The sequence below is a fragment of the Fringilla coelebs genome (assembly GCF_963513975.1).
Source record: "Fringilla coelebs genome assembly, chromosome: 11".
Taxonomy (NCBI): Eukaryota; Metazoa; Chordata; class Aves; order Passeriformes; family Fringillidae; genus Fringilla; species Fringilla coelebs.
In genome coordinates, this window is record NC_140037.1 from 13,443,544 (window position 1) to 13,515,632 (window position 72,089).

Genomic DNA, 72,089 nt, shown 5'->3' on the forward strand with positions numbered 1-72,089 from the left:
TAAATATTCCACATTTCTGTGCCCATCCTGGTGCATCCCATGTGAAATTTCCCCCAGCACTGGCAGGGACAGGTAACCCTGCCCACTGCTGGTAGTGGAGGAGAAGGTGAGAGCTCTTGTCAAATCCTTCTTGTCAGTCAGAAAGATTGTTAATCTTGTTCAGATTCTCTGCAGGGGAGAAAAAGTCTTTAGAGCACAGGAAATTTCCCTGGTGTGTAAAAGGCATGCTGCATCATTCATTACTCAAATGAAGGCCAGTTTGTGCTTGAAGGAGTAGTGAAACGAAAGCAAAATATATATCAATTTATTTAATTCACATATCTATTTGAATTAAGACCAGAAATGTCTTGCTAAGGAACAGACTTTGTGTATTTCTTGTCTGGAAAACTTGATGTCTGTAGTATAGGGGGAGAAAACATAAAAGGACAAGTGGCTGTGGACAAATGTCTTGGCAGGTGGGTAAAGGAGAGTTTGGTTTTGCCCTGGCTGGTAGAATTGGTGACCTGGTCTAACAAATATTTGTGCTGCTCTGGTTTACTTCCAGTGGCCAGACCTCAAGTTTTTGTGAACTTCATGAGCTGCTCATAGCTGTCTGATGTAATAAATTTCCTTCAATATCACAAATATTGTGGAAATTATCTACCCAGAGATGCAAAGTGTGCTGGAACTGCAAGAGGTGCTCACTTGAATAAATATTTTGGCTAATGCAAAAGGGTTATGAATTAACAGGCTGGAAGAGTAAACAAGATTAGAGCTAAGTGCTTTCAGGGGCTGTGTAAAAAATAGTCAAAGGCTAATTGCAAAGTAGTGGGTGAGGCAAGCCCATAAATTACAAGGGATGAAAATGGAAAATGGAGAGGTCAGGAGTAAGATGGCCAGGTAAAACAAGCAATGAAGGAAATGAGAGAGGGGAAAAAAGACTGTGGGTGTTTCTTTAGGTACAAATATCACAAAAATACAGAGTAGTGTTTAAACTGTAGGTACAGTGAAAAGCATCCAAGAAAGAATATAGAAGTATATAAAATGATATGTAGAATAAAAGAGTTAAAAGATAAGATGGAATTGGCAAGAAAGAGGAAAGGTAAGAAATTGAAACATGATCTGAAGTAGAAAATTTATATCTATTGTATTATTTAAGGAATTATAGGGGAGAAAGTCAAAGTGGAAGATACTTGTGAATGAGTGACAAAGCAAGAGAAAATAGGGAGGGAAAGAAAATCTGTATTCTCCTGTAGAAATGAAAGAAAATGATCATGTGTTTTGCAGGGGTTGAAGAGTCCAGCAGCAGGAAGGATAGTAAATTTCCTTTCATAGTCCTTGAACAGTTTGAAAAGGTTTGTGAAAGTCATTGCTTCTAAGATGTTCTTCATAACCAACCAGAACATAATTTCTTCTGCATCTGTTTTCCAGTCTTGAGCATAAATCACAACTACTGTCATTTTTGTGGCCTCCATCATACTAGAGAAGTGTAAGTCTCAAGACAGCAGCTGCAAAACAATAGGGACTCTGCATTTCAACACATACATAGCATTGTACACTGCATTTTGTCCTGCAGCTAACTACCTTTCTGATAATAATTAATTCAGCAACACTGTGTTTTCTGGAGAAAGGAGATGGAAGCGAAGGAACAGGAAAACACAAGATACTCAAGCTGTTGGCTTCAGTGTAGAAACTTAGATGGAAAGTTTGGATTTATAAAGCTGTAAGGTTTATAGGATTCAGTCTTTGTGATTTCCAAACCAAATTGACTCGTCCAAATGGTCGCCTACAATTTCTCAATATATTTGAGATATCCCAGATTTGAAGAAGACAAAAATTCAAGTCAAGCATTTGTGTGTAATTAGAGGAACTTCAGCCACAATGTGTTCTGAAGAAACCCACTCACCCAGTGACTTGTTACTGAGATGAACAAGGAGTGGAGCATGAATGAAACATGTCCTGAAAACTGCAGTAGGAAAATCTAGCTCTTATGAACCTGCAGTAGCTAAAACAGAGATGTGTCCAAGGCTCTTGGGAAATTTGCTTTTCTCTCCTGATGCCTTTGGGTGGCACCTCCAAGTCTTACATGTGACCTTGTCCTTATGAGAGAAGTAGGATTATTTTCTGGATTGTTTCTTCTGACGTAGAGTGGAATAGCTCTTTGGAGCTAACTAAAAAAATGTTTCAGAAGTAGTAGAGCTGTGATTCTCATCTCCAAATGTCCAGCAATCCCCCCTCTTACTCACCCTGCCTTTTGTTTTTTGTGCTTGTCTTCTGCCATTCTCCCCTGGGCTCTGGAGCATTCAGCCTGAATCTGATCAAATGTGAAGAGTGATGTATGGGCTGTAAATACAGTTTTCTCTGCTGACTTTGGGCCTTTGGTAGTAAATGCATTATCTGGAGCAGCAAGTTTTATAGAGAACATTATGCAAGCACACAGGAGCTGTTGTTGACTGTGCAAGTATCAAAGCCTATTGATTAGCTGCTACATGGGCCATAATAAAACTATCATTATTAATTATGATAGAACAGTATATGTGTGTACAGGTAGCAAGCCACCTCTTTTATTTTTTTTCTCAATTTATTGCTGAGGTGCAGTAGATTGTAAGTCACCTTTGCATTTTGAGAGAGAGAGAAAAGAACCTAACATTCCTGTGTTATTTCAGACTAAAGGGGGTGATGCCTTTTTGTCTTCCCAGTTTCTACTGCAAGAAATTGGTATTTGTGTGCTGTTCCACACAGAAATAAATGGTTTTATAACCTCTGTAATATAGGAGAGCAGTAATCTGTTTTTCAATATTAGGTCAAGTTGTGCTCATCTAATCTTGTGTGTTCCTTTCCTGCAGTGTCTATGCTAGAAATTGTAAAAAGAAGGACTCTTATAAAAGATACATTTATTGAGTGAAGATTAGTTGTTTGTTGCTATTGACAGCACTGGGGATATGAAACATGTTCTTTAGAGCCACTGCTTAGAGCTACCTGTTTCTTTACGGCTGCAGGTATAAAATGCAAAACATATACCAAAATGCTCTATTTTATACTGTATAAAAGGGTAATGTGTCTTTAATCTTGACCTGGTAGCAGTTATTCTCTGTGTGGTGAACTATATATGGTTGCTGTTATAATAAACCTTTGAGCTTCAGCTGATTTTCCTCTATATTGCCTAATTTCACTAAACACTGCATTATGAATAAAACAACTATCAGTAAAATTAAAATATTGCGGGGGTGAAAGGATTATTTCAAAGTGGATGAACTCTAGTACACCTGTATAAGGTCTGTATAAGCCTTTTTTGTTCGTGTATCACATATACAAGAAAGCTTCCAAATTAATTCTCCTGTCCTGTATGTCCCCTAAAGAGCTATTATTTTAGAAGGAGATTAAGCTATCTTTTAGACTTGGAGCTCTAGATTTAAGATCTTCTTACTTTAATCTTCTGCTTGTTTTTCTCTTGCCCTCTCAAAAGTGGTAATGCTGGAAGTACTCATTATTTCAAATGAACAAAATGTATTAAGACGTGTCAGAGTCATCAAGCAAGGGAGAAGCTGCAAAGGCTTTCTCCTTAATAAGGACATGGTGCAAAAGCACTGATATTGAGACATATTCTTTAGGATTATTAATTTTCTTTTGCATTGGGAAGGGCCTTTAGCTAGAATAAACCTGCAAAATTGATTTGCAATGAGGGTATAGTTATTTTAGCTTGGACCAAAAAATCTTCTATCTGTTGGTGTGATCTGCAGATCTTGCTGTGCTTCTTCCCACCCACCACAGATCCTTTGTTGCATTTTTGATTTAGATCATTCCATCTACTTTGGTTTGGAAAGATACATATTTCTATTCTCCAATATAATTTTTATTAAATTCATTGATAAATAGCAACATCAGTTGATTAGAGAATGGGGGTGGCTGAATGGTAGACGCTTGAAGTTTAATTCTGTTTTATTCATTCACTGTATTTCGGTCAAAGCAACAATTTTACCAATAAATGATTGCATAATCTTCACTTTTGATTGAGCAGTACTGCTTCTATGTATTTATTGCAACCTTCTTGTTTCAACTGTGCATTAAATGGTTTTTAAAAGTGATCTCAGTTGATAAGCTTAGGTAACCAAAACCTTGCAAGCTAAGGCTTGATGGTGTCGGTCAGGGATGCAGCAGAGGGCAGAGGCTGGGGTTGGGGTCACCCTGCTGAGCCCTGGCACTTTGGGTGGGTTATTTCCAGGGCAGGGAGCCAGGCTGAGCCTTCCATCCTCTGCACATTTTCCTTCATCCTGTTTCTGGTTCAGATGTGGGTTTCCTCATATTGCATGTGCAGATGAGAGTGATGGAGACCTAGAGCTTGTGGAATAAGGGAGAGGAAGGTGGATACATGCTGTAATAGTCTGTTGTGTTTTGGGGAGGAAGCTGTTTATCTTATTATTCTTTCATATATCAGTGCTGGAATGGAAGATCCCAGCACTGATACAGCTCCCTGTGCACCTGACAGGGTAGCAAGGCATGTCCTGGAGAATGTGCTGCTTGTGATGCTGAGGGTGTCCCCAAGAATTACAATTTATTTTTAAGGGAGAAGAAGGCCTTTTCCCCCCTCATCTTTGGTAGATTGCAAGCCCCCAGTTCAATATTTTTTTACATTCCTTTCATCAGGTCCTACCTTAATAGTTTTTCCTTAATGTAAACAATCAATCTTTTCCATCTCCATATGATGAGAAGCTCTGCTCCTCTCTCCAGAGTCTTCTTTAGGGGGTGCACATGAGAACCATGAGGGGCAAGCTGCAGGGTGTGAAGCAAGGATGTTGTTCTGGGGAGTAACCGATTCTTTGTTAGGGACAGAGATTTTCTGTTCAAAGTGCAGGGCACAGTTGTGTCTTTGCAGAGGATCCTTCTGTTAGGATTACTTTTATGGGCAAAGGATTTTCAAAATTATTCCCTAATAGAAACATTTTCAACAGAGAAAATGGATTAGTCTGTATATTTGAGATATGTATATAATGCCATTAGTGTACACGCAGATGTATTCACCACAGTTATACACGAGAAATCTGGCTCTCTATTGCAAGGTCAAGAATTGGAGAACTGAGAAAATCTAAATTTGTAATTCTTTGTGCAGCCTTAATTCTATGCATGCTGGATTTCCTCCCACACTTATCTCCCAGCCCTGAGCTCTTATCTTGCTCAAAGCCCAAAGTGTTTGGAAGAGAAGGTCGGATCATGGAATTTGAAAAAAACATGTCATAATCCTGGAAGGGCAGAATAAAGACTGTGTGGCAGCATAAATCTGCCATTTCCTAAGCTGAAGTGTGTGATTTGCAGTCGAAATGTTTTAATTTGGTTTATTGGATGTCATTTCCTATTTACTTTGTTAAAGGCAAAGAGGAAACCAAGTCTGTTTGGAGTAATTGCAGAAGCTGTTCCATGGCACACGATCAGGGTCTGGGAGCCTTCCCTCCAGCTCTGCCATGTCATCCCTGGCTGCAGGAGCAGGCTGCAGCTGCCAGGCCCCAAAACTGGGCAAGAAAAGCTCCTTGTGCAAGCTGAGGTTTCTCATTTTTTGTAGGAAGGGGCATTTCCTCCCTGCAGGGTGCTGGGATCAGGAGGCAGAGGTGAGGACATGCAGGGTGTTGGCACTTGGCTGCTGTCACCAAGGCTGGCAAGGATGTTCAGCTGGAACCTGCCTCGTCCTAAGAAAAGCAAAAGCAAAATGGTGACCTCTGGAATTTTGACATCTCTTGAAGAAGGGAACAAATGGGCTGTCCTAACTTTTTTCATCACTGCATTTGCTTTTTATCCACATATGTAGAGAAAATATGAGAACTTGCGGAGAGGATATAGATTTTATTTTGGATTTTGAGTTTTTCTTCCTCCTATAAAAAAGGTACACTGTCTGTTTCTTACATATAGTAACATTTCTTTGGTGAAATTGAGAAAATACTTCCCCAGAATTCAAGGTATTTATATTTACACTCTGTCCACAAACAAAATACCACTTTTTGAATAACATATTATTCAGGTTCCTACCATGTCACTGATAATTGTTATTAATGGAATATGTGTTATTTTCCCTAGCAGACCTGCCAAGCCAAAGAATAAAAGTGTAAGGACGTAGAATTAATAATTCTGTTGCAATGCATCACGCAGATCTGGCAGTAATTGCAAGGTCAGATGGGCATCCATAGATAGATGTTAACTGCTTGTGCTGTAATGAAAGCACAGGCTTTTTACATATGTTTATGAATAATGTTTCTCATAAAGACACTAGACTGATTGTCTACAAAACCATCTTCTGAACCAGAAATGATCAACGCTCATGGTAATGAAATATTAAAGATAAATTTGTGAATCCATATTAGAAGTCAATTTCAAGCCCTTATGACTTGCTGCTCAGACATCCCTTATTCCAGAAATGAGATACATGAAAAATCCTGATAAAAGAATATTTAATCTCTTTTTCTGTTAACATATTTACCAATCTCTTTATAAGTGATGTGCCTTCTCTTAGGCCTAAATGAAAGAAAATAAAGCTTCACATCACTGACAAAAGGTGAAGTTGAAAAACACATAGCATGAATTTTTCTGAGAGAATCAGTATAGAGTTATATTTTGGTGTTATAAGAGACACAGGAATTAGATTTGTTGGTTTCCTAGCAACTAAGAGTCTCAGAATTTTAAAGCTGCAGATCAAACTTCTATCACCTGCTTAGAAGTACAGATGGACATGTATTAATAAAAACAATTTCTGAAATAATTTCAACATAAGCCACTGAAGTATTTTGTAGTCATCTAAAAATAAGTCCTGGCCTTCTAGATCAATATCAACCTTAATCACAGGCTGGCAATAACTAACATCTTTCTCGTGATATTTAAGATATGTATCAAATTCTATTAAATATGTGCTTTGGGCCTCATCAGGGGAAAAATTTATCTTATTTAAGATACACTCTGTTACTCACAGTTTCCCCGGACCCTTAACTGGCATTTAGCAGGAATCAAAGGGCCTGGACACTGTGTGTGAGCAATAGTCATACCTAGAGGTAAATAATGGTGCTAACATTGTTTTAAGATCACTGTTGAGGCATATTAGTAGTTGGCTTCAGCTTGCAATGTACTATGGTCTGGGGCAAATTGCTCCATAGTTATTGCAGATTTATTGTCTTATTTCTGGAACGAGGTGTAGTGTGTGGAACATGGGACATAAAATCTAATCTGTCTGAAATGGCTTTCTGTTCTTGGTGGTGCAGCTCATACTCCTTTTTATGGGTGTTGCTTTTATATTGTGTCTTTTCAGCTGAATCTGAAATTCTTTTCCAGCTTGATCAAAACCACTTTCCCTACCTTGAGAAGACATCTTTTTTTTTCTTTTTTCACAGCCGTGTATAACTCTTGGGCTGTGAGGATGGAGTTAGGAGCCTGAGATAAGGCAGGCAGGATGTTCCTTGCCTTCTGAGTTAAAATTACAATTTAATGCATTTGGACTGTCACAATACCTTTCCTACTATTTAAAGTCTCTTCTGGTGTCCCACAAGGTTTTATAGACATGGTGACTGAATTTCTTTTCTCAGATTTCCTGTGTGATTTGAATCTAAGCAATCTCCAAATGTGGTAGGATCCAAGGCAGCACAAACATCCATTGTGCACAGCTCAGTTGTTGGCATTAGTGGTGTTCTGTCCACTGCAGTGGAGTCCTGAAATGGGAAATTCTGCCGTGTTCCAGTGTGTTGTGCTCAGATACACACTCTGTCCCTCGGGCTGTCCTGGCCCTTCCTGCTGTCACAGCCAAGGCTCTCAGGGCTGTGCCATCAGCCTTGGCCCTTCCTGCTGTCACAGCCAAGGCTCTCAGGGCTGTGCCATCAGCCTTGGCCCTCCCTGCAGCTCCATCGAGGGGGAGCAGAAGGGCCAGGCTCATCTTTGCAGCCAGCTCCCTTTGGCTGGCATCACACTCCAGTTAGCTGATGGTTTCTCTCACTTGTCCCCACAACGCTGATCCACTTCAGGGTCACCTCCTGGGTTCAGTCGTTTTCCTCTGTTCCTTTTCTTTTCCTTTTCTTTTTAAAATTTTGGGTAACGAATATCATTGAATTGAATTGAATGTTGCAGAAAACAACAAAATAATAGCAAAGTCCATCTCTTAAATTTCTGCACTACTTGCAGAATGAACACAGTGTTATATAAAGGTTGTTTTCCTTGAGAAAACATGGACACTTTGTGGCAAGAGTATAACTTGTATTTATTAACTTGTTTCTGCCCATGCATAAATACAGCTGGCATTTTTCTTGACCTCTAGTCTGTCTGAGAAACTATAATTTTGCCCATTCAGTAAAGTTTTTCCATGCAGAAGCTATTGCTGTGTTGCCCTTGAAACTTTTAACAAACTGGGTGCCAGGAAGTTGGCCTAAGAGTGCAGCACTCCCTACACAGTAATGTGAACTATTAAGCAAATGGCACAGAGTAATGTTCTTTCACTGAGCAAAAATGCTCTCATTTAGGTAAAATTTCAGCCTGCTGTTGGCTGTTACAAGCCAGAATGGCAAAGAGAAATAAAATGTAAAAGCAATATGAGTTTGAATCAAATTATGATAAGAGTCAGATGGTGCCATTACACAGATATCCCCATAGGCAGGCATTAGGAAAATTTGCCATAATGGTATGCTGAAATATCATTCTCTGGTGGGAAGGCCACTGAGATTCTGAAATCAACATTTAACTGTTTCACAAACCTCAGACAAAAGCTGGACACTTGAGCAGAGAGGCCCCCCCTGAGAGCAGTGCTTGTCTCTGCTGGGTTGGAGCTGTGAACCAAACTGGACAATTTTCTGCAGTGAATATTTGCTTTGGCACTGATGGTTTTGTGCCTGGACATGGCACGTGCAGTGTGGCTGTGCAGGTGGCCAAGAGAAACCTGGGGGACAGAACAGAGTCCTTCCCAAAGGGAAGGGAGCCCTTTCTGCTGCTGAGCTCCTGCTGATGCCAGCAGCCCCACCCAAAACAGATTTCTTTTGTGAGCATCTTGAGAAGTGAGAAGTTTGCAGTAAAGATAAGTACTGCTTTGTACTGCAGGAAAATGTAGAGTTAAATGAGTGTGACTAATTAAAATGTTTTGAAGTAGGATATGTTTTCCCTGGGCTTTTTGCTCGAATTTGATGTCGGGTTTAAGTGAGAGAATTTAGGCACACAAGCTTTCTACATCTGTGTGTTCTACTTAGGCAAGGAATGTTTGGTTGAATTAGATGAATTTTTGGAACACATTAAATTCTACCTATTTACACAAGGGAAAGTATAGCCTGTGCTGCCCTACAGGCATTTGCATGCCCCTTTGCAGGCAGGACAAGGGCTTGAGGAAGCAATGAATTCTGAAGCACTGGTCATCAGGCAAATATTTGAGAGGTTTGACTTCTGAGCTGCTATAGCTGCCTTTGTGCCTGTGTCTGCATTTGCCATCTGCCTTCTCCAAATACAGCCTAACCTCCCTGGGGCAAATACCATTTTTTTTTGCCTCTGTTTGCAGTGTCTTGCACAATGAGACACCATTCCTGGCTACATTAGTAATGTGAACAATATTTGAAAAGAGGCATAGGTTTGTGAGTGACTGTGCAGAATTTATTAGAAACTATAGAGACTAGAGTGTTTTATGCTTCACACTACTTCTTGTCTTCAGGCTAGGGTTGTTCACAGACTGACTGAGAGTGGTGTATCCAGACTCACCTTGTGAGGATATTGTTTCCCTGGCTTTATTTGCTTGTTCCTTTTTAATTTTTTTTTAATTTTTAAAGGGGTTTAATGGTCTTTCCCAATTCTCTGTTGCTTGAAGAGCCACCTCACCTGGTACATGAGCCAAAGAGTCCATAATTTTTATTTAGTAACAAGATATGTCCAAGCATTTTAGAAGAATTGGGATGAGAAGTGTTACAGCTGGTCCTGACACTGTTAGCTCTTCTCAGCCTCTCTCACTCTCCTTGGGGTCACCCTCCTCCCTGCATGACATGAGTATCCCAGGTTTTGGACATGGCAAAATGTTCTTGACTGTAATTATGAAATGCCAGGAAGGGCTGAATTACTCACTACAAAAGGCTAGAAAGGATGTGAAAGAGTTGCACAGGAATAACTGCTTTCTCTCCACGAGGAGGACAATGTCTCCCTGCTCCACTGCACACCTTTCACCTGAGTGATCTCCTTGGGTTTGATGCCTGTATTTTGGTTTGAAGCATCCCATCAGGTGTGCCAGGCTCCCTGTGCTTCTGCCAGAGGAGAGAGAGGATTTCCACTAATCTCCAGTATCTGATGTGGTGAAAGGACTCGGAGGATTTGCCTGTTTCCCACGCTCCAAACAAGTCCTGGTGGAAATGTTTCTTTTCTGTTGACCTTCAGAAGTCAGGCTTTTAAGAGCCATGTGAGGGAATTTGAAAGTGCCTGGTGGGGTTAGATTCCCACAAACAGCGTGAAGTGCAGATGCCCTGATCTGTGTGGGTGACTTAGAAAATCCTGTATTAGGAGCCAAAGTCACCTTGAAAGCTGAGAATCAAATTCTGTCTTTAATCTCTGTGTGTTTTGACATTCTGTTTGAGCTGTGTAACCATTATGCCTGTGTCACTTCTGCATGTGTTCTCAAGAATTTGTGAGAAGTAGTTAAGGAAAAACATGTATTTCAGGGTGAAAGTTGTAGAAAAGCACCTGGCTGAGGGAGACTCTTCTGTGGCATAACAGGGGGTCTAGAGGAAAGTATCCAAGGAGAAGTTTTTTTGTGTCTCTGGACACCTTAATTCATATCTTGCTCATACCTTGAAGATCAAGATAGATATGTGAGCAACCTTCTACCTAATCAAGCCAGTGTTCCCTCATGGCTAGAATAATTCATGCTAACTGCACGAAAAATATGCTTGTTAGGTGGGCTAATAGCAACAGAATGATAGAGACCTACTTTGAAATACAGCCTCCATTAATAAAGGTGTGGGCATTCAGTGGTGTCATGCTAAATGCCTTTCTTTTTTATGGAATGTTTATTCTGAAACACAGGGGAAGTAATTTCTTATTGTATTTTTTTCCAGAGCATCTGTCAAATTATGTTGAGTATTTGCAGAGCAATAACTCAGGATTGACTGGTGGAAATCTTATAATCCAGGAACGTGACCCAGCACAATATCATCCTAATTTCCTCTGTGAGGATTAATTCTGCTGTTTTCTTCCTCCATGACAGTGAATTGAGCATGTAGCAGTCTGTGCACAGTGAACGCATCCTGATCCCCTCTAATCTTTGCAAACACTTCAAGTGACCTTTTTGTTGAATGTCCTTTAAAAGCTTCTAGGATATTATCAAAAATAGCCAAAGAATTACTGACAGAGCAAGCAGGACTCCATTTCTTCTCCAGCTTTGCTGTACAGCTCACATCTTTGCTGTGGAAAGGTTTGTCTTCTTCACTGACTGAGCTTGGTGTTACTTTCTCTGGATTAATCAAGTGTTTGTTTTAAACTGAACTCAAGTAGAATGAATGCTAAGCTAAAGGAGAAATTCCTGGATGTGTAGTGAAGCAGGGTTTCTTCTCTCTTGCACCAGTGCAGCTGAGTGGGAACCAGTGTGGGATGGTGATTTACCTGCACACCTTGTGCTGCAGACAGAGGATGGCCAGGTACACCCAGAGGGGTCTGTGTGTGACAGTGGCAGTGACAAACTGGATCACTGACTAATGTCATGCTACAAACATGGGCCACCCTACTGCTTCTCCTGCCTGTCTCACTGCTCCTCCAGGAGTCACTCTTTCCAATGTGGGCACTTCACTGGTCTTTCCACTTGTGTCAATAGACTTTATGGTTGCCTGAATAGACCCAGTTTTTGTTTTTGGCAAGGCAGGCCATTTACCAGAGTTCCCTGCCTGTCAAACACGTTGGGTCACTCTGGTGTACATGTGAAGCCCCCCAAGCACTTGTGTGTGCAACGTGAACACTTGTGTTGAGAAAATTCTTCATCAAGTTCTTAAACACCTGTGATTCTGCCTAATAAAGTCTGTGTAGCACACAGCTTTTGTGCTAAAGTTAATGATGCTTTAAGGCAGCGTGTTAGGTGCGTGCTTTGGCTGGAGCAGCTGCCATCAATTTCCTGTGTGCTGTTGGTTTGTGTGTTTGACAATCCATCCATTTGTTTTCCTGGTCTCATCCATCATTTGCTCACAGTGCTTTCCAACAGTTGTTGTCTTGCTACCAGCCTCTAATTTCACGTCCTTAAATTCATCAGTGGGTTGTATTTATCTTGATTGACAATTCATCACAATTACTGCTGCAATGGAGAACGAGTTTTAAAGAAAGTCCCTTTCATGTGCTGTAGCTTATATGGAACTTATCATCCCTGCTGGAAAGGAAACCTAGAGAAAATGGGACTTTGTCACAGGTCCTGTATTTCAGTCCTCCCCAAAATCTTTAACAAAACACAGTTTAATTCTCATAACCCTGGAAGGAGCTCAGTTTGCTCAGCTGGGGCCATTTTCTCACCTGCTGGCTTCTGCTTTACTTATACTTGCACAAATCAAGAGCTCATCTAGACAATCTCTCAAGCTTTTATCACCATGACAGCTGAATACCACTGTCCTTGATCTCCACTAAACCTCTTCTTTCAATACATAGATTTTGAGAAGTTATATGGAAAAATTACAGCCTGTAACTCCTGTTGTCTGCAGATAACAGATGGGACAGGGGCTGAGTGAGCAGCCCATTTTGCCCACCAGTTCTGTCCTGTTTAGCACACAGATCTGCAAGAAATTTTTCTCTCTGGGCTTTTTTTTTGTGCTTCATTATTCATGTGTCTCTCCCAAGGGTTTTTAGAGCAGGATTGACCCTTTTGGTGGCTGCCACAGTTTGGACATCTCTATGCTGGTCACTGCTGGCGTTTGCTGAAGACAATTTTCAGCAAGCAAATCAATGTTGTGCTGTAGAAGCAAAGAAAGAAAGGACATGGAAGAGTTTGTAGATCTGTGCCCTCTGTTTGTCTTACCCTGGCAGACCTGAAAGACCAGTGTTGTTGTCCCACTCCTCCTTGGCCTCTGAATTCCCTTTCCCTGTACCCTCTGCCTGGCTGTGGCTCTGGTTGTAGCTTCTACCATCAGTGTCTCTGGACCCTGACCCACACACCCAATCCCACTCAGGCTTCTGGAGGCCAGAAGCAGTTTTTCTTCCCCTCCCAAATATTTCTCCTTGTTCATTTCCAATGCCTGGAATGACTGTAATACAGCAGTGGACAACCCCCACCCCAACAAATTCCATCGCTGCTGGGAAAGTCATTTACTCCCACTGAGAGCACCAAGAGTTAAAATTTCTTTGTATTAAAGTGATGCTGAGAAGCAAAGACTCATAGCAGTAGAGGCCATGGTCACCAGAAAACCACAGCTCCAAACTGTTTGCACCTAAGCAAAAAAGCCTTGATAACCTTGCTCTTTCTCTTAAATGGATGAGGAACTTAAAGTATAAGGTGCCAAATGGACTTACCAAAATCTCTGAGTGTCCTGTGTCAGAAGAAATTCTTCTCTGAGATTGTCCAGATTTATTTCCTATCTCACCAGAGCAGTTTCCTCCCATTTGCTTTTCAAAACAGGTTTTTATAGTACAGATTTTGCTTTGGTTGTCTTGATGAAATTATTGCAATGTTTGAGATACCTGCTGTTCTGGTTCTTGTCTGGGCAAGCAGGATAACCAGCTGGGGATTTTTCAAAGAGTTTCAAATGAGTTATGTCTCTGTCAATAGTAAAAAGTGATTCTATATGATTAAAATACATAAAAGGGTGAAACACAGAAAGCCCTGTGATTATACAATGACTAGTATTATGTAAATATGCAGAGCACTTTTCTGAAATGGTGGTTTAAAAAGGTGATTTTAGTGTCTGATTGAAAGTCTGTCCTTTGTCCTAAGCAAATCCAAGGAACTTGGCAAGGAGATTTCTCTGACTTTGGCTTTTCTTTCCTTACTGTCTTGGTTTTTTTTCCTTCAGTTCACTTTGTGAGAGAAAGGAGGACACATCTTTCACATTTTTCTTGGTCACTTCAAATCCCATCAATACCCTTCTGCCGAGCAGGGGTTTGAGGTGGTCCAGAACAATTTTCTATTCATCTTCCTTTCCTGTCCAAGCTGTTATCGACCTTCTTTCAATTCTTCTCTTTGATGATAGTTAACCTTGTCCCTTGCATGTTTCTCTGTCTGATTTCTGGCTTTTTAATAGGCACTTAGTTCTACAGTTTCTCAAGTGTGAGTTTGGTGCTTCAGTTCATTGGTGCAGCTTTCATCTCCTTTCTGATTGCAGACTGTAATAACTTCCCATTTTGAAAGCAGAAACATTCTCTGATTTTACTGTGCCAAGCTTCTGCGCTCTGTAGTTCCTTCAGACAGTCCCAGTTCTTCATTGATAGAAGTATTTTCCTCTTCCCTCAGGTCTCCTTCTTTCCCGGTACTCTCTCTTGTAGTGGGGCTCTTTCTCACATCCTTAAGGTGAGATGAAGTTTTATTTGATTACTTTAAGCTGCTGCTGAAGCTGCTTCCAGAAGAGAAAGGGTAACAAAAGCCTGCTTATCTCAATTGGGATTCCCAAAGTTTCCTTAATATTTAGCATAGTCTCTTACCCACAACCAGCTAATTTTAAGCAGTGCAGGGTTGGTGAGTTACCCCCATTCCAAGTCTCACCAGACATTTCCTTTGAGCGAAGCAGAGGTGAGCCAGAAGTGTGATAAGTTTGTGTCTGTTGGAGATGGTTGAATACAATGGGGCATTTTTCTACAGATTAGGGAGGAAGCTGCTTGCTGTGATCTGCCAGGGAGCTGCTAAGGGAGCAGAGCCTGCCAAGGAAAGGTGCACCTGGGTACCTGCTGCAGCTGCATCTGCAATGTCACATCTCTTAAATGGCTTCCAAAGGTTTCCAAATTTTCTTCTATTTTACTTAGCAGCAAACTCACCTCTAGACTTCTCTCTCTGCCTGATTTCTACTTGAGCTCTGACTTCTGGAATGAAGTTCTTTTTTCCCCCTAACTCTCATTGCTTGACGCAGTGGCAACTTTTCTTTTGGTTCCAGTGTTTCCCATAAAGCTCAGGAGTGCAAAGAAAGAGCTTCAGGCTAAGGCAGAATTGCTACCATTTTGTTTTGCTTAATCTATCGATCTGGATCCTTTAATGAAGACTAACACAGCGGGCCTCCTGCAGAGGTACTTCTTTAGTGACTTTCAAAATACAAAAGGCTCATTATCATGCAAAGTGAAAATCACTCTTTTATGCAGGGGAGAGTGTGTTGCTCTTTGTGTGCCACAGAGACCCACCAGTCCTGCAGCAATTTGCACTCATCAGGGAAAAATCTTGTGTCTGCTGTGATGATGGGCTCAGAAGTTAAAAGTTTCTTGCAGGTCACTTTTAACTACCTTGCCTGTTTATCTGGCAGGAGGATAATAGCAGATTGATGTTTTATAGGCAAGAGTCAGGGTGAAAAGAGCAGTCCAAACACCTGGTTATGAATATTTTTGCACATTTCATTTCTTATCTTTTTATTTCCACCTGCTACACTTTGATGGTTATAAAAGAAGTCGACACTTGTAAAGATGCTCCTTGAAGCACTTTATTCTTGTTGTCTGAAAATACCTTTGTAAGCAAGACATGCCACAAAGGCAGGGTGGGCTCCTAGCAAAACTAAGGCTCTTTTCCACTTATAGGTAAGTGGTTGTTTTTATCTCTCCTGTTTGTAAGAGTGGGCTTCATCCTGAAAAAAGAGGTCACCTGCTCCATTGCTAAGTGTTCTTTTTAAAAATAGCATCTATTTAGAAAATTTCATTGAATGGGTACCATAGCATCACCTGAGATTCCTATACCTCCAGTCCTCAGGAGAGAACAGGGATTTTAATAATGCAGATCTTTTATGAAAACTTAATGAGACTGTCTGTCAAGAGCAAGGAAATACATTTGTTTACTCACTGAAACAATTTTCACAAATCAACTCACAAAGGTGCTTTGCTGTCCCTTTTTATCAGTTTATCTTCCAAGAATGTATCCCAGATAGGCAGAATGGAGGGATCTGTGCAGGGAAGCTTCTTCCAAGTTCCTATAAAATGTGCCATGCTTATAAGTGTTGTGAGACTAAAGTAAGATGGAGAAGAAACAGATGCACTTTTAAAAACTGCATAACTAAAGAAAATCGTCTTCATGACTGATTCAAGTTCTACTTTCCCTATGCCATCTTTTACTAAAATTCTCCCTTTGCTAAAAGCCTGAACCCCCATGACCTGATTTATAAATAGATCCCTCCCTCAGTACTTATTTCAAGGCAGATTTTCCTGCAGCTCCCAGATTTTTGGCACACAGGTGTTAGGATATTCAGAGGGACCTGTTGATATGGCAGCATTAAAGCCAATTGAAACATGCCCCCCTGTGCCAGAAGAGAATGTAAACTCTTTGGGTCAAGCTTTTAGAAATAAGTCATTTGATTTGCTCCCAAAATATTGTCAGTGGGTTTCAATGTGGGAATAGGCAGAAGCAGAAAACAAGTGTCTTGTCACACAATGGGTCTTGTCACACAATGGGTCTTGTCACACAATCTTTGTAATCATCTTTCCAGAGAGAAAACTGTTTGTAGTATTTCAACTGCTGAGTTTTGCCATGCCAAATGTTTTTTAATCTTAAAGTGAAATCCTTCACTTTTCCAGTGGACAAAGGTCTGACTAAGCCAGCCCAAGTGCTAGGTACTAGATTGCTTGCTGTGGGATGTGGCTGTGTGCTGACTAAAAGGATCAGGGCAAGTTATCATGTGAAAACACAGCCCCAGGTAATGAGGCATTCCTCCCAGGTTACAGGATGCTTTTATTCTTCAGCACTTTTGAAGGTTTTCCAGCATCCCCAGAGGACCAATGTCACTCTGACCTAATTTACATTGTCAACATAGCTCTTTGCCCAAGGAGTATGATTGCCAAGGAATACAGATGGCAAAGCCATGACAGAAGTCTAAATATTTTTCCAAATATACATAAATTCCACACGGCTTGTCTGCGGAGGGAGCATTTCCCGTGTAAATCTCTCAAGTGTAACTAATTACTGTCACACTGTCTTCTTTGGGGATAGAAAACTGACTCCAAAAAGAAGGGAGCTTTCTTTTGCTCATTCATTCAAGAGAGATTGTTGAGATTTGAAACATTTGGACCTTGTGGCTGGTAACAGATCTTAGCTGAGAGGTGCTGAGTGAGTTTGATGGTGGCATCTGTGTGGAGACTCAGCGTGCAGGGTGACACAAACACAGAGAGAACATCTCCCTGCAGGAGAGACCCGAGCCCCTCCTTTGCAGGGCGCTTGTACAACACTTCTCTTAGTTTAGAAACACAGTTCAGGTATCCCACGAGGATGTGAGACACTGAGGAATGCTTGCAGTCTCAGGCAGCTGTCATCTCAGTCATTTGTTAGGCACAGGAGCATAATCCCATCAAATACATTTGTAATAGCACAGGTCTACCAAGGTAAAAAAGCTTCTTCCTTCAAGAGTTCACATTTAAATCTAGTCACTTCTGTGGTGTGTTTCTCTAAAATGAAGTTGGTATAAGCCTTTAAAGGAAAGCCCAAAAGCACTAATGATGCTGATTTTTTCTTTTTCTCCAGAAAACCAGTACAAGGAGGAATTTGTCTGAAATATTTGATTTTCACAGGGGGTACCTAAAGATTTTTTTATCTCAGCAAATTATACCAGGCACATTTGGAATGCAGAAAATGTAACAACTCTCCCATCATCTTGCTTTGTAAGAATTAATAAATACCACCATTTAGTACTTTCTATTTTGTGCCATCAACATTTAAAATTCAGCAGATTGAATTTCACAGCAGGTTTGGTGTAAGCCTTTAATCTTAATAACGATCCCTTGATCTACCATGGTCCGTCCAGCTTGGAGGTTGTTAGAGGTCCCTTCTGGGAACTTTCCAGCTGTTTCTGTTTAGTTCATGTATATTTATTTACATGACTTTTTAACCCCATTTGGTAACAGAAAAATAGGGTAGGATTTAGCTGCAACTACTGTTGATCATTTTCCAGAGAACTGAGTACAGCAAGGGAAAAGCAACATATGGCACCATTTTCTTTACTGATCACTTATTATGTACTGTTCTGACCTCATCAGTGCCTTTGGCTGTACTGCTGTAGGTTAAAGAAAAAGGCTGGAATGTTTTTCCTCTTAAGTTTTCAGACAAAAGCAAATGTGACCTGGAGGTAATTTGTGCATGCATCACACCGCGCTGAAAAGAGCATAATTTCTGTCTGGGAAAATGAAATAGACTTTTTAGTATTGTGTTTATAATTAGATTTTAAAATCTTATTTTTGTTAAGTTGGAACTCATCTTCCTGCATTGCTGTTACATTTGTGCTGAGAGCTCACATTTTCATCATGACAACCCCCCCTGAATTCAGCTAACAGCTTTTTAGTTTAATAATAATATTTTGCCTCTAACACTATACCAGAATCCTGTGTAATTTCTAAATTTCTAAATATTACTTGTTCTGCTACTCTTTCATCAGAATAGTTCTATTCTTGCAGAACTACTTGCAAAAAAAAACAAACCCTTGCAAAATTGTTTTGTCAAATTGCAAAGTGGTCATGTTGTTTGGCAGGGGATGGTTCAGTGTAAGCTTGAATGATTCTAAAAATACATGAATTAAAAATAATAAATTCTAATAATTTGCATTTAAAAAAAAAAGGGGAAATATAGGGAAATTCAAGGAAGAAGTTGCAGAGGATACGAGGCAAAGGCTCCTCTCAGTTATGCCAGAGTGGCTTTGTTGTCTCCCCAGTCCATCAGTGCCACTCTGTTGAGCTGCTGGTGGTAATTTGTCCCATGAAGATTAATGACCTGGGGAGAACAGAGGAAATTAGTTGGGTTTGATTTTTCAGACTGCCTAATTCAACCTATTCCTGTGCAGAATTTTGAAAGCACTGGACCAGCACTTCAAAATGCTGTATCATGGACATTGGAGGTAATTAGCGACTGCATGTATGAAATTTTTAAAATGCTCTGATATGATAAACACGTTAATTTCTCTGCTATTGATCACAAAAGCATTATGTAGTCAAGAGGTCAGGGCCCTGCTATGTGATCACATCCTGAGTTGTTCCAGGAAAAACCTGTTAGTTGCAAAGCAACATTAACTCTGGTGGCACTGAAAGAACAAAATATGGAATTTAGCTCCCTGTGTTCGCTGGCCCAGGGAGGGCATGGCCTGTGCAGCCACTTTCCCGCATGGAGTTACAATGCAATTTCTAATTGAATTATTAAGAATCAGCTAGTTTTCATGTAAAGACTGTATTACATATCTGATCCCTACACTGTTTTTATTTACTGACATATAAGAAGTGATTTCTATGCTGACACTCTTATTCTCATTTGGTAAGAAAGTTTTCATCCTTTTCTTTTTTTGCCTGGTGTATGCTGAAAATGAAACAGATCCTCTGCTGTTGGCATAAAATGAATCAGGATAAAACCCCAAAAGAATACCTATGAAATCTGCACAGAGAAAAAGATTCATAATTCTTCGATATGCAGCTTGATATTCTGTGAGCTGCTGACCTTTCCTGCATTATTAAAGATGCCTTGGCTAATATTGCATAGTGTCTCTGGCAGATTTTGATGGTAATGTGCTCTGGAGAGTCTTCCATAGGCAAAAATTGCTAGCAGGACTAGGACAGGAGAGCTTCAAAAGCCTGAATTTGAAATATGTCACTTGAACTATATATTCTGTGTACTCAGGTGTAAGCATGGAGAAAGATTTAATTGAGGAGTAAGGAAAAAAACGTGTAAAAAAACTGCCAGAGTGTACAGAGGGCTATGGAAATAGCACTGAGGAAAAAATGGTATTTTGCTAATTACCTGTGCTACAGTGGTGTTAGCCACACATTCGATACTCCTACAAAAACAATCAGAATTGGATAAAATGAAAAAATTCAATTCTTACTCTTGTGCCTGAGGATATGGTATTGCATCCTTGAATATAAAATTACATGGGTACACAGAAAAATGATAATGGTATTCAAGTTCAAACTGAAAATGAGATTTTGAGGTTTGTATTTAATTGTATTCAAATCTTTAATGATGTTTTCCTGGTATTTTTGAGCGAAACACATTATTTGCAATTTTTTTTCCTGATAAGTGGAATAGAAGAAGGTGAATTCCTGCAAAAATCCATGTTGCAGACACAGCCCAGAACCCACTTTTGGGGACCAGATCGAGAGATATGGTATGCCATGAAAGCTCTGAGATTTGGCCTTGCTGTTCTTTGTCCTAAAAAGCCCTTTTACAGAGTGAGCCATCCTCTGGGCAGCTGCAGAGCTGCTGTCGAGCTATTTCCAATCTGGCAGAAGAGGCTGATGCCAAAACAGACGTGGTGAAAGAGAGAGAGCAGGACAAGCACAGGGGGCAGCTCCTCTGATGTGTGCAAAGAGCTGCTCTGAAAGCCTGGCTGCAGCTGTGGGCTGGAGAACCTGGGGTCCAGGTATAGGACCTGGTGAGGAACAGCCCCTGTAAGGAACAGACCCCTCTGTAAGGTGTCCAGGTATAGGTTCTGGTGAGGAACAACTCCTGTAAGGAACAGACACCTCTGTAAGGTGTCCAGGTATAGGATCTGGTGAGAAACAACCTCTGTAAGGAACAGACCCCTCTGTGAGGTGTCCAGGTATAGGACCTGGTGAGGAACAACCCCTGTAAGGAACAGACACCTCTGTAAGGTGTCCAGGTATAGAATCTGGTGAGGAACAGCCCCTGTCAGGAACAGACCCCTCTGTAAGGTGTCCAGGTATAGGACCTGGTGAGGAACAACCCCTGTAAGGAACAGACACCTCTGTAAGGTGTCCAGGTATAGGACCTGGTGAGGAACAGCCCCTGTAAGGAACAGACACCTCTGTAAGGTGTCCAGGTATAGGACCTGGTGAGGAACAACCCCTGTAAGGAACAGACACCTCTGTAAGGTGTCCAGGTATAGGACCTGGTGAGGAACAACCTCTGTAGGTGCTGGAAAAGCAGCAGAAGAGGCTGTTTGGTGCTTGGGCTGAATTTAAAACCACACCAGGAGCAGCACAAGGATTGTGCAGCACAGGGATTACAGCTGTGCTCTAAGGTTTGGGGATGAAAGGCCCTGCAGGTGAGCAGTTTAACGGGGCATTAATTGGGCAGTGGGGAGCACCCCCAGGAGATGCAGAGGAGCAGGTCAGGGAGGCTGGAAGAACGTATGGATGCCACTGCCCAGCTCTGTGACCAAGACTGGTTGAACTTTATGGCTCCCTCACACAAATGTGGTTGCCAGTTTCTTGAGCAATTTATGTAATTTTACAGATGAAAATGTGACTGTGGGTAGATAAGTGGTCTGTTCATATTCCACCCCAAATCATGCAAATGAGCGTCAAACTCTGAAAACACACTTTATCAATTTGAATCCTGCATAATTATTAATAGATTTGCTTAACTGTGGGAGAGTGATGAATCTATTTTATAGCACGTTCACAAAACCTTTTAGACTGTTTCTCTGAGGTTATTGCATTTCCACGGAGCTGTTTGGGGAATGCAAGGCTCTGCAGCATGAGGGACATTATAATCCCTTATTTATACCCGTGCAGATCCTGCCATAAGTGTCCGTGTTGTTTGAGGCAACAGCCCTGGCTAACTTAGCAGGTGCACTCACCATATGTCAGTGCCCTGTAACTGATCACAGACATATGTGCAAAAATTAGCAATAAAGCAATGTGAAGGCTGTAGTGGCTATAGTGTAGATTTAATCCTCTGCTGTGCTGGGCTTATTGTCTCTGCTGTGCCAAAGCATCTAAACGTGTGTTTAGCTTCGAGCCTGTCATCAGTCCTAAAAAAGTCAATGCAAAACTCAAGCCTTAAATACTCTGGACAGTAAACATTAAACACTGAGAAGGAAAAAAATATATTGACAACAGGGTTTTTCTCCCAATGCATTCAGCCACTTTGTTTGCCTTACGTGCAGTTCTTTAGGTACTGCCTCTGTTCTTTACATCACCCAGAGGCATTGAGGCATTTGCCCTCATTGTGCTGAACAAAGAATAAAGAAGAATCCCTGCTCTGAATTAAGTCTAAAAAAATATGAAACTAGTAGCTTACCTGACATTTCATTCTGCCTGCTGAGCTGGGTGCAAGAAGCACACATAGGCCTTGCTTCCTCATTCTCCCTTCTTTTCTTGGGGACATTTTGAAATTCCCCATCGTGTCTTCTGCCATGGGAGCAGGGGACCACAGCCTCCTTTTGCTTTTCTTTACCCATTTCCATGCTGCAGCTCTCAGGGTTCTGCATGTTGACATTTCATTTCTTCTCCTGCTCCCAGGGTGGCAAAGATGAGATGGGACTCTTGTGCCAAACAGTCCTGTGGTGTGTAAGGCACTAATAACTTCCTTTGGATGTGGTTCCACATGTAAAAGTGTCTGCAGGGACACAGATGGCTTTTAGTTTTCTATTTCATTTGTTTGTTTCCCTCCATTTTCTGTAAAATCAAATTGATTCTTCTCTGCCATGCTTACTGCAGTCCCAGAAATATGGACCTTCATCAAGTGCCAGGTGTAAAGTTTCTACATTACATTTAAGTAGAAAAATGCAGTAGAAGAGAGCACAAGACCTCACAAGTTTTGCAGTGCTAATGGACCAGTTATGTGACTGGTGACAAGGATGTGGATCATTTGTTTTGTTCCTTCACTTAATCTACTTCCAGACCTCTCTTGAAACATATGAAGGTAAAAGGGAAAAATCAAAGTGAAGGCAGTTTTTATTGTTCCTTAGCAAGGACTGTAAATCTTGCTGAGTTTCTAGGTAAGACTGCTGTGATATACACCTGTGTAGAAGTTTAAATTGGATTTGGTGAGAAAAGGCCTGATTTTACTCCCTTGCTAGCAGAAGACTTAATCTATGCAAGGCAAGGTAAGCTGATTCACTTAAATGAGTTTGTGTTGAAACCATAATTCATAATTGAACCAATTAAGACCCTTTTTTAAACAAACCAACCAAAAAAGACCTTGCAGATAGAGTCCAGTATTAACAATATTTATCTGAATTTCAACCAGTGAAAATGACAAGCACAGAGAAGTAATGGGAACAAAAGCCACATTTCTCACTCTTATAGCAAGCAGATATTTTGGAGGGGTGTGTAACTGAGCTGGAGAGGCTCCTTGTGAGAGAACTGCAGCAGGTGCTGAGTGTTCCTGTCAATGGGAAGGATGGTGTTTGCTGAAGGCAGCTCTCACTTGTTTGATAATTTTTCAGACCATATGACAAGCCCTGCACAGTGCATTGTTAAAAGCCTACACAATTAGAGATGCTAAAATGCTTTGGTCAGATCTTTGTCCTCATAATTAAACATGCATGATGGAAATCGATGTGTAATGATAATGAATAAAAGCCAATAGAGGGACTGCTATTAGGGCTTTTTAATTTGCTGTTTGTTGTGTGTCAGTTATGGGATTTCCTTTTAAGGAGAACAATTTCTTATTATATAAGCCATTTTAGTAGATTGCACTTGCTGTAAATGATAAAATTATAAATTACAAAAACAGTATTGTGCAGTTAGGTGATTGATTAATTTATTAGTTCAAAGATAAGTTTGTACTTCTGTTTTCAATTTAATGGGAATCTAGAGAAGATGTTTTCTCAGCAGGTTACCAATTCTTAATTACCAGCTTCTTGGTCTCTGATGATATGAAAATCTTGAAATCAAAATATTTTTCAAATGTTCTCAGTGCTTCTACCTCTGCTCTGCACCAGGCTGTGTTAAGATGCTTATTTGAAACTCGGTTTTGTGCAGTTTTATTGGAACTTTCAGGTGTGTAGAGAACGTAACTAAAGCAGATCAGATTTTATAATTGTGTGTTTTGGTGCAGAGAAATGAGTACAAAGAATTTAGCATCGTTGACTTTTGCTGTAAGTGTTTGCTAATGAAATTTTATCTGAGTGATGAACATTATTAAGCTGACAAAGTATGTGATATTCCAGCTGTGGATTGCAGTTGGCTTGCTCTTTCTAATCTTCTACCACATAAGAAAAGACTTACTTAGTGGGGGTTTTTAATATTCAAGGACAACAATTAAAAAAAAAAACAAACCAAATGGAACAGAATATGAAAACTTCTACTGATAACACATTTTGTGAATGAGATGAAACTAGTCTGTGCATTCAGTAGCTCATAATTTCAGAACTATTTCTTAGGGGTTACTGACTTTGTAAACCAGGGAAATGGTAACATAATTTTGTAAAATGACCATCAGTCAGATGCTGAAAGTGGAAGGGTAAAATTGCAGCTTCTCCTCCTCTATAATTTGCAAGCTGGTCCATATGAGACATCAGAATATAACTCTTTTGTCTTGTGACATTGATTTTGAGTGTGAGGTGCAAACAATATATCAATCAGCTCTGGTCAAGAACAGCAAAAAACCTTTCAAGGACAGAATTTTCCTTTTTTCTGAGGTCAGCTGTTCTAGAGGCTGCATTTTGAACCAGAACTAGAAATGGTGAATTGTGAAGTTCTCACTTGCTTTTCCTTTTTGGATGTCCCAGGGACCAGCCTTTATTAGACAAGCACACTGAAGGGAGTTAGGCAAGTTCCAAGGCACTTTCCCTTCTTCTTCATTGAAGTTTTGAACAGATTAATTATTTAGAGCACTGTGTACAGTCAGCTATGTTGATTTCCATGGCCTTTCCTTAACTTTACCTCCTGGAGGTGTGACCTGATGTAATCATAGTGAAAAAAAATATTACATGTGTACCCACGAAATCATATCTTTTAAAAATGCTACAATCTCCAGATAGTGTCCTGCTGTTGAAATTTCCTTTGAACAGAGTATTTGAGGGAAGGCAGATTTATTTGGGCAGGGGTGAGGAGGATGGGAACCTGTGGGGTACAGTGGGAGGATTCAGAAGTGAAGCACAGTGAAAGCCCAAAGAGGCTCCCTGTGATCAGCTGTGAGCTCCTGGGGCTCTGAGCTGCTCTGGGCTGGGATTTTATGGTTCAGGGGCTTGGAATGTCCATTCTTCAAAGTGAGCACATTTCAGAGAATCCAGGAGTCCCAAACCATCTTGGAGCCAGGATAGTTTCATCACTTCTGAAAAGCTGGGGTTCAGGAAGCCAGAACTGAAAAAGTTGGGACTCCTTGTTTCTGTGTCTGGTACACGTGAAAAGTGTTTGTAACAACTCTGAGACTGAAAAGCAACACAAATTTCAGTCAGCTGCCCCTGGTATCAGGATGAAATTTGGAAACATAGTGCTTCTGAAGCAAGAGAATTTCTATTAAAGGTTCCTTGTGGAAGGAAAGATGCCAATTTACCCTGAGTATGAGCTAAACAAATACTACAATGTCAATATTTCAGGCCAATTGAAAGTCTAAGATTTGACCAGATTGGATTTGCTTTTTTTTTTTTTTTTTGGCTTTGATCTTTTGCCCACAATAAAAACTGCTTTTCAGGGCAATATGAGCCAATGCCAAATTCTGTGTTTTGTGAAGCAGCGACACTTTTTGAATGTGTGCTGCTTCCATGCATGTGTCACCTAGAAATTGCCTGTCTGGAAAACACCAGATGCAATAAGGAGCAGGATGACTTGGATAAAGTAAATCAAGAGCAGAGTGACCTCTCTGAATTGTATTGCATACATTTCCACATGATGAATTTATGGAAATGCAAGAAGTGGCAGTTTCTATGGGAGGGTGGAAGAAGTTTGGGAAGAGAGAGAGAGGGAAACTTCCTGGGAAACTTTAATAGATAAAAGTAGAAGCAAAGGGATAAGAAAGGCAGTACAATGTAAAAACTTGCACAAGACAGGGACTTTTCTGGGATTTTGGACAGTTCTTAAGGCCATGGGTATTGTGGATGTCCCAACCCTGGCAGAGTTCAAAGTCAGGTTGGAAAAAGCCTTGGGAGCCTGGGGAGGGGGAAGGTGTTCCTGCCCATGGCAGGGGTTGGGACCAGAGATCTGTAAGGTCCATTCCAGCCCCTTTCTGTGGTTCCATGAATCATGTAAGTCTCCTACAAGGAGGAAGTAGCTTTGCACTGCTAAAATATTTGGGGATGACAAGCCTGGAAGGCAGAATGGAAAGAACACATGCCAAAAGGCAAATAGTGCAAGTCTTGGTTGTGCACTATGAACTGGCCTGACTGCACTGGCACAGGGTGAAGGAGCTGGTGACAGAGACAGCCTGAGCTGACCCTGGGACCCTGAGCCACCCCACAGACACAGGGGGTGAGAGCAGGCAAGGCTGGGAGCCTGTCCTGTGTCACTCTTGGGAACTGCCCAGAGGGGGACAGCACAGCAGAGTGGAGCAGAGGAGGTGTCCTGGGCTGCACTGCTCCAGGGCTGTTCGAGCAGCACAGGAGGGGACAGCACTGCCCTCACCTGCCAGGGGTCAGCTCACACCTGGGCAGTTCTGCCCTGAGCCAGGGACGTGCTGTGGCATGTGAAAAGTCAAAGTTCTATAAACCTGCTAAAAACCACAGCCAGCTTTGCTCCTGCACAGACACACCAGCTTCTGCCTACCCACGGGCACGGAGATCTTTTAAAATGAGAAATGCAAAAATAAGATACATGACAAATACTAGAGGCTACTGTCTGCTACGAACTTTGCCTGAGGGAGATTTCCAGAGGGCTTGCCAGGAGAGGTCTGCCTCCGGCTGCTCAGATTTTCAACCTTTAAATCTTGCCTGAACTGAGCTACAAAGCATCTGAGGTAAATGCAGCAGTGGGACAGCACTCCCAGGGATGAATATCAACGTGGGTGCATCTGGGCTGTCATTCTGTAATGGGCTCTGCTTCAACATGAGCTCTTGTTTGTGTGCACCTTTGAGGTGCTGCTTTTGTGCAACTGCTTGCCCTGCAGATCAGACTGTGGCCAGGCCAGTGACAGCCATGGAAGGACATCAGAATCCTTGGGGTAACTTGTGTCCCTCCACCTCCTCCATTACCATTCCTTCCAGGCATCCTGTATCCCTGAAGCCCTCCTACCTAACGAGAAATACATGGCATAGGTGAAAGTCACAAATCTTGGAAATGATGTGTTTCAGTATTGGAGCTTTATTGAGCCACTTACCCTTTTCCATGGTGCAAATCCTTTTCAAGGAAGGAGACAAAAGGAAGGCTTGATTGTGTTTGATTAAGAGAGGCGCTTTGAAGGATGTCACTGTGCAGGGCACTAAAACTATGGATGCTCTGATTTTTTTAATTATTGTTTTAAGCATATTTCTTTATGCCCCCAACCAGTTTGGCTCTTTGAGGAATATCTGGGCCTCTTGCTCTGCAATAATTTATAGGCAGCTCCACCAAAAGAGAGATCTTGGAATGACAATAAACTATTCTCTGTTCACTGGGGTCAGCCGGGGCTGATGAGTTAGAGCTGGTCCCTGTGTCATTGCAAAATGGGACTCAGGACACTGAGATAGCCCTGGAGTTCACCTGATTAATTTTTTCGCCCCCAATCTACAGAGAGTTTTCTTTCTTGTTTAGGCTCAGACTAGCAAGAGTTAGTCCTTTGAGTCCTTGTCAGTGGACTCAAAAGGAAAAGAAGCAGTGATAAAATGCTGTTCTTCTTTTAGACTGCTAAGTCAAAGCAAGGAAGTGCTGGAAATTTGTTCTTAAGTGTCTGGTAGAAATACCAGTTTATGTGAAATTTTGTTGGTGTTCTGTAATATTAAACTTACAGAATGGATCCTTCTGGAAATACAAATTTCTTATATTTCTAATTCTGTTCTGGTTTCTAGCTAGAAGAGGGTCTATTTAGCAATTGTGATAATGAATGAAAAGATTAGTTCCCCAAAACTGTGAGCAGAACAACTCTATACTTACCCTCTGAGAAGTGTAGTCAGAGTTTTATCTGCTAACTGATTTGTATTAATGTCACATTCAACCCTGTAGCCAGCAAACTATGAGCCCATCCCCTTATTTTTATGTACAGCCAGGAGCAGAGGGGTAGAGAATGGTCTTCAGACAAACAAGAAGATAAAGAGATTGCCATGGCAAGAAAATGCTGCAGGAGCTGGAATGGCTGTGTCATTGAAGCCAGCATTGATCTAACCCTTTTTATTTTTTTTTCTAAAGGACTAACTGAAAGTGAGTTGCAAAAGAAAATCAATTCTGAGAATCATTAGGGTTGGAAGGAACCTCTCCTGGGTCGCACAGTCCATCACTCCTATGATTGTTCCTAAACCAACTCTAACAACTGGGTATCTACTCGGATTTTTTATGATGCCTCTACATTTTTCTTTGGTTGGTTGCAACAGTAATGTTAAAACAAACATTCTTTAAAAAAAGAAACATTGCAAAGCAAGCCCTTGGGTGCATTTTAGCTGACAGATAATCTTCAAGGCTCATTTACTTTAAAAAAGTTACAGTACTCAGATGTCAATGTGTATTCATCTTTATGGGTGGCAGGAAAATTAGAAATATTACTGCCTCTTTTTGTTTTTAGGAGTGGGTCTTAGGCTCCCTGAACAAACTCTGAGTTTTAAATGAATGTCTAAATCTCCAGTGCTCTTGAAGGAATTAAAAAGCAGTTTGTGGTGCTTGTCAAGGACAGGGAAATCTTGCTTTGAGTCAGAACTGCAGGCTCATAGGACAAAATGTCACTAACGTGGATGGGATGGTTCCAGAAGGTGTCACCAGCTTTGTTTTGTGTGAGATCCAGTGGAAATCTTGTAGAAGATGCTGGTTAATTCTTGGAGCATAGTGTCACCCTGATCCCCTGGGCTGCTTGGAGTCTTCTGCTGTGTGTTCCAGCAGCTTCTCTCCCCTGAGCTGTGTTTTATTTTGTGTTGGGGAGGGTAGCTGCAAATCACACTAGCATTTTAGTGCCTCTGCAGTGTGGAATGGGAAGGTTCTTTATTTGAAAGCTTGGATAAAGGAAGCTCACCTGTTGAGCTTCTGCTTCACTCCTTCTGTGCCCTTTCCTCCAAATGCCACTCTGTCCTCAGGTTTGTGGGCTTAGTGCATGCCAGATGAGAATGACACAGCCCTGGAATGGGTTGGGTTGGAAGGCTCCTTGGGGACCATCCAGCTCCACTCCTGCTCCGTGGGCAGGGGCACCTACGGGGTCAGGCTGCTCAGGGCCATCCAGCCTGGCCTTGAACCCTCCAGGACTGCCAGCCACAGCTCCCTGGGCACCTCGTTCCACTCCCTGCTACCCCACAGCAGGAACACAACCACCCACCCATGCTGCTCTCCAGGGAGAGCTTATGTGGCTGGCTCTGTCCAGTGGTGTAGGAAGGACACTCTGTTGGGGTAGCAAAGCAGGGAGAATGGGCAATTTCCCCACCTTTGGAGCAGTGAAAGAGGGAACCCAGAGAGGACTTTGGGGGTTGTGGTGTGAGCACTCTCACAGCACTGCACATTCATCCCTTCATTTCTCACCAGATACCTCCAGAGATGGAACATAAAATAATTCAGTAATAACCTAATGCTTTGCCCTAATCTGGCATCTCACACTTTCATGATTTAGTTAAATTATAATATCAAGAAAACTCCTGCATAACGCTTTACTTCAGTTGCATAATTTTGCGACAGCAATTACCTCAGCTACAAATTTAATTTAAAAACTCTTTGAAAGCACAGTCTCTCTTATCAAAAAATATACTTGAAATCAATGAAGGATGATTTCATTCCAAGTCTGAAGATACTATTTAATAGCCAGGAAAGAAACCTGCACACAGACACACGTTCTTACTTGTTAATAAATTCTGCTGTGGCAATTACAAATTTTGACGTCCACGAATTCATTTACTCGTGGCAACACATGAATTATAAACAATATTTGCTGACTTGGTGCAGTTGCATTCTTGCACCCTAGCTAGAAAATAGACAGGAACTCTTGAAAATGATCCTAATCATGATGCTATTAAGTAAGATGCAGAGAACATACTCTGATAAACATCACAGTGACTGCCTACCATTATCTTATATTTTCCTTCAAGATTCATGGTATCTTAGCAACCATATAGGCCTGATAACCTCTAATGGCTCTAAAAATGCTGCACTTGGAATCTATCACTTAAGGCCTGATGCTCGAGTAATGACACTCTTTTCTTTGATGGCAGATCTCAAGTCAAATAAATACATGGGAACTGGAGCTGCTTTCTTTGTCTGGAAATTCATAATTTGCATGGTTACCCAGAATGAGCAAGGAAAGGACTCTGTAATCCAGGCTTAATCAGTATAGATTTTTGGATAGACATTCATACCTTAATTAACTATATGGATTCAAAAGAATGTCAAAGGAGCAGTGGGTTATTGACTGTCAAAGAGTGGGGTTTGTGCATTACCTGGGGGCATGAAAAGGGCATTCTCTGATCAGGCTGAGGGAAAATGCACAGATTTGGCAGCAGTGCCTGAATGTGTGGGTGCTGCTGAGAGGGCTGTGCAGCTGCTGTCTGCCTGTCCTCACTGGCGGGTCCTGGGACACTCTGAAGCTGTGGAACAGTGGGAGATCATGTCTTGATGTGTTAGTGCCCTAACAGAGAGAACAGGCTAGAAATGAACAGTGGCAGGCAGGGTGGCTCTGTTCATGTGGTTCAAATCTCTGCCAGTAGCCACCTGTTCTTAAAATTGGGGAATTTAGAGTCAGGTAGGATTTGTTCCTGTTCCCTTCTGGATTTTTGGTCTTTGTAGGGTCAGGTATTATTGCATTAATTAAGAGCCAAAGCATGAAGTCTTTCTGCTCTGGATCCCTGTTCCAGGGTCTGTTCCAGGGCTCAGAGGAGAGGACAGGGTGTGAGGCTGCCCAGGTGTGTGGAGGGCACTGCAGCCAGCTCTGTGTGCTGGTCACAGCACAGGAGGACTCCAGAGGCCAGGCAGTGACACTACCACACTACCCCTGTCCTGTCTGGAGAGAAAACTGCTGAGGGTTTGGGCACAGGATATCTGTTTGCAAAGAGTGGGATTCCCTGCCTGTGGTATGTCCAGGACCAAGAGCTCTCCAAAGGTGTTTTTTTTGGGCATATTGTGGCCTACTGATGGTGATGGTGGGAGGAAATGGAGACACACACAGAGTAAGTCACAGGCCACCAGAGCTGTGCCAGCACTGCCAGGGAGCCCCAGAACCCTCTGCCAATGAGTAACACCTTGGGAAATTACATCTGAAATCCCCAGGTCTGAGAAACAGAAGCTTTTGTGTTTTGGAGTAGTTTTCTGTTACCATAATGAATATTATTCAAATAAAAAGTGCAGAATCAGAGGTATTGTCAAGCTTCAGAACAGGGAGCTGAATGTCAATGACACTTACTGACTGTGCTGGTATAATTCCATCAGATGCTGAGCAGACAACATTTACATTTAAAAATACAAGTAATCAATGTATGTTAATGCATGCCCTTCATGCATTCTGCATTGAAGCATTTTACCAGACACTTTAAAGAGCCTTGCTCTTGCAGGGAAAAAACCTTTCAGAAATGGACCAGGTTTCTCAGGTTTGGGAAGGAGACAAAAACAAAACAAATCTCAGATGTTTCAAAATATTTTCTGTGCCAGGTCCTGTCCTCTGCACAGCACTAATGCCATGTCTGTATGGTTAAAACCACTTTAACTTTACACTTTAAAATTCTTTAGCCTCTTTCTGTAAGGTGTCTGTCAACAGTACATGTATAGAAAAAGGCAGAGGGGAGGCACACAGGGCAGCAGCTGCCCAACACACAGAGAGTCCCTGAGGAAGCTGTGCCTGTGGTTGTCTCTAAGCCTTGCAAACGTTACCACTTTGCAAACATGATTATCAAAATGCTGATGAAGAATTCACCACCATAATTCCAAACTAAAGAGACACCTGCCACGATCCTGTTAGTAAAACCTGACATATGTCTGTGTTACTTTCAGGTACGTGGGCAAACAATTACATTAGAGCAGGAGGAGGCAGGGAGTGAATTTGTGAGAACTCAGAGCAGCTGTTTGTGTGCAGGTTTCTACCTCATTGTGAGTGCAAAGCAAAAGGAGAGCACTAAAAGCATTGCTCCAGGAAAGATCCATCACTGATACCACCCCAGGGTGGGCTGGGGTAACAGCTTGCACCTGGAGATGACATGGAGATGCTCTCATCTGTTCATGCCATCACTTTGCATCTCTGTGAGCCATAATTCTGTGAGAATTATTAAAGTCAAAATTCTGTCGATGCATGATATGAAACAAAGTGCTGCAGGCTTTTTTTGAGTCCGTTGTTGTCTCCAAACGATTGCCTGTATCTCAGTTGGTTTCATCCCTTCCAGAGCTTATCAGCACATTCATAATTGATAGTTCCCATTCTGCCTTGGGTAGGAACACACAGGCCCTCTCAGGAAAGATATCACTGGGAACTTGAACCTGAGGCCAAAACTTCCTTTGTTGCACATCATGGGAAGCAGGATCTGTGGCTGCTGGTCCCAGCTAAGAGTGTTTGGCTGCTCCCTGGCCAGTGCCTGTAACTCATCTACATCCCAGTCCCTGTGATGCCTTCAGTTTCAGCTTTCATGTTTTCCAGATTCTGAACTGCATAGGATATAACTCTGAACTTCCTATAAGTGTCACCAAGTTCTCTTCACAGTCTAGTCAGACAAAACAATCCTTTTCCAGCCCCAGAACCAAGGACACCAGTGCAGCTCCAGGCCCAAAAAGTGCAAACAGCAAATCGAGGAAATTGTGAGGAGGGGACTTCATAACCTGGAGCTGTAACTGGACAATTAACCCCAAAATGTAAGTGGACAAAACTTACAAAAGTGTGATAACTGTGACCCAGGGTCCATCTTGGGTGTAGCCTTAGCTGAGCTCTTGTCCTGCCGAAGGTGTATCCTTTGAAGGCCTTTTAAATAAATCCCTAGTTTATTCCTTTAACTCTGTCTAGTTTCTGTTCCAGGCAACCTTTCAAGGCATCACCTGTGGAAAAAAACAGAATGATCTTCATTGAGGTTTTTATTTTTTTTTAATTTTCAAAACCTGGAGTTTTTCTGCACTAGGTGAAAAATTTCCCCTGCAGTTTGATCAGCTCCAATAGGGTCTTAAAAGCCTTGTAAATGGATGCTTGTTTAAAAAATCCCACAAAAATGCTTTAAGTGGGTCCATGACTGACTGGCTTCACCCTTCATGATGAGAATTTCAGAGTTTATACATTTTGGTGAGACATCCCACCGTTTTATTCTCAGCAGCTCTGCTGACAGAAACACCTTTGCTGAGCAGTTCTGTATTGACAGCCAGAGAACACTTCAGATTTTACATGAAAGAAGCCTAATTTCTCACATGAGTCCTCACTCGTGAAATATTTGAGCTATCATGCAATTATGATATAAAGTTAGGAGACTGAGTTACAGGATGCCTTAAAAAAAAAACAAACCAGAAACCAGCTGCACTGTCAAAAATTCATCAGCAGTCCCTTCTGTGTAGCATACTTTCCAAAGACAAGTGAAAAACTGTCAAAACCAAATGAAGACTCCTTAGTTACAACAGCTATTCAAGATCCAATTTATTGTTTCTTACACATTTCCCTTCCTGTAAACCACTCTTCTCATGCTTTCTTCCAGTAAATGAGATGTGCATAATTCAGTCTTAGAGAATTGATCCCTTTCAGAAAAAAAAAAATAAATCTGAATGTCAGGGTAGGAAAAACCCAATTGCACTAATTCCATAATACTTTGTCTAACATTCCCAGCTTTCCCTCTGCCTGCAGGATGTGCTGAGATAAACTGATAGGAACCCAGATCACATCCGATTTCTGATGATGTTCTTAATGAAATGCATCCACATGTACATTTTTCTGTGCTTTAGGTATAAATCCCTTATTTAGAAGCTCCACATCCCAAATTTTTCATTTCTAATTAAATAATTTTGGCTCTTTTTCTCCTCTTTCTAGCACTGCTGTATAGTGGGAATAGTTTTCTTCAAGCAAATAGTATTATGCTGGAAAATTAGTATGTTGACAAGAGGAGAAATAGTGCAGTCATTGAGTTTTATGATGTTATATTTTAAAATGACACATTTGTATGCTGTGGGGTGACGGAAATGCAGATTAGAAACTCAAGAGAAATACATTTTTTTAAAAATAAATACTCAAGTATTTCTGCCACAAATCTTCTGATGGAATAAATGGATGAAGCATTCCCGATTTCAACAGCCCCTTAAGGTGCTGACCTGAGATATTTATTTTTATTTTATTTGGGCTCTGTGACTCTGGGTGACTTCCTGCTGCACGTATTCCTTACAGACTGAAGATTTCACAGGAAGTATAATCCAGTGGGGACTGATCTTGGGCATGATACTGTCATCATAAATAACCTGGAACATGGGATAAAGTGTATTCTGAGTTTGCTGATGATGCCAAACTGAGAGGGGGGCTGATATTTGGAAGGGAGAGTGACCTGCAGGAGGACCTGGGCAGGCTGGGGAAGGGGAGCACACGAGGTTCAAGGAGCACAAGCCTGAGCTGCAGACAGGGATGAGGAATTCTCTCAGCCTCCTCCTGGTTGCTGCTGCTCCTTGCATTCTGCTGGAGCTCTTTCAGGAAGGGCACTTTGCTGATTGCTGCAGGCTCAGGATCAGTCATGTGAGCTTTGCCTCAGGGGCACCAGTGGTGGTGGAGCACCTAATGATAAAAGTAACAGAAATTATAACAGCAGAACTGAAGAAAATTAGGTTTTCCCCAAAACATATTTTTATTTGAGGTATATATTTGGTTTTATTCTTTTTTTAGTTGAAATCATAGCAATAGGTACAAGGGATTGCTGGGAAACCATACTAATTAAAACTGGCCTTTTTTTAAAATGGAATTTCAGAGAGCAAGCTGTCCTTGATGATTAAAATAGTGAATAATGACACAAATTAGTTTGAGACCCATTAGTGAGTCTCTTCAAGGATATTGTATTGTCTAAGTTTGGTGGTTTTTTTTTGTTTTTTTTTTTTAAGCTGGCTGTTAGTTTGTTTGGCTTCTTTTTCCTTCAACTTTGAAAATTACATTGCCTGAATATTTCATCCTTAGCAAAAAATTGGGATTGACCACTGCAGGTGATTCAGTAAGTTACCTGGCAATTGCCAACAATTTGTCTTTTTCCTTCTTTTACCAGAAAGAAGTTAATATCATCCAGGAACTTTCTGCCTGGTTGTGTGCATTTCTGTAACAATTAATTTCTTTGTGAGCAGGAAGAAGAATTATAATAAATGTTTTTCAGAATTTGATTATTTCTTTTTTCTTTTTATTAGAACTGTTTTGCTCTATCACATGCAAGCCCACCTGTTTTTTCATTGCAAGATTTTGGAAGACTGCTGTAATGATCTGGGCTAAAAAGAAAAGAGAAATCAAAACATAACCCACCAAAAATTCCAATAATTTTAATTTTGTGTTATTCTTATGCCATTTGCTGGTGTGCTCTTCTCATACCACTTTGGATGCAAACTTTTATTTATACTTGCCATTAATATACAATATACATGGTTAGCCTCGAAATTTTTTTCTGGCTTGTGTTTCATTTATCTCTTCCCTGGGAAAGACAGCAGTAATAATGAACTCACCAAACTTCACATTCAGCTTTGATATTTTATTGCAGATGAAATTTGCCGAAATATCAGCTGCATTCTTCAGCAAAGCAGCAGAGAGATGGCCAGAACTGACAGGGAGAAGTGTGTTTGCAGCCATCTGAAATAAGTACCTAATTGTCTGGATTGAATCAGTGCCAGATAGGGATCTGGAGAAACAGCTGAATCCAAATTTCACAGCTGAGTTGTTTCTTTGATTATGCACCACAGGCAGAGTCAGTCACACACCCCTCGCTTTACCATTGGCTTATTCGGGAATTCCTGCTGCAAATATGTGGCAGTGTTTTCATTTTGCATGGCATTTGGATGAAATTCATTGAGGCGCCCAGAAAATTCTGGAAAGATTGTTTTTTCATTATTTGGAAGGCTTTCTATTAGTTTTTCTAGCCTAGCACAAACAACGCATGCATCAGGAATGCTACGGTTGCAATGCTGGGGAAGTCTTTTCTCATCTCACTCCTGAGGTTTTGTTTCTGATCCTTCCTCTTGGCATCTCTATTCACACCCATATCTCACTTATCAAAATAAATGGGGGCAAATTTGGGAGCATCTTACAGAAATTGCCTTGATATAGTGATAGATACTGCCCTGAGATGAGATTCAGTGAGAATATGAAACCAGAAATTGCTGTAAATAAGAGCAGAAAATAAATGGCCTGATTGGATCTGTTTCCTCGTGGTGGTAGGTCTCTTCCCAGAAAAGTTCCTTTTGCTGGCCCTAGTGGAACTGAGATGGTCGGAGACAGCAATTAACAGCAGCTGATAAATGAAATGGTGTTTGCCACTGGGAGAGAACATTTCCTGAATAATGATCCCATCCTCCAGGGAGGTTTGCAAAGTGGTGTCTCATGGTGGATTTGAAATATGCCTGGTGATGATCTTCCCTTGGCTCGTGGCCACGGGGAATGTCCCAGGTGGGTGAAGCTGCCATTGGTGCTCTTGGCTCTCCTGCTTAACAGGGGCACCTGCTAATTAACTCTTTCTAATTTGTGTGGATTTGCTGAGTACAGGGAGAGCACTTAGCTGGCTGAAATGTGACCTTGATTTTAGCAGTGCCAGTTACTGCTGCCAGCCTGATGTCCTGTTGATCTATTATGGGCTGCTGGGCCCCCAAGGTGCTGGGAATGGCTGACTCCAGGGGCACTGGCAAGCATGGGGATATATTTATTTTTTGCTCCTATTTGCAGGAATTTCCCCCTTTCTTCTTATTCTCGCTGGAAATATATTTTTAAAATTATGCAATGTAAAAGACAGAGTTTCATTTCCCATCCTCTGTCCTCAATAGCATTTTTTAGTGCTGCTCCTATGTAAATGGTTACCAAGTGAATAACTACTCTCATAAATAGTCACAGGCAGAAATTGCTTTCACTGCATATGCTAATAGATAGTGGGTCTTATTAGTAGGGCTTATTAATTGGTTTGGTGTCTTAATTAAATTGGTGTGCCAGTGAGTGGAAAAAATAAATCCTTGTTAGGCCAGTGGATTCCTTATTACACCTCCTAGTAATTTTTTATGTCCAGAAAACTTCAGAAACGTTGACTAGGGCTCCAGTACTGCTGAGATATTGCTCAGAGCCTGTATCAGATGCTTTCCAGAGGGGAGCAAAGAAACAAACTTGGTGTTTCATTTCAAATTTGGACGATCCCTCTTTCCCAGACTTACACATAAATAACATATTTCAGTCATCCTTGATAACAGGGCCCAACTTGCCCCTTCAAAATCCTTGTGTTTCCTGGGCTATTTCAGGTGTAGGGGAAGCACAGGGAGCACATTTGAGCTGTGTGTCCCTGGAAGGAGATAGTGCCAGCATTAGCTGCAGGTGTGTTGTGGTGCTTGGCTATTCCCAAGCAGCATTGCATTCCTGTGGAAAATATTACAATACTTTCATGCCAGCAGTAATTTCTCTATGATAAAAACCATGTTATTTTTGTATCTGATACCTTTCCTGTGAGTTAAGATGTTGCCTGTGTCTGGAATTATCTGCATCTCTGATAAGTTGGTTTTGACATATAATTCTCTATTTTTTTTCTTTCTCTCTTCCTCTCCTTTAAAAATATGCAAAATGTGCAGTTTTACTGCAGTGTAAGCCAAAAGCATAATTCATGCTGCACACATATAATTTGATTTCAAAAGATTATCTCTAGTACTGGCAAAACATCAGCAAGCCAGGCTGCGCTGAGATACAAAAATCACACACTAAAATCATCTGGGGTGTTTGGATGAAGTCAGCACCCTCTTTTTAATACCAGATCTTATTAGTTTCTCTCCTTTTTTATCATGATTTTGGTTTTGCTTTTTTAATGTAAAAACCCCAGTATTTTGAACCTTTTTCTTTAGCACTGATTTTCTGTATTTTCCTCCTCCTGATGCTTTTCTGTACTTTCCTGCTCCTGGTTCTCAGCTCTCACTGGTGTCAGTGGGAGGTGTGCAGGTGGAAGGGAGGCACCCCCAGCATGACAGAGGATATGCTGCCTCCTCTCCTTACCTGCAGCTCTGGGGTGCTCCTGTCACTCTCACCTTCCTTTGGAAGGATCTCACAGCCTGGGATTCAGCCTGGGAAGCTCTGACCAGACTGGCAAGGGATAAATGGTGGGTTTGGATGGGAGCTGTTGGAGCTTCAGCGAGGAAGGGTGGGAGGAGTTCTCACTCTGTGTCCTGTGGGGTGACAGTGGAAGGTCAGGGATCTGCTGGACAGGGCCAGTGGGGCTGTGAAGATGGGGAGGGACTGGAGCATCTCTTGTGTGAGGAGAGGCTGAGGCTGTTCAGGCTGGAGACAAGACAACAAATGTGGCTGTCAGGGGGATGGGACCAGGCTCTCTTCAGTGAGGACAGGACAAGGGACACTGGGAACCAACTGAAACGCCAAGTTCCACCCCCTGAATAGCAGGAAAAGCTCCTTTAGTTGGGAGGGTGACTGAGCACTGGACAGGCTGCCCAGTGGAGTCTCCCTCCCTGGAGACATCCCAAACCCACCTGGACAAGGGGGTTCTGTGCAGCCAGCCTTGGGTGAACCTGCTGCAGCAGGGGTGGATCAGGGGAACTCCTGAGGTCCCTTCCAACCCCAGACATTCTGTGATTCTGTAATCAGTTTGTTTTTAACCATTATTTTATGGGATAGAGATGGGGTTAGACAGAAAGTGAAGCAAAAGGGGTTTGTGATCTTGTGGTGAAAACCTCTCTTAACCTGGGTAAGAGGGCATATGGAATCATTTATCTCCTGCACTGCTGCCCTCAGAACCTTCTGTACCCACAGGAGAGAGCAGTGCAGACAGAATACAAGAGACTGACCCGTTAATATTGGGATTGTAGAATGGTGGGACAGGCTCTGTGCTGAAAGGTTTGCAGTCTCACCAAGGTCTTTGTTAACTGCTTGTTCCTAGGTGAGGATCCACTCCAAACACATAAAGGAGTTGAATTTCTCACAAAAGACTCAAGGAGATGTACAGACCAGGCAATTTCAGTCTGCGAGTGACTCCTGATTAAAATGGAGTACTGGGATCCTAATGGATATGAAATTCTGTCTCTTTCACTCTCTACCATTCACTTCATGTTGGAGTTTGAAAGAAATCCTATTTGTCAGTTTTTGAATCTGAGACTTGCAGCTGTAGCGAAACATTTGGATAGAAAACCTATTTTCTAAAATTTACTTAGGGTAAAATGGCCTTTTTTATTGTTTACTTCCTGCATTTCAAATAACTTTTGTTAAATCCCAGCTTGTGCACCTGTGTTCCTCCAGAAAACTGTCTCTTCAAATTCTCCAGACTGATTTGTCGTTTCCTTACGTGCCAGAACCAGTTGTATCTCTTATTGCATTAAATCTCTGACAGAATGTGATGCCTCCTGACAGATGCAGCTGCACATCACCGAGGCTGAGAAACCAGGAGGGAAGCAGAGGCCCAGGTCTAGGGAGGGTTTGATATCTCCTGTGCACAAGTGGTACTCACAAGGTTTTAAGGCTGGCTGGCAGATTTATCTTTTTTAATTCTTTTTTTTTTTTTTTTTTGCAAGTATGAGAAAGGTCACAGGGGAAGGCTGAGAGAGAGGAAACTTTCTGCATTTTTTCCCCTCCATCTGTACACATATCTGCTTTATACCTCAGCTTCCTACTGTGCAGGGTTGGATGGAAGAACTCCTTGAAATCAGCTTTGCATGTTGACCAGAAGCAGTCTTAAAAATTTATTAAAAGCCTCTCTTGGCCCTTACTATCCTGATTTAATAAAATCATAGAGGAGCTACTAGTTCTGTCAGATGAGAAGTTTATACAGAAATGTTGCTCTGGATAAAAGGGTTTGCATGTCATCCAAAATTCTGTCACTTCACATTTTTGGGGCTTGTGCTTTAAAAACTGAAGAGTGAGGTGATAGTTCCTTTTTGTGATCTGGTTTGATTTTGCTGCTCAGGAGAAGAGGTAGAGATCCCTCTGAGGCTTTCCTCTAGGGTTGTCTCTACCCCCTGTCTTGGGGTTCTTGAAGCCACACTGAAGTAAGAGTGGTTCAATGGAAGAAACATTCTTCACAAAACATTGCTATTCCATTAAATACTGCACGTGTTTACAATGTCACTGTCTTTTTCTAAATTGGCCCATGGATTAATTCCTCTCAGTTAACAGCTCTTTAGTTCTGCTAGGGCCTTAAGATTTTCAATTTTCACCCTTTGGACCTAGTGCCTGTAGCAATCACCTAGCAAAAAATTGCCTTTTTAAACATTACCAGCCAAATACTGAAAAACATGGGCTGTTTGCTGTTAATGTTTCTCCTGCCTCAAGAGTAAAACAAGAGGCAAAAGGTGCATATCTTCAAAATTTGGAAATGCACGTGTCTGTGACACCTCTTATGGTCTGCTTGCTAAATCCCAAAGGGGCTGTAATTGCCAGGTGGGCTCCTCTCCTTTAGGGCCGGGCTGAGCTCAGCAGGACTTGGCTGTGTGACGTTTTTCATGAGCTGGGGGAGGTTTTCCCAAGCTGAATTCCTTGCAATCTGTTGTGCTTTGCTGGAGCCCTCAGTCCTTCCCTCCCAGCCCTGCAGGGCTCTGGGTGGGTTAATCACAGGCAGGGCTGCAGAGGGAGTGAGGTCTTCCCCTGCAGTCAGGCTTGGCTGAATTTTTCCACCTGTATGAAAATGATGGTGTTTTAACCCTGTGTGGAATGGGCCTGCCATTTCCTGGTAAAAACTGGCATGAAGGAGGTCTGTGGGTAGTGATGATAAGCGATGGTGTGGGAGGGAAATACAAACTCAGTGGCACCAGTTGGCAGCCTTAGGACTGAGGCTTTGGCTGTTTAATAACTTCTTTGCTGTAGGGGATGACATGGAAAGCATCTGTTGTTGAATTGAATAAGCTGTTGTATGTTAGGAGAAAATCTTGCCAAAGTCTCTCAATGATCTCTGTGGTGTCACTGCCTGCAGAGTGCCTCACCTGGCCACAAGGTGCCACAAGGTCCCACCAGGTGCCACAAGGTGCCACCCAGCCCCTTGTCCTGCAGGTCAGTGTACCCACTGTCCCTGGCTGAGCAGTGAAAACAAGAGCAAAGCAAGCTGGGGAGGGCAGAGTCATTTGCAGAGTCCTGGAACAGCCATGGCACTCATTTTCTGGCTTGACAAAGACTGGAGCTTATAGTCATGTAGCCTTTCCCCTGTTTATTGACAGTAAATAACCCCTCTAAAAATCAGCGTGTTCAGACAGAGCTGGAAGAAGATCATGAGTCAGTTCAAGGGTGACTGTTTGTCCTCTTCTCCAATTACTTTTTATTAAAGCATTTCATTCTTCAGTAGCTGTCCCCACAGATGGTACAGCAAGGTCCAGACAGCTCAGAGCTCATCCCCATCTTTCCTGACCCTACAATTACCCTTGTGTTTCAGCCTCTTTTCCCTCTAACTTCATGCCAGTCTCTGTTCTTCATTCCATACATAAAGCAACTTTAATAGCTCGACATGCTAATGCTGACTTAGCTTTTGCCATTTCTCATCCTCATTTGAATATGTAATGTCCCACAAGGATAATTGTTCTTATATTTTGATTTCTTACAGTGTTGTCCTTTCCCAATTTATGTCGCTCCTATTGCTGCACAGTATTCCTTGCTGGCTCCTAGTTTAGAAAATTGGCTATAATTGCTTTGATTTCAGGGCACATAAAGGGAACCAGTGAGCTCAGACACCTCCCCTCCTCCTCACCCAGCTCACTCCTGACACATAAACCTATTTACTTTTCTAGGAAGTTGCAAAAGCTTGGAGGGAGACTGACAGAACTCAGTTTGGCAGGGCTAACAGGAAGATCAGGTAGAGGGGTAGTTTAGACTGAGAAACATATACTTGGGTTTGATTATGTTGTATTTCAAAATACACAGTTCTTTTATAGCTGGAAATTGTTTTGGGATTTGATTAGAGCTTTCAAAAGCCTCAAGTTTTATTAAAGAGAGAGAAAAGGATGGAGAGAAAAAATCCTAAATGTAACTTTCTGCTTGGTGGATGTGCCTGTGTGACATCTGCAACGGCATCATAAATAGGTGTTTGCTTTGACTTTCTTCTTGTCATGTCTCAGATGCATTTCTTCTTCTGGATTTGATTTTCCTGCATTGTTAAGCAGCACCGACTGTGTGACATAGAGAAGAATATTTTTGCAAACTGTCTTAAGCACTGCTCATCAGAGAGGTGGTCAGTCTCACACCTCTCTCTTCTTCTCTCCCAGCAGGGTCTAATTGCTGTAAAAAATAAATTAGTATCCTGAGTTCAGGGACACTAACTCAATAAATGCATTGATGTCAGCAAATGGCAGGCTTGCCTACCCTGCTGATATAAGTGATTATTCTCTTTATGCTTAAATATACTGTGTTGTGATTACTTCAGAGAACCCATTATGGCCCAGCCCTCACTTCTGCAAATACTGTAAACATCTTTAACTGCCAGCCTTCTCTTTTTCTTTTAGCTTTCCAAAACATGCTAGTGGCAACTTCTGTGCTGTAGTAACCAAGAGACTTGTCCAAGTTAAAATCTGGGCTTTAGGATGGAGCCAAAACAAGCTACCCAAGTGTTTGAAGGCTTGAGCAGCACGTGTGCATCACCAGGAGAAGATGACACCCTGTAGCTTGTAACATCCATGTTTTTAATTGCAACCTTATTGAGTTTCACTGCTGCTGGGGTATATGTGAACCCCCCTGTGAGCTGGATGGCTGCATGGTGAGGGTCTGCAGGGGCAGAACAGGGGGCTGTCCCTTGGGATGTGGGAAACAGCTGAACCTAAGCCACCCTTTTGGGCTAAACTTTTAGGGAAGTGTTTGAAGGCACTACTAGTTTAAGTTCTGTAAAACAAAAGAGGTCTGTCTTTAAACTCCAGAAAGAACACACATTGTCTCCAGTTTTAAATAAGCCTACTTTTATTTACTTGTGTACTTGTTTATCTGCAACAGTAGGCACAAATCAGTGGTTTGCATGCACAGTTTTTGTGCCTTATCCTTAGGATGGAATAAAACAACCTTTCTCAGCCTCTCACATTGAAGCCAACTGATAAAATACTGGTTCCATTACACCTGCAAGGGCAGGAACAGGCATCCTATTTCCTGAAGACAGCAGAACAAATGAATATTTTTGGATAACAGGCTCCTTTAGCAACCTCCTGCGCCTTGCTGTGGGTGTAGCTGGATGAGCAGAGTGTGTCAGTACCTGACTTGTGGGTGCAGAGAGGAGCTCTGGAGACCTGGGCTGGGATGGAGACTGAGGAGGGGCTGAGCAGAGCAGAGCTCCCAGAGCAGTGTCCCTGCAGCCCTGGCTCTCTGTGAGCAGGGTGTGTGGGGTGTTAAGCAAGACTGGTGCCAAAGGTAAGAGTGTGGGGTATTTTCAGGTGGCAGGAAGGAAATGATGAATCTGACTCCATGTTCTTAGAAGGTTAATTTATTATTTTATGATCTATAATGTATTAAAGAATGCTATACTAAAACTATACTGAAGAATAGAGGAAGGATACTTACAGAAGGCTTAACAAGACAGTAATTAAAAACTCGTGACCTCTCCTCAGAGTCCGACACAGCCTGACCATGATTGGTCATTAAGTAAAAACAATTCACATGTTGGATAAACAATCTCCAACCACATTCCAAAGCAGCAAAACACAGCAGAAGGAAATGAGATAATATTGTTTTCCTTTTTCTCTGAGGCTTCTTGGCTTCCCAGGAGAAGAAATCCTGGAGAAGGGACTTTTCCAGAAAATCTGATGGTGACAAGAGCATGCCAGTTTCTCATCTGGGCTTTCCCAATAAACAGTGACTCTTCCTGCCTTATTTCCCACCAGAGCAGCGTGCCTGCTGCAGCAGGCAGTGATGGCAGTGATGGCAGCAGGGTGAATGAGTGCCCCCAGTGAATCCCTGCAGGTGGGGAGGACACCTGGCAGGTGCTGCAGCTTCCCAGCAAACAGCACCAGGTCTGCTGACATCTCTTCAACATCTTGGACCAGAAGAGTAAAGACAGGAGTTGGTGAGGTCATGGGGAGGCTGGTGAGCACCAGAAGGGTTTTGTGGCAAGGACAGGTCCCAGGGCTGTGCTGCACCTCAGAGCAGAGAGGAATAACCAACACTTGGCCCTGAGGAGTTGTGTGAAAAATGGATAAGGGAGGAAAGAGAGCAGCAGAAAGCACCTTGTCAGTATGTGTTAGTGGGCTGCAATGTGTTTCTGCTTAATGGGAGCCTCTCATAATCCCCTCTGGTCCCCACTGAGGGGGGTGGCATCTCCACCACTAGGAAATCTGGGAATAAAAAGTACCTCATGCTTGTGTCTGAGCTCAGGTTTGTTTTAGGGGCTGCTTAATTTTGTTCAGGCTGACATATTTCACTCTTTAGTCTGTTGAACTTTTTAAAAGTCTACGTTGCAGGAATACTTTGAAACACCTGCCTTGAGCAGCTGTGTCTGAAACAAAATTTAATTCAAATTTTCCAAGACTAATTGTAAAAGTTGTTGCTGTGCCTTTAGGGCTGAGTGTAGTTATTTAGGAAGATGAGTAGTTCACAAGGTCATGTGCAAGTAGGACTAACAAGATGCTGAGAAATAAGAGTCTCATATGGGATTGGTTTCAGGTTGTGGAGCAACAGCTGAGAGATTTAATGCAGCTTAGATGTACTTGAAAATCATCCCTGTTTTTTTTTAACTTTTTAAAAATTTTCCTGACCTTGAAAATACCTTATGGGTGGTTTACAAATAAAAATCTAAACATCACTGTAATCAGAAAAACTGCACAGATTTCTGTTTTTCATTATTTTCTACTTATCTTTACTCTTATTTGAAGTCTCATATGATTTCAGTGATAGGCACACAGGATAGCATTAGCACAGCAGATTTTTTAAAGGAGATTAGATGAGAATTGGGTTGCTTTCTACAGAGCATTTTGCTTTACTTCCCCCCTTCTTCTTTTTTGAAGGTATCTTCTTATCAGGTGTGAATACTAACAATGCTGATATGGGGTGACAGATTGACCAAACAACCATAGCAACAGTAACTATTTTCCTTGTGATAAAAGCTAAGCTAAAGGTTATGTGTATTACTGCATCTCTCAATCTATTTGCTCCACAGCACAGTGCCAGACAAAGGTAAGAATATAGAAAGCTGCAGCCAGAATATGAATTTATTTAGGGGAAGCATGAGTGACTGAACTCTGGTTAAAGCATAAATGTGGGTTGTATTTATTTTCTAATACATTATATCAGAAGAAATATTATGAAATCTATGTTAAATAATTAGCTGCATTTTTCTTTTGAAAATTTATTGGATTAATATCTTCTTAATCATGCTCCCTGAGGAAAGGGAATAAAAATAAAATTAAAAATAAAAACCCAGAGACCGCTTTAAGAAAAGCATTTATTATTTTCTCTTTTCAGGAACAATATTGAACTTGTACAGTTGACCTAGACAATATTTAGGATTGAGCTCAAGCCTTCTCTGTGTATCCCCAAAGCTCAGATGGTTTAAGGACACAAAGCTCTCTGGACCATGAGAGCTGCTTATTTTCCCCTTTTCCCCAGCATGGACTAGAATGCAGTAAGTGTGTTATTTCCAGAAGTAATATTCATACTGGGTTGCAGCTATAATAACCTTCACACTGGTGCCTCACACCTGATAGATAATCTAGAGTATTTTCCTATTTCTTAGTCTCAGTTTAGTAGGATAATTATATTGAGGGTTTTTTTTTCCTTTTCATTTTCATAATAGGAGGATAATCTTATCTGCCAGTCAGAATGTCTGTAGGTCTGTCTGTGTGAGACCCTGCTCTGAGAGCTGCCACAGCAGCAGCTCTGGGCCATTTATTAACTAAAGCTTCTCAATGCAGCCAGTAATGTGTGGTGATGGCAATTCCCTGAAGCAGGTGGGATTTTAAGCTGGAGAGAGATATTGCACTGGGTTTCTTCAGTGCTGAATCAAGCTCACTGTCTTGTGTTGGAATAAGCTTCCTGTTGGAGGAATTAATATTTTAGAGTGACTGAGTCATTGTTCTGGAAAACTCTAATTTTCTTATTAGGCTTACTTAGGTTTTTAGGTCACCAGACTGAATCTCTGCAGTTCTGTTGAAAGAGGAAAAAACAGTCTCTGAGTTCTGTGGATAGAAAGGGAAGAAGGGAAATGGCATAACTCTGCCTGGTGACACACTGGTTTTGAGAGTGAATGACTGGTATAGAATATCATGGTAAGTAGTCAAAAACTTTTAAGTTCCATTAGCTGGAAACAAATCAAAGTTAATGAAGTAATGACCCTGGATGTTTTGGCTCCCTTGTGGCTAGAAGGGGGATTTTCAGTTTCTATGAATAGACATTTACAAGGCTTCAAAATTTTTATTTTTTTCCCAGAAGAAAAGCAAAATATGAGGATCCTTCAAATGACCTCCATTATTTAACTTAGGGCTGTTATTCTATTTAATAGCACAACAATTATGTTAAAATTAAAAGAACTGGGGTATTTTCTTACTGCCAGATTGACTAGCTTTTCTTTTTTTTGCCTTATAGTGTAAAATCCCCTGTGCAGTTTAAAGGGTCTCTGGTGCCCCTTTGCAAAGTATTCTCTGTCTGTGTGATAGTAGGAGGGCAGGCTATATTCATTAATACCCATTATTTAAAGCCTTTAATGAAAATACTCATATTATACTTCTGTGTAAAGTTGCTGGTTTGCTTTGCTTCCAGAGGATGGATGTAGGACAAGTAAAGGATGTGTGTACAAAATTGCTGGAAATGTACAGGAAATGTGGCTCTACACTGCAAGCTGAGGCTTATTTTTCATCCAGTCTGTCATGTGCAATATGAGATGAGTAGGCATATCCCTATCAAAAAGTTTGTTTTCTGTTTATTATTAAATCCAATATCTAAATGAGCCATTTTAGCAGAAAGCAAAAAATCACATGTGCACCTTCTCTTCTGAATTTAGCAGTGTTTTACAAATATGATTGTGGTCAGAGTTATCATCTACTTTTTTCCATATTTTTTTCACATAACCATCAGTATTTTAGTGATGGAAAGTAACTGCAGTGTGTACTTGTAGCTGTGTAAATTGTCTGTTTTAGGGGAAGGGTTCCCTGTGAGGAGCAATTTTGCAATGGCAAATTGCCAGCCCAGATCCTGATTTGCAACTTGGGCACAGCTGAGTTGGTCAGAGCTTCCCATGGTCTGAAGGACCAAGTGGTTGCTCTCAGTACAAGAGCTTGAGGTTTTTTTTAAAAAACTTTTTTTGTTTTGTTTTAACTTCAAATAACAAAGAACCCCTTTCATCATCTCATAACTGTGTAATTACACTTGTGATTATGAAAATGATAGATATATAATTAAAATCTATAAAAGTGCAGTCTCTGAGAAATGAGAACTATTTTCCCAAATTGCAAATTTATCTGGGGTTTCAGAACTACTTCTTGACAAGGTAGCATTTTTTTCCTGTTTGTCACGACTCACCTCAGTAGGTCACGCTTTAGTTTAATGGGAATCTGGAAGAATGTCAGAGAATTTTGTTTGAGATGGAGAGGAAAGTGTTATTGTTCTATTAGTTGTTGTTGGCAGTGCTCAGGTCCACCCTGCCCTCTGCAGCAGGGGAGCCCTGGTGGCTCTTTCAGCCCTGGCCAGCACGGTGCATTGTTTGCAGCTCTGTGTACAACCTGCTGACTCCATCCTGCTGCAGATGAGGAGTGTTCTGAGCTCCAAGTGCCCGAGAAGGCTGAACATCTGCTGAGCTCCCTGCCCACTGCTGCTGCAGACAGCTGGCTGTGCTGGGGCCACCAGCTGGGCAGGGACAAGGGCTGCTGGCACTCCAGCCCCTGCAAGGAAAAGGATGAAAATGCTGTTGAGTCTTGTTCTGCAGTGTTTTATCCCTAGCCAACTAAAGGATCATTTCCTGAACTCGTCAGCTCTTTACTTATCAGCACAGAGCATTTTCTATTCTCATTTTTTTGGGGCTGGGGTCTAGAGGAAGCTCCTATTTAAAGGAAAAAACCTCAGACATGCAGTAATCTAATCAGCAGAAATGGCACAAACAATAGCACCATCAATATGCAGCTTTGGCAGACATCTGCTCCTCGTGTTCAGAGGTTCTTACACAGCATTCCTGGGGGATTCCCTCTCCCAGCCTCTGTGGTGACCCCCTGCCACCCAGAGCCACCAGTGAAATAACTACAAAAATACAAATACCTGCTCCTCCTGCCCCTGTGCTGCTGTGGGGAACACTGATGTCCCTGCTGCCTTTCCCAGGAGTGACTGTCCCCTGCTCTGTGAGTGCCACATGTTCATCCTGCACTCTGGGGAGGAATAATTACACTTTTTTATTTTTCTGCTGTAACCATAATCTGCTTTTAGAATGATGAGAGAAGAAGGGTCTCCCTTAATCTTAATTACTGTCACTGGAGCCCACCTAACTTTTGTTCTTGTAAGGGCCTGTCACCCAGGTTTTAGTAGCTTTTTCTTAAATGGGAACTTCACAGATGATATAACTCAATTTAGTTTATTCTTCAATTATTCTGTTGCTTGTCTTTGAAACCCCCGAAGTACCCACTTTGTACAAGTCAAACAAAACAGGAAAAAAGGGTATTTGTTATGTATGAGCACTGGAATCAAATGGTGAGCCTTCAAGCAATCCTTCAGACCCCTGTTTACAGTCCAAATGTTTTTGCCTTTCCAAGATGTGTTTATTTTTTCTTCCTGTAATGAAACTGCTGTCTTCCTGGGAAACACTTCAGTTATTTGTGGCATCCACTTTCAAGTCCTCTCATTATTTGAAAGCAATTTCACAATGTGGTAGAGACATTATATTTTAGCCAGTTATTTCATTTAAAGTGTGAAAAAACCCATGCTGATTTATCTTTTTTTCCTCTCCTCCATAATTTTTATTTCTTATGGGGAGAGGAAGTATGATCACAAGTTTAAGCTTTCCAGTCATTGCATGAAGAATGCAGTAGAGCTGCTTGATTGCTCATAAGGAGAGAATGGCACTGAAGCCCTGTACTTGTTCACCACCTAATCATGGCAATAACTGGAACTCTGCAAGTAGGAGTGAAACACAGGTTGTTTCACAGCTATCAGCCTAAGTAGGGAGGACAATTGCTGGCATTATATGAGCAAGCTCAGATGTACCAAAAAAGGTGTAGCTGACTTCTGGCAGTATTTGCTGGGGTAGATGGCCTGGCTTCTCTTTGGACAAACAGGTAGAAATAAGGCTTCTGGCTGGGTTTCTTGGGTGGGAGGAGTAGGGATGGCAGGGGCCATCTGTGGTTGGGTTCTGAGCTTTCTTTTGCCCTGAATGTTTATTGGAAAGAGCTGGATCTGTCCCACTTTCAGAGAATTTTGTTACATTTGGGCCAAATGTTCAGGATCCCCTCAGTGTGCAGTCTGGCTCACTGTGACCCCCAGCCTGGACCAGAGGGGGGAGCGTGGCAAAACAGAGGGATGGCAATGATGGAGTTGCCTGAAAAATACAGAACTTTAATAGCAAAATAAAAAATGCAGAAACTGCACAATCTGAAGAGCAATATCTAAAGATGAAGGGGTGTTCTGAGGGCAGGGCTCCAGTCACCAACAGGACACGACCTTATATGAGACAGGTCCTGAACCAGAAACGTGACCCAACACAGAATAATGCCATTAACATTCCGTTTACATACCAGCTCCCATCACCACGCTCTTCCCACCATGGCCTGACCAGGTATCTCCCTTTGAACACCCTGCTTCCCATTTGATAATCAGTGGGCTGGTGATCAAAGGTTTTCCCAATCTGTTCAAACTGGATTTGGGCTGTGCAGATGCTCTGAGAATGAAGCCCCTTCCCTCCATGGGTGCCCAGAGCCCAGTGCCAGTGCTCTGCTCCTCCTGGGGCACATCCCCAGGGCTGTTGTGGCTGATAGGCAGAAACCCCCACCTGGCAAAATCCTGAAATTCTTCTGCTACTATAGCCCTAATTATGAATAATATGGGAAAGCTTCTCCTGATGAGTCAGATAAAACACAGCTATGGAATAGTTAACTTTTTGTAGAGCTCAGCATCAATTTCTGGAAGCTTTTAACAGAGACTTGACATTTCTAATTAGGAAATTTTACATACAGGCAAGTGAATTTACCCCCAGCTGGGAAAACACGGCTTAGCAAGAGTTTTACATCCGCCCTCATTGATCTACAGATTATCTCACATTTGAGACTCTGGAGCCACTGGGATTTGCAAAGATGAGAAACAAATGTGGGAAAGTGCATAGGATTTCTTTCACTTCAGGGTTAGATAAAAACCCTGATAAGTTAAAAATAAAGAGGAAAGTTTTTGTTTTATGGTTTTTTTCCCCTTTGTGCATAATTGTTGCAGAGGTCAAAAAAAACCCACAAAAGGCAATAACTTATCATCAAGAAGTTGTCATCCTGGTCAAATCCTCAAAGCAGCATATTGGAAATAATCTCGAGATAGCAAAGGACTGTAGCCTGTTTTGTTTTTAACTGTCCTGACAGTCAAACAGTTGAGAAACAAAATGTCTGCATGTGAGCTCCCTTAAACACAGAGGTCTTATGTGTCTGATGCTGCAGTGTCTGACTTCAGAGAATCCCTCAGGGATTTTGCATTTTTAGCTACACTGTTTATAGTTTTGACCTTGTTTTGTCCTAGTAGGAAATAACTATAAAAATACAAAATATAAATGAATTGGTTGTTCTGCTAGTTGAAAATACTTTGCCAATGTAAGGTGGCAGTGGAAATAAGAGTGAAAGTCAGATGTGGCAGAGCTCTTTGAGTAGAGCTTTTGCTGATTTCTCTTTATATGGAACATCTGTACAGCTCATTTCACTCTAGGGTTCAGATGGATTTTGTGAAGACATACAACTAAGTATGTGTTGCTGACTTCAAAAGATATGGTTTGAATTAAATAAAAATGAAATCTTTTTTTCCTCTATATATTTTCCTATATTTGAAATTATTCTGATGAAGCAGAAGTTACTTCTGTATCGACAGAAAAGCAGATAAGGAAGCAAACCATGAAATGTAGCCTATGAAATGTTATAAAAATACAGGTGTGCATACTTCCTGTGGTTGTGTTACTGGTATTCAACCTTGGGAAGGCAGATATGTATCACTGCCATGTGATAAAGAATGGAAAATAGGTGATCAAAATAATCACAGGAGTCTGAACAATGTACAGCTAAAAGCTGGGACAAGGTAATGGGCTAAAGGGGCTCCAGGTGATCCATAGCAAGGCCATGCATTTTAATGACTTGTTATTAATAAGAGGTGATGGAAAAGTTTCAACATCATTGAGTTCCCTTCCCTGTTAATGCAGAGCAAAGCCTCTTGGCAGAAGGTGTCTCAGGTACTGAACTGCCCTTGATCTTAGCTGAAGGGCCAGGTGTTAGCAAAGCCAGTGAAAGTGCAGTTTAGGCTTCTGCTAGAGCAGTGTGTGTGCCCAGAAACACTGCCAGGACTTACAGTCTCAGCCTTGTTCAGTCGTAGAAAGCAGCAGAAAACAAAATTCTGGTTAGTAGATTAGATGTGCTGCTGGGGAAGAATACGACTGGACCAGAGGATCTGAATAAAAATGCAGCCCACCCTGTGATATACTCTTGCCTCCTACTTGGTTTACAGGCAAATTGCAGAAGCAGACTGTGTATTTGGTAATATACATTTCAGAGCTGTTTGCTATACAGCTACCCCAGACACAGAGTGTCATTGTGTGACTGAAGTCTATATAGTTTATTTAAGGAATAACCCACAAAGCCGGGGGAAAAAAAACCACCACCTCAGTTTCAATTTTCTTTTATCTCTGCTTCATTCAGGGTGTAAAAATACTCACAACTTGTAAATTCTTTTTGTTCAGATAACGTGAAGACCTTAACCTGTTGTTCAAGCTGGGATTAATTCAATTTGAAATCTATAATTCAAAATATAGAAAGTTTGAGAAGTCTTTGAAAAAGAAAAATTACTTTCATTGTTTTAACCAGCTCTCATTTTATGTGCAGACATGCCCCCTCCCCTTTTTTTTTATTTCTAACTTTGTTTTTGTAGGAGTGGAGTTATAGCTAGGCAGGAAAGCCCTGCACTGTCTTTCACTTTTAGTGTTAAGTATTCGTGGCTTCACTGAAGTCCAGTTTATATCTTAACACTTTGGTAACTTTTATAATGGCTGTGACAAAGTCACTGAAGCAGAGTCCATCCATTTCAGAAGAACACATTTTGTAGATTTTAAGACAAATACTAGTAAAATATGACAGGCTGACCTTTTCCTCTTGGTCACTTTTGAGAATAGCTATTTTTCCATGCACTGAGCAGAGTATATATTCCATATATATACTGAACTTGGAAGGTTGTAATTATGAATTATTTCTGAGGGGAGTGGTTCTATAACTTACAATTTGAAAAGATTTCAATGCTGATGGTGCTTTGTTTCCGTTCTTAGTGAAGACATAAAAAGGTCAGTGTTCCTTTGTCATTTTACTGTGTTGTTGCTGACTAGTATTAATCATTTAATTAAAAGGTCAGATCAGTCATTCTCCTCTTCTTTTACCTAGTGTGACTTTAATTATTTTCTTTGCAAATGAAATGATTTATTATTATTAAATAATACTTGATGTAAAAAATAATCCTCAGGAGAAGTGGAAATTCTCTTTGAAGGGAAGCAAGCTTTGAAGGTTAGAATAAACAGAAAATAGCTGGATTTTTAAAAATTATTTTCTCCATTAAATAATGTTAAAATCATAGGAAGGTTTTAATGAGAGCATCTGGGGGCTTTCCTATCATGTATTTTGCTGTCTGGTTAGCAGGACTCCTGGAAAGCAGGAGTAAAAGTGCTGCTAACCACTAAAGCCAGCAGAGCCCACTCTCATTTCATGCATCCTGTGGGGATTTCAGTATTCCTAAATACAGAAAGGGAATACAAATTCCCAAATTCAAAGGGAAAACGGGGGCAGCAGGGGCTGGGAGCAGCTGTTAGCCCTGAGCAGCCCCCTGGGTGTGCTGAGCTGCTGGGGATGGCATTGACACAGCCCTTGGAGCTGCAGAGCACCCCAGGGCTCAGGGGGCTCCAGCAGTGGTAAATTCACCAGTGCCTGGTAAATAAAGGAGTGCTGTGGATGGCACTGCTCACCCCTCTCCATGGGCCTTCCTGCCAGGAGATTGCTCTCATCTGCTCCAGCGCTTCCTGAGCAGCCTTACTTTCATATCACAGTCCTGACATTCTGCCTGGTTTAAATTTTTAATGGGAAATGTCTCCCCCTCATTCATAACTCTGAAAAGCAGGGAAAAGGAGCAATAATTTGCACTGCAGCTATAATATAACATTAGGGCCAAGGTGACTTTGAATGAAGTGGCACAATGAAAGGCTGGATGGAGTGATACTTGTAGAAGAAAGTGTGACAGCACTTTCTTAGCTTGGTGTTCAGTCTGCCTCTTGATCTGAAAACAGCTGCAACAGTGGACAATACTTAACTCTTAGATCCTGTCCAAACAGAAGAAATAATTAGGTCCATTAGGTCCATAATTTAGCTGGTTCATCAAGAAGCTTCACAAATTGAAAACCTTCTCAAAAGTAGAGATGCATTTATTGATCTTATGCACAGCTGTATAAGAGTTAAAGAGTTGAGGAATGCTATTTTAAAATGACACGTGCAAAAATTAACATCAGAAAGCCAGAGGCATTTCTAATGTCCCCAGGACATTGATCTCCATCTAGGCAACTTGCAGACTGTAAGCAAGTTCTCAGAAACTTTGTACATCAAATTATGACACCATTCTTAATGAAAAGTGACGTATTTGTAGAAAGCAGCATCAAGTTGATGAACAAGCTGTGATCTGGGTTATTTGAATACTGGGTTCTATTGAGCTTTTCAAGAATCCTCAAATGTAATGCTGTCTGTAGCTATCTGAAAAAGCTGAAGTGATTAAGTGCAGGGTTGTGATTAGCTGGACTTTGACAAGATGTGTTTGATTGTGTCAGACTGGGCTTTCTGAAGGAATTGCTTCTCTCTCTGAACTGAACCACAGCTCGAGATGTCAGGGAACATGGGATTTCTGGGCTGTAAAGCTTAAAGAAGTAATTTTAATTGGTGAAAAAAGGACTGGTAAATGATCACAAAGAACTAGAATTGGTACATCTATTTGTTTTTCAGCAGCATACATCAGTGCAGAGCAACTGAGAAATGCCAGGCAACCTGAGCTGCCCAGGAGTGAACACAGAGCTGAACTGGTTATTAGTCAAGCATCCACAAATGGCTGCTAAGCAGGCAAACAGTAGCAAGGAAAGTCAAGGGCAAGCTTGCTATTTACTGAGCATTCAGCTAATTATCCATTTCAGTAAATACAGGAATACTCTACCCTTTATGTATTGCAAAAAATTTGGTTTTGAAGTGAGAGTTCAGTAAGTACTTAATAACTGCAAAATTACCTCGTATTAGGTGCTTCTGTGTTCTAAATTAGCATAACTTTACACGTGGCTTGTGTTGCAAACTATCTTTTTTTTTTTTTTGTTACAACAGGAAGAACACCAGATATAAGGAGAGCTACATGCTAGACCTGTGGTTTTGCATCTTTTTTTCCCTAATTCTGTTTTCCTAGCTGGTGGAGCTGTATTATGCCTGTAGCCCACGATGGCTGCCTTGAATTGTGTCTGCTAGTGATGAGATGGAAATATTGTTTGGAGAAAATGGAAACTTCCTCCTGATCAGCCTCCTTGTATTTGGAGATTTACAGCAGTATCTTGCTTCTACAGTTCTCCTCCTGTTAGTATTACTCAAACAGCAAGTAGTATTCAGTAACAAACAGGATGTTATTCAATAAAATAGACAGACTTTATTCTCTCTTTTCCATAGTAAAGAGTGGTTGTTAAGAACCTTTGATTCGTGACACTGAAACTTTGAAAACGCAGAACCAGGATGACTCCAGACTCGGCTAGGGCAAGGGAAGTTAAATTATCATTTCCACCACAGAACAGCTGAATTGTTCTGATAGAAGTCTCAGCATTCAAGTCTGATGTAGAATACTTCTTTTTTTGAGTATTGAACTTATGGCAACTAGTCCATAAAGAACAATTTTCATTCACCCTTCTACTGGCAGTGCATTTGAATAACAACCTGGGAGTGCTGCATTCAGTACTTCAACATTTCATCCATTTAGAAAAAAAAAATATTTCTGTCCCCCTCATTTCTCGAGTTTACATTCACATTCATTCTGTTTCAAAGGGAATGTTTGTCAAAGTGAAGAGAGAGTGATATTTGCTATTTTTCCATGTTTCTAGTAAGTCCACAGCACGTCCTCTGATTCATCTCTGACAACTGCTTGGAATTTTATCTACTTTTCACTTATCTCAAAGAAGATCCCTACTGGAAATGTGCCATTTTAATAAAGAAACTTGCCTCTCCTGTCTTTAGGAGGGAAGCCCCTCTCTTTGCCCTGGCCTCTCCAGCAGCAGGTGTGGCAGGGCAGGGGCTGCAGCTTTTATCCAGGTGTTGTAGGGCACTTCCCATGGCCTTTCTGCAATGCTGCTCCTTGCTGTTCCCCTCCTGAGTGCCAGCCCCTGTTCTGTATGTCTGCAGGTCACCTGGCTTGTGATTGCTCATCATTAGCTCCACTCTTCTGAGGGGCTGCCTTCTCATTTTTCTCCCTTTGGTGAAGCTGTCACTCCTTGCCAGCCACTGAGACCTGTTTTCATACTTATTACTGCTTTCTGCTTATTACAAGTCAGGTTCCAGAGAAAAGTTCTGCATTAAAATGAAGGGAAATTTAAAAAACGAGCTTGTAATGAGAGCAATTAATCAGAGCACTCTGCAGCATCAGCAGTACTACTGAGTTTGCTGGTGTGAGGGGGACTGAATGAGAGGGCTGATGAGAAATGAGAAACATGAATTATTTGGGGCTCTGATGTGGCAATCTTTAGCATGAGGTACAGAGAGAGGCTGGTGGAGACATTCCTGTTCCTTTCCATCACATAAAAGGGGCTGTCCTGCAGAAATCCTGATTTTCTCCCCAACAGAGCAATTCCTTCCTGCTGGCAGCACAGGGTGGCTTTAGTGACCCTGGAAGTGTCTCAGTTTCTGTGGGAAGCAGGCAGATGTGCACATCTGAAGTGGCTGCATTATTAACTGCAGAATCACTGGCTTGATCCCTAGAGCAGGACAGGTCTCACTGCTGCTAACAGCAGTCTCAAATCTGCACTGTCTCTAGCTTTGAATTGCAAATTAAAAAGGGATGGTTTTTCCAAACTGTATCCAGGTTTTGCAAATAGCCTGAGCCAGACTTTGAGCAGACTGAAATTTACTTTTTTTTTTTTTTTTTTGAACACCCTTCAAAAGCTGAGTAGTTTTGGTGTTGTTTTTTTTTTTTTTTTTTTTTTGGTGATTTTACTTGTTTGTTTGGTTTTTTTTTCTCCTGAATATTCACAGTGATTTTTCTGAATTCCCTCATGATAAATGCACTGATCTTCTAGGTTCCTAAATATCTCAGATGTAGTCTGTTTGTATTTTCAAGTAAGAGAAGAAATTATTTGAAGCCCACAGCATTTTAGTCAAGCAGCTACAGCACATGCTGTCTTCTGAGAGCGCTGTGCTGGTCCCATCCCCTCAATGAAATGCCATGTCAGGCATTCCAAAAGCCATTTTTTTTTTAAATGCTGTCTCTCTGAGCTCTCCTGCAAACTGTAAGGCAGAGCCAAACCTGTCAGGCCAGGCTCTCCTCTCTCTGAATTACTGGCAGCCAAGATTAATTAGCACCCAGAGCATTTCCAGCTGTGCCGTTTGTGCGCCGCCGCTGCCGAGATGCGTCACCACTCACCGGGGCTGTGATTCATTGCTCTGTCAGTGCTCTGAGATACAGTCTGTGAGAATGCCATATAAATGCAAATATAAATACAAACACTGAATTCCCCCTGTTGGCTAGTGATAAGGTGCTCATCCAGATGGCACACAGTGATTTAAAAGTGGAAAACAATATTTGGAAGGAGGGGGAAACTCGAAGATTATTCTTGAGCGCCGCTTTCTTTTTCTTATGTAGGCTTTAATTGGAAAAAAAAAAAAAAGACAACTTTTGTTTCTTCCTTGGCTACTTTTGTGGTGCACCAGGGTGATATTTTTCTGATTATTCAGATTAGAATGAGGATAAATTTTGAGATGTGCTTGTGAAATGGTACAATTTGTTGTATGTGGGAGTGAGTGTTCTCAGGGACCAAAGCAAACGAGGGCTGGTTGTCTGGGTTCATTTGGGCTTCAGTGTAATGAGGATGGCAGGACATTGCTTCATTGCTTTTGCTTCATTCCCTGGTCACCTGCACTGTCTCAAAATGTATGAGATGTTCCTGCCAAGGGACCTGGGACAGCTTAAGCTCCTCTTGCCCAGCCAACCAAAATGGAAAGGAGATGTTTGCAAAGTCAAGGCTGCTCTCATGATGCTATGGCAGATACTGTAATTTGAATTGCTTACTCTTATCATTAAGTACATGTTCTTAATGGAAAAGTAATTCCTTTTGGCTGCTAAGAATTTTGTCCTGAAGGTGCCTACATGTGCATCTCAATCCTGTTTATGTCCCTAGTGTTGTAAGAGTTGGTGTCACAGACTTTTTTAATTTTCTGTGTTGCTGTACTGGTGCTGCTGTGTGTATAAAGTTCTCATCCAGAGAGCAAGACTAGACTTCCATGCAGGTAACACAAAGGGAAAGTTTGCAATGTAAGACTGATTTTTTTTTTATCTTGGTCTTGCATCCACACAGGTGGAAGTGTGCTTGTTATAATCCCTTGGTCCAGGGATATTTTTTGGAGTTTTGTGTGGATTTGGAGACAAAATCAGAAGGGGGTCAGTAGGTGTTGCTGTGGTTTCAGAGGCAGCAGGACTGATGGATCACCTCTGCTTTAAGCTCTGGGTCTCCTCTGTGCTTTCACAATCATTAGAGGCCTCTCCTGGTAGTATCATACAATAGCTTTGGTTCAAGTGCTCTTGCTGGAGTAAAGCACAAGGCTGCCACATTTCATTCATGATTGCAAAAACCAATTCTCTAAATGTGTATAACTGCTACTATATTTTAAACACTAATTCACTTTTATATGTTTTGCACTGACCATACACTACTTGCATTAATAAGACTGTGTCATTTTCTTGAAATGTATCCAGTCTGTGTAATCCAAAGATGCTGGAAATATAGCAAACACAGTGAAGGACACTAGATTTCTTGCTCATTTTCCCCTCTAGTGGTAAGGTTTTGTTTTCAAGACTTTTAGGAAGAGAAGTTGGAAATTTTGGGATGTTTTTCTAGTTTAGCTAAATCCACAAAGGAGTAGGGGGCTTTGCTTATTATTCCAATTCTTTTCTGAAAACGAAATTAGACTTGCTGTATCTGTTGTAGGAAGGTGTTGTGGAAGGGAGGCTGAAAAAAGAGTGGGGATGGGTGATGATTGGTATTGTGGAGACAGGGAAGGTGAGAAGAGAAGGCAGCAGGGAGAGAAGAAAACAACAGATTAGACACAAGAGATTGGGAGGGAGCAGAAAGATGCAGAAACACTTGGTGGGTGGGAAATGGGCTGGGTAAGATTCAGGAGACAGCAGGAACAAGGAGTTAAAGTCTGCCAAGCATTGTCAAAGCATCAGGAGATGCTTTACTCCATAACATTTTCAATAGACTATTGTGAAATATAGATGATGAGTTGATGGAAACAGTAACAGGAGCTTTAGCATAGGTGTTGGCATCAGCAGTGTGGACAGCATCCCTTATTTGTGTGAAGAAATGCATCCAGACCATGCAGAAATCGGAGTATTTCTCTGTTGGTATCTGGTTCATGACCCATAGATTGTCGTATGTCTTGACATTTCTGGAGTGATTCCCTTTGCTCCTGGTTTAATTGAGCTCTTCCCTCATTCTGAATGCTATTTAAATATCAAATTTAATGTGGAACAAAACCAGTGCTTCATCATTGCTACCTGCCCTGTTTTTCACATTAGATATATTGAAGTTCTCTAGTTGGACAGCCCTTTTATTGTGTTCCCACAGCAACCTGATGGCAGACTTGTCATGACTATAACTTTGACTTCCACTTAGTATAAGTGCCAAATGTGCCTCTTTTTCTGATATTTCTGCTGTGCTTCTTCTTTCTTTCTTTTCTTCTTATTTTTTAAATTAATTCCTGGGTTGGTGTCTGTGACTAACCTTACATGAACTCTGAAGCTCAAGGGTGTTTGTCTCCTCAGCAACACAACAGGGGGAAGATATTAAATTTGGTTATCTCCAGGTGTATTACAGTATAATATTTGTATGCTCTCTTTATAAAACAGACTTTTAGCACATTTTCATAACTTCTTTCTCTTTCTCCATTTGCCCTACAGATTACTTATATTGATGCTTCCTTCTCTTAGTTTATTTTTTCATTCCATTGGCTGTTGTTAATAGTAAAATGTCACCCTATGAGATAACAAATAGAGACAGAGCAGAAAGGGGATATGTGGTAATTGCAGTGATTGACTCCATAATAAACAGGATATTTGTTGACTGCATCATCTGATGACGAAAATTCACTTGGAGAACTGAAGCTGGACAGCAGAATTTCAGTGCTGAATCAGGTCACAACTGAGATTATCAGCACTAGAAGTTTAAGGTCCAGTTTGAAGTTCATTGGTTTTGGATTGTTCGTTTGTGTGGATTGTTCACTACTTTTAAATGAATGGTGGTTTACCCTGGAGCATACCAACAAAAGGTGATGCCTGCAGGCTGTGTGGGAATGGGAGAGATGTTCAGGAAAGAAAACAGGACTCCCTTAGCTGGATAAACATGGCTTGTGCTCACTTTGAGAAAGAAGATAAATAACTGTGTCTGGCACAGCTTGCACCCAATTGACATCTGCATTAGAAGGTCTGGCTTGATTGGTGACACCAAAGTATATTCAAAGTGCATTCAGAGGTGAAAAAGTCTAAAAATGAAGAATTTTGCAAGAGCTGACTGGAATCAAGTCTGTGTTATGCTGGATGTGCCCTCTAATCACCCATGGCCATCAGCAGAGTGTTGTCATTGAGATCTCTGGAGAGAGTGAGGTTCTAACTCGCTGATCTGACACTAAGTTAATATTCAGCTGTGTACATAAAAATGGGGGTTTTGACAGTGTTTAATTCTGTTTCAGCTCTGCTCCCACTGAAACAACCTCTTTTAGAGGGTATGTAGGTGCTTTGGCTGCTTCTGCAATCCTTACAACTCATTAACAGCACTGGGGTGCCAGACTGAGGGGAGGATTCCTTCCCCTTTATCTTTGTTAGACTCCCAGTGTGAGTGCAATTTATTGTGCCCTTGGACAGGACAGCAGGGCTTTGAAGGCATATTTCACCATGAATCCTTGCTCACTCAAAATTCCCATGCAAGCTTGAGAGATTTCCTTGAGTGAAGAAAGCCCCACAGGACCAGGTCTGTTATCTTTAATGGCAGAAACACAGAAAGCTGCCAGCTTGAACTTTGTTTTTGGCAGGTTAAATGCCTGTGTTTCATCTTTAAAACAAACTTTATAATTGTATTACAGAAAACAATTCTCCAAGTTTAGTGAGGCTGCAAATCAAGGATATTGTATACGGTGTTAATGAGGAAAGAAACCTACCAACTCAGTGGGAGGGAGAAAAAAGAAGTTAATTTTATTACCTTTGTCTTTACTGTAAGGTTATGGAAGAATTAGGTAGAAAAGCTTTATAAAAAGATTTTTCTGTTGAATATTTGCCTATCAATTAGATATTCTGGCAATCACAAAGACCTGGAGAAAAAAAATGAGAAGATACAGGAGCGAAATCTGAAATTCCTCAAGACTTCAGCCACTTTCATCTGACAGATCATGAGAATCACACTATGGCCTGCTTGTGCTCAGCCACTGGAGATCCTGCCATGCAGCCTGGCTGATAGTGTTTGAAATTCCCAGGGCCTGGAGCTGGGAAGAAGCCCTCTGGGAAGGGGCAGGAGTGTGTTTTACACTGGGTTTTGCCAGCACTGAGCCAGCTGGGCAAGCCTTACCTCACACCTCATTACCAACCTGGACCAAATGCACAAACTGATTATTTTGGCTCTACATCACTGGGACAGCAGCACATCAATACATCTGTGAGAAGATGAATCAGACCACCCAGACTTCAGCAGGCTAAAATTACTCCTAGAAAAGGGCTTCAGGAATACCTACCTGTGGAATGTGAGCTTTTCTTCCTTGCAGAAAAGGAAATGGAGATTTTGGCAAAATTTGATCAGTGTCCACCTCGCAGGTACACTCAGCAGCTGCCTCTCTCTCTGCTGGACCTCATATAGGGTTTCTGAAGGGAAAACTGCCTCAAACCTTTCTCTAGCTCTCCTTCTGGCCCTTAGGAGCCTCCTGAGTCCCTCCCAGTTTGGGCAATGCTGTATCAGCACTCATGAGTATCTCAGTACAGCAAGGCAGAGCTCAGGTGCAGACAGGGCTCTGGGGCAGGTCCACTTGCTGTCCTGCTCTGGCAGCCCTGTGACACCTCTGCAGATGAGGCACCAATCCCTGTGTGGCATTCTCAGAAATGCCACCCTTTCAAGGCTGGGAGACTTCAATCGTTTTCAAAGTGCAGACTGCTGAAGAGCAGAGCAACTTTTTATCAGTCCATGTAGTAGAACCCAAGCTGCTTATTCTTTAGTAATTTGTATCAGATGGGAAAAAGTAGATTTTTGCGAAATTAATACAAATTAAGAGGAAAATGCTGATTAGTTCAGGCAAACTGCCTATGAAGAATGGATTTTCTTTTCTTTTTATATGCTCTGCTAGCCTCCTATTCTGTCTCAGTGCCTTTTTCTCCCCTGCTCGTTATAGTATGTAATCCAATACTGTTATAAAGCTCCCACTATTTTATGTGTGCAGCTTCCAGCTCCTGTTTTCCCTCTGCTGAATACAAGGATGGCCTCAGGCTCTCTGCATGCTTAACTGGAATAAGCTCCCATCCAGCAGGTAGGAGGCTGCAGGGATCTTGTGTTCAGGTTACAGAGCAGTCTCTTGCCAGGCTGGTGCAGGAGTGTCCACCAGGAGTGCCTGGAAGCCGTGCCTGTGCTCCACGTGCACAGCTACAGCTGATTTCTGAGGATGTCAGCTCAAAACAAGAGTGATAAAAGTACATCAGTGGAGGAAGGGCTGGCTGGCTGCAGCACAGAGCACAGATGGCTCGAGTGAAGAAGCCACCTGCTGGAACAGGCTGGGCTGACTGGGGCTGCCTCCTTCCTCAGAGCCGGATCAGAGAGCCACGAGTGGGAGAGAGCAGCAGCTCCCGAGGAGGGGGTGTGCTGCACAGGGAGAGGGCAGTGAGAGGACAGACTGCCCTGGGTCAAACCTGTGTTCTGAGGGAAAAGTGCTTTGGGAGAAACCATCTCGAGTCTTTAATGAAGTTTTTTCAGCATATTTTAAGATTTACTTTTGGCTGGTTTTTGACTACAGATTTTATGAACCCAGGATTCCATTCTGGACTAGTGAAACACTCTCTCTATTCTTGTCTTGGATGGAGGAAACTGTAGGAAATAAATCTACTAAAATCTATGCAGCAGCAATGACTTCTGTCTACTGAGAATAAAGACACCAGGCAAGAATATGACTTGAAGTCTCTGGACAATCAGGATGTGAGCCACAAACAGGAGAGAAGAGTTATGAAACAAAAATGCATCTTTCCAGAATATGCAGAGAAAAAAATTTAGAGGTAAACTACCACCAAGGCTGCCAACAGTGTAGTGGGGGGTACCACTGCTAAGCACAAAGATTCCCCAGGGCAAAAGTTCATCAGGAGAGGCTGAATATTAAAGAAATAATATTTTAAAAGAAAATAATCTGGTTTGAGATTGCAGTTTTCACCTTCATCAAAGTCTGCTCAGAGCATTTTGAGGTTACAGGCCATCGCAGGAAAATTCAAAAGGAGTGGCCTCAAAGGGTAAATATGATACTGAGGTGTGCTGGAGAACAGGGCAGGATGTGCTGTTTGGAAGCTCCTTGTCTTTCTCTGTCAATAACTATGGGAAAAGATGGAGAATACCTGAGACAATGACTGCAGCCTAAATCAATGGATTGGGAAAAGCTGAGATGGTGCACAATGGTTCTGCTGCTGGAACTGACAGTACAGAGAGAAAAGGACTTCTTTAGAGAGTGAAAAACCCACTCCCTGCTCTGTGCTGCTCTTTTTAGGCTCCTTCCTCATCTAAGTTTTTGCCATGTGGAGGGAGGAATGGGTGAGGTGAGTGATTTCTCCTTCCCTTTCCATAGATTTTGCTGTAAAACCTCCCGACACAGAGGTGATTTTCTCTCCAAGACTGTGTAATATTTCTGGAGAGCACCAGTGGATGTTGCCAGGAAATACTCCAAAACTCTGCAGAAATGTAAGCCCTCATCTTTGTCCTTTCCTTTGTGATCTTCAGCCTGTCAGCTCAGTGGGAGCACTCACCCTGGAGGCTGTGCTTTGCTCGTGGCTCTGCTTTCTGCACCCAGGCAAACCCAGCTGCTCCTGTCAGACCTCTTGGGGTTTCTGTGATGGAGATCACAAGGGGCTGTGGTGGAGGTTTGATAGAAGTGGATGGGCAATTTCTTGTGTCCTAATCTGAGAGGCAGGAGATCCCCTGAAACCAAGTCAGGCTGGGCTGCTTTTGCAAGTCCCACTAAAGGACCATGTGAAAATGTTGTTGCCTGGTAGAGGGTCAGAATCACTGTCTTTTGTGCAATAAGTGTGAAATCTTTTTGAAAGAAATAATCTAAAGATGACCTCAGAACAGGAGGATCTGATACTCAGCCAGGCTGAATTTGCATAAAGTGAGGAGAGAGGCAAACTTAAATAAGTACAAGGTTGTTTGTTGTGATAAATTAGTGCCCTCAGTTGTCAGATGGATATGGGAGGAAAGCAGCACACCTCAGCACACCGTTCCTGAAACAGAAAAGGGAGTGTTTTCCTGACAAAATTGTTCTAGTGTGTGTCCTCAGCTGGTTGAAAACTGCACTGAAATAAGTCATGGATGTCAATAACCAAGTCATGTCAGAGACATAAATTAAGTCAACTCAGGTTGTTAGTCTTGTTTACCTCTATATTTTCATCATTGGCTGCTGGAACTGAGTTTAGTTCTTCTGTAGGTTGTGAGATCCAGAAGGGCTTTGCAGAAAATAATCAGAATTCTTGATAATTTTGGGAACTTTGGCACTCAGTAAGGTCAGGTCTTACACTTATGCAAATATTCATGCAAATGTACACTTTGGATGAATACAATCCCAAAGTGCAGCATTTAAATAAGGAGTAATTAGCTACTCATTATTAGTTGGTCCTGCAGGTTTTCCATCATAAACTAAACACAAGTTAACACATGCCAAAGGTAACTTTGGGACAATCCAAGAACTGTGTTTAAGACACAGAATTTGCTCATTCCATCTTCTATGCTACTTTTAATAAATACCTAGTTTATTCTCTCAGCTCTGTCTAATCTCTGTTCCAGGTCAGCCTCTCCAGGCATCATTGTCACAATTTTCTAAGATGAGTAACACACCTCAACCAGGGAGAATGACAAGAGATTTTCTTTGCTGAGGTTGTTTTCCTGCTTACAAGATGGTAAATACTGGAAGAACTAGTGCAGTCTACTTTAGAGAAAAGGAAACTGAGGGTTTTCAACATCTTTGAATACATAGAAAGATTCTACAAGGGGAAGAATACTCCTTTATGCTCACTGGACTGTGAAAAGCCATAATAGACTGAATTTATATATGTGCCTGCAGTCAGAGATACTTAGATTGCACCTCAGAAAACTTTTCCAGTAGTAAGTGCAGTTAAGTAATGGAATGAGGTGATATTGTGCTCTTGGGTAAATAAATGCTGCTGAATGTTGCTCTTTCTCCTGGAATATGCAAGGATGTCCCTTCTGCAGCCCAGCCCCAGGAACGTGTACCAGCACTGCTGTGCAAGGGGCTGGCAGGATGGTTAAAGGAAGTCCTTCATGCCTAATCTACACCTCTAAACTTTGAATTTTTGTGCATTTCTGTCTTCAGCTTTGCTAGCAGAGGCTGGATCACTTATTTTGAGTCATCATCCCATCAGAACTTTTATCTTTATACACTCTTTCTTATGTTCACCTTCCTCAGCTCACTCAGCAGCAGACTCACTCTATTTACAGACAGAGGAAAAAAGATTTCCTAAGTATGGCTGGGATGCTGCTGTTCCTGAATTGTCCCAAGGCAGCCTCCTTCATTCTCTTAAATGCATATATAGAGCTTATTGAGCATCAGCTGGATGTGTGAAATTAGCTGGATGGAGCTGATACTCTGGTTATGCAAAAATAAGATATTGCAGAGAAGAAGTGAGGAGTTCTAAAATTTAGTGGCAAAAACTTGCCTCTGTTGAAACCAGTGGAAATTTTCATTGACTTTGATGGGGTCATAAATTCACAATAATCCTTCTATTTTGGCACAAATTGTTAAAGATGCAATAACTTCACTGGAGCCTTTTCAGTGTACAGGAGAACACAATTCTGTAAGTCTGGGGATTCATGAAATGATGTGCTTCAATATGTGGGTTGCTAAGTTGTTAACTCAAATGCACTGTGAGTACTATCTGAAAAGCTAATCTAAAGTAATAAAGCTAATGTGCTCTTGGAGCATCCTGAGGATTTGAAGTCAATGCAGTTCTTGAATGACGAACATAATTTTGAAAGATATAAAATAGTTTATAAAAGCACATTGCAGTCCATTGTGGAGGAGCACCTTACTGCTTTTTCCAGTGGAAATGAAATCTTTGCTGTGGCATGAACTCTGGGTTGATCAATCTTTGGTGTAGTTGCAAATACAATTTACTGTTATTACAACAATTTGTTGTTTTTAAAGCACTAGCGATGTTCTTGGTAATTTGCAGGTAGGTGTTCAAACAAAAGTTGTTCCCCAAAGGAAGTAAAATAGACACCTGTTGTATATAAAAGAACAACATATATGTTGTGTAGCACACAGCGTACTGAGCAGGTTCATGCTTTAGTAATGAGTTTAGATCCTGCATGGATACAAAAGGGAGAAAATCTTTATTGTTACCTCTACTGTATTGTTTAATCTTCCTTGTAGGTGTTTTCCAGTTTCACTGCATTGGCTCCAATATATGCCACAGTACCTTCCATTTCCTTGAGCAGAGGAAGATGGACCAGCATTTTTTTTCTAGGAGAGACATTGTCTTTTCTGCCATGGCTTCCAGGCCACTGGGGCCCCGAGCCTGAGCCTGGTGCTGGCAGAGGCCACCAAGCTGGCAGCCCAGAAAGGGTGGCAGTCACATGCATTTTTAGCATGTTTAGCTTTATGTTACTGTGCTGTAAGTACTGTGAAGGTACAGCCCACGGGCTGTCCTCAGCTCTGGGACAACAGGGAGACTTCTGTCCCCTCCTTTGTCTGGGGAAAGGAGTAAAAATAGTTGGTCTGCATGTCAACTCAAACTGTGCAAATTTGGCTGAAATCCTGCTGTTGAAAACAGACTTCAGTAAAAGTTGTTCAGCCAAAAAATGTTGTGACCAAGTCTCTTGTCTTACCTTCAGAAAACATTCGACCCAAGCAATGGGCTCCTCCAGGGCACTGCAGGAAAGGAACAGAGGCAGCCCTGCTCTTTGAGAGGGACATCAAACAGGTTTAATGCACAGAAAGAGCAAGTCCTGTATCCCACTGTGCTGGGAAACCACAGCAAGTTCTGATCTGACAATGGCATCTCCTGCACGTCTGTCTCAGTGCCAGAGTGTTCTCTTTGTGTGCTCATCTCCCCACGCAGCCCCAGCAGCTGGGGATGGCTTTGTCAGTGTTCTCCACTCTGTGGAGGTAGGTATGAGCTAAAGCCACTAAAATCCAAAGGCTAATAAACAATTACTGAACCTTTAACCATCAAACTTTTTCTTCATCATCATGGTCCTTCTCCTCATCAGCTCTCATGAACCCTGCCTGTGTGTCCCTGCAAAAGGAAAGGCAGGCCCTGCTCTTCCTGTGACAGAGGAAAATTGTTTCTAAGGGTGACTTGAATTGTCATGTAGAACCAGCTGCTTTTTTCTTGTGTTGGTTTTCTTTTGCCTTTTTCTATTCCATTTAGGTCTTGTTTTATTTTGTTCTACTTGCTGACTGTCTGCAATCTGCATCTGTTTATAGGGACAGCTAAAATGAAAACAAGCAAATTAATGGGTTGACTTGCAGCACAAGATTGAATAAGTTGTTTAGGTAGACATCTCCTCAGGTCTTTCTTTGACTAGCTGGGAAAACTCCTGCATCCCTTTCCTTTTTGTTATAGGGATACTGAATTAACCAATAAATTGAACTGAGCCTGCTTCTGTAAAATCTGTGACAAAAATTTTCACTTTTAAACAAACTCAGACTGCATTCACATCTGTGTTTTTTATATGTATTCTGTGCACAATCCCTGGGAAAAGAATATTTGTTATGCCATCTAAGTTGAAAAAAATATGTTCCAGTGAGTACATGAAGTGAATTTTGCATTTAAAATTTTGAAGGACTAGAAATGGAGATTCATTTCTGAAAGTTTTCTTTGAGAAAAGAGGAAATGGCTGTGTAAGTAATAGATCATCCTATTGTAAGGTTTTTGCTCAATAAGCACTATTTACCATGTTATACAGGACAAGTAGTTAGCATGTGCAAATGTTAATGGTTGAACAAGAAGAAGATATCTGACAAATTATTCGCAGTGCAGAGTGATTTTACTTTTTTTTATCATTGTGATCTTTTAGTCTGACCTCCTTTATAACACGGTAGAGGAGACTTGGCTTAATTATTTCTTAATTGAAGCAGAGTAGAGCTTCTGGAAAGATGTCATATCCTCCTATAAAAATGAAGATGATGGAGGTCCTGGCAAAAGACTCCAGTGATTGTTTGTCCTCTTTGTAAGTTTTGGGTCTCTTTTCTCTAACCTGGATTTCTCGCTCTTTGGTGCTGTATGTAATTGTTTGTTACATTGAAGAACCTATTATTTATAGGTTTTTTCTTTATGTTCTAGTTATTTCACTCTGTGTTTGGCTGTCCCTTTATTTTGCAAATGGAGCAGATGACAGCATGACTCATATGCTGATAAATTGTTTCTATATTCAATGGGAGAGCTATTTTATGAGGGAAGAATCTTTATAATAATTTCTAATTGCTTAATATAAAATAGTTTTTAATTTAAAACTGAAGAAATAAATACTTTAGAACTCACAAACAAAAGTCCAACAATAAGAGGAAAAGAGAATATAAGGCACAAATTGAGTCTAATGTATAGTGAATATTTGTGATGAAAACAAAAGGTAATCAGTGCTGAAGAAGGTAGGACAAGGTTCCTGCTGTAGCAAACACAAAGGTGGAATAAGACACCAGCTTTCAGAAGTCAGTCTTTGCCTTATTTCCCAAACACAAAAAGTCTTTCCCAAGACTTTTTATGTTTTCTCTCTCCACTCCTTGTGAATGCAGCGGGCTCAGCAGGACCAGCCAGGAGGAGGAGGAGGAGGAGGAGGAGGAGGAGGAGGAGGAAGGTTTTCCCTGTGCCCTGGCCCAGGCAGGGCTCCTCAATGCCCTGGCACCTCCAGCAGCCTCCAGCCATCCCAGCCAGAGGCTGGAGGACTCTGAGCCAGTTAAATAATAAAATCCTATCTCAGGTACTGAGCTAGAGGTCTGAAGGTGGGCAGGGATTGCCCCACTGGGGGCAAATGGTAATTTCTCCTCCTGTAGCCAATTGCTGAGCTGTATTGGCTTCCCAAGTTGATTTATTAGGTGACTCTTTGTCACACCAAATTGCCATGACTGTGAATCCAAGCCTTTAGTTTCTTTTTTTGGATAATTGTTAACAGCTCCAACTTCCTGCCTCCCCACAAAGTGCACATGAATTTATTTTTTGAAAAAAGTATTGCAATCTTTTCCTACACAAATGAATTATTTCATTCTTCTGTGGTACATCACATCCTACACCTCTTACATTAATGTGGAACTATTAGTGAAGGGAAAAACCCTCACTGTTTCTTGCTTCTGCATATGAATATTAGCCTCAATTTGAAAACCATGAGTTGCATTCTAATGTGATTTTTTTTCACTAATGAGTTTGATCTATATTTTTTTGCAAGTCATTTGAGAACTAAAATATTATTTTTTTTGTCTACCTTGAATTGAAACATTCTGACAGATTTTCACCACAGTGAAAAGATTTCACCATTGTTTACAAATTCTGTCCAGCCTTAGGTGATTTCCATTTTCTTCCCTTAGATGGTGCTAATAAGGTACAAAAAGCAGACCCAGACTCTGCAGTGTTTTAGAAAGAACACATAGTACAATGAAGGCTTGTTTGGATTCTATGAGCAATTTCTTTCCTCCTCTCTGTGCTACATTTCTGCCTTATTTGTGCTTATTCAGGCTCCAGAATGACTCTATATAAAAGTATCAAATTTGGTAAACAATTACATCTGATGACTATATGTTCATTTTGGAAAACTAGAGGAACAAATGTTGTCTGTATCTGAGCTGCAAAATGAACAGACTTTTCATTAGCTTTGTACACTCCCAGGGAAAGATTACTGCCAGTATCTGAACTCTGGGAAAATGGACTTCTTTTATTGGTAGCCAGTGTTTTTCACCATTAATTAGGGGGCCCCACAAACAACTTTTTCTTTAGTGTATAACAGTTATCCCTGTGCACAGAAGCATAGAGAAAATTTGCTCAGTAGAAAATGAAGGGAAAAAAAAATCTCTAGGAATTTTTCCTCTGGGTGCTAATGTAAAGCATGTGTGGACCACCTTGAGTAACCATATTTGTATTTTTTTTCAATCCTGAAGTATCAAGCTGTAGACGAGCAGTTGTTTTATGAAATTTCAGTGTAGCATAGGGTCAAGCTCTGGAATGAAATTTTGCCCCATGAGGATTTTACCCTTTCTCAGGGTAATTTAAAATACAAGCCCCATCATCTCTCTATTTTGCACATCCAGTGTAGAGGTAAATGCTTTCAGAAGTGCACCCACAACCTGAAGACCAGGAGGAGCAGCACTGGCAGGAAAAGTGACAACTCATCAGAGGCATCTCAGCCTGCCCATGCATTGGGGGCAGAATCATCCTTTCATTCTTTGCCCCCTCCCCACCACCTTCACCTCCCCTGGCTCACCAGTTCTTTGCTCTCACAGGCAGCTCTCAGCCTGCCTGGTTGGTTGGGGTGTCACATAATTGATCATGACTGCCCATCCCTGCAGAGGAAGGACACAGGGTTGGGAGGGCAGGAGTGGCATGGTCTGGATCCCAGGAGCTGCAGAGCTGAGTGCCCAGAGGGACCAGGCAGAGTCAGCTGGGTCCTGCCTGGGGATGCTGCCAGGATGTAATTAGCACTTTGCTCTCAGGAGAAATATAGCTAAGTTCACCTGCAATACATGGGTGAGAGAGGCTTCACTGTTTATCAAATCTAGTTAGCTTGATTTAAACCCTCTAGGTTAGCCCAGCAGTGGATCTGTTTCTTTTCTGACCCTTCACTCATATTCATTATTGATTTTTCCTGAAAAACGTCAAGGCAATTACCACATGCCACTTTATTTTATCCTTTCCAGAAGAACCTTGAATGAAGTTTTAGGACACTGTGATATCAAGGAACATGCACTCCAATGAAACACAGCCAACACTTTTTGTTGCCTTTGAGGTACAAGTTTTAAGTGCTGTCCTGGTTAGAGTGCCTCTGGGATTGCTCATGTGGTGAGTCCCACGTTTCTGCAGCCCATCCACCTCACATGGCTCCTTTGACAGGCCAAAGTACACTCACATGGGCTTCCTTCAATTTACCCATCTTGTTCAGGGATTCATCCATTGTCTCTCTTCACTTTTTTTTTTTCTATTGAAGAGCCAATTTACAGTGCTTGTAGCAACCAGACCTAAAATCTAAACATTTAAGCTCTTCTTTACCCTTTCATTACCTAACCTTACATTTTAGATTAAACCAGTAACATGGGAATGGTTTCCCAGAAAGATATAAAGTTAAGCTTTCCTCTGGTGAAGTCTGTGACATTCAAGCTTTGTGAAGATTCATTTTTTGCTGCTTTTCTAGCTCAGGCCTCCTACCACATCACAAGGCTTTGTGTATAATTATTACACACAGAACTATAACAAGAGAGTTTTACTGGTTTCCAAAGACAAGGCCATGAATTTTTAAACAAAGAGAATCAGGGGATTTTGTACAATGTTGTGTCTCTGATGATGAGATTTTAGTTAAATAAACAGTTCTGTTTTGACATTGAGCCCCAGCTCCATTCAGTGCACAATATGGACAGAGATCACTTAATGAACAGATGTTCAGTTTTGGTTTTTCTCAGCATGTGGCATAGGGCCCTATTTGTCAGGTTTCCCACTCTGATGACTGCTCAAAATTTCTAATTGTCTCTTGAGTTATGTGACACTTGTCACAGCATTAGGGCAAATCCCAGTTACATGTCAGGAAGTGAACTCCTGTGGTCCTTGTTTGGTTTGTTGGACTGTAGCACATTTAATTTGGAAACACTTGGAATTGTACCTAATTCCTAATGCTGCTCTTTATTCATCGACAGTTCCCTCAAAAGCTTTATTCATAAATTGCATTAAATTCTCAGATTTCTGTGTTCTATGATGAGTTGATGTTCTCTGTATGATAAACCACATAATAGCATTTTCTCAATTTCCCATTTAGCAGAGCAGCCTATCTACTGCAGAGTCATCTGGGATTACATCTTGCCTTTAGGCCAAAATCTGGGTAACTAAGATGATGTAACTGAACTTAAATCGTTGTTGTTATCCCCTGTAGATGTTCTTAACATGCTGCTTTCACATTCATTTGGCCATTCAGAGAAACTGGGTTTTGCTGGAGCATTGAATTTCATGGTTGTGTTTTGGTTGAAAGGCTCAGGGGAAAAATTCCGTGTCCTGGCCAAGGGAACACCAAGGCTGACTCTTCCTTCCCAGTGCAGAATTTCCTCTCGCTGGACATACTGGAGAACATTTGATTTTTTGATACAAAATAGCTGATGGTGCCAGGTAATGATAAATTGGATCAGAATTGCCACCGTGATGTTACCAGATGCATCCTATTCCCAGTCTCAGTTTTTTGTTTGGCAAAACTGAGTGACTGTTGCAGACAGATTGGACAGGAGGGTTTTAGTGAGAAATCAATAGGGAGATCAGTGGCATTTTCAGCTTTTTGAATGTTTGATTTTCAGTCTTGATATTTAATATGGAGCTCCTCATCAAACTCATCATCATCACA